The sequence below is a fragment of the Eretmochelys imbricata genome, chromosome 3, assembly GCF_965152235.1.
Source record: "Eretmochelys imbricata isolate rEreImb1 chromosome 3, rEreImb1.hap1, whole genome shotgun sequence".
Lineage (NCBI taxonomy): Eukaryota > Metazoa > Chordata > Testudines > Cheloniidae > Eretmochelys > Eretmochelys imbricata.
The window spans coordinates 12,102,040-12,173,854 of NC_135574.1; the positions used below are offsets into that span (position 1 = coordinate 12,102,040).

Here is a 71,815-nt window from a genome sequence, read left to right on the forward strand (position 1 = left end):
CGATTCGATCGCCTGAATCTTCAGCCTCGAATCTCATCCAAACCTGTTCACCCAGTGCTCACTTCATGTCCTGGGCCATGTGTAGACATGGATCTGCAGAAAATCCCCCTGATCTGAACACCCCTGGACTTTGGGAAACGATCGGATAGGAACGATCCAGTCCTGGATCCAAATCCAACCGCTGTGGAGCTGGCTTTCTCTGATCCTACTTTTCTGCTTAACAGGGACAGAGATTTTCTTTGGCTGGTCTGTCTCTCATTGGCTTGGATTTGCTCCTTTGCCTTTACCCTGCTTAGAGCGCCACCATCTGATTCTGTTGTTTGTCCTTAGCTTTGCTCCTTGTGATGGTGTCTGCCTCCCCCCTTGCTGGATTTCACTGTGCCCTCCTCCCCAGCATTTCCAATGTTTGGCTATGTCCCTGGAGCCCCCTGCATGCACAGAGAGACCAGGGAAAATGGACTGGACTTTGCATTGAAAAGTACTCTACCAGATGCAGTAAAAGGGAGTAGGGGAAAGGGAGAAGTGTAAAAGAGACTGGGACAATGCAAGTGGGCAGCTGTGGCCTTCTGGATCGAGCTAGGGAGTCAAGCATCCTGGGTTCTGTTTCTGCCAGCGCTGGCTTTGGGCAAGTCACTGTAGCCAAAATGTTCAAATGTGGGTGTCTAAAGTTAGGCACCTAAATCCATATTTAGGCTCCTAAGTGGCTCGATTTTGCAGAGGTGCGGAGCATCTAGCTGCTTCTCTTCCATATCCAGCCTTGTGCATCCTAGCTTGATAATAATCAACCCCCAAGAGCAGGACCTGTCATAGTTCTTAGAAGAGGCATCTCTACTGAGTGCAAATATTTATTTTAAAGACAAAGATAACCATAAACAAAGATTTTCTTGAAAACTCTGGGCTCTGTCCACCTTTGAATTGTCTTCCATTGGAAGCAGCATAAGCCTCTGCTGCTGTGCTGGCCAGTATGTTATACCCAGCTGAGCTAGAGCTGCGGGTGAATGGTAACCATAAGCCAGCGCTGATTCCCCGGGATGGATGAATTGGCCTTCACTCTAAATCACTGTTCACCGTGCTTCGCTTGTGCTTTGCTCTTCCTTCACAAGAGATTCCTGAGTGAGGTGTCACTGGAGTTTGATGCCCTCGTCAATTCCAAACTCTGATCTGAATAGAATCAAGAAAGATGTTTCTCTCTTTCAGTTCAGGACACTGCTGCTGATCCTGGTGCTCTCGGCTAAACCAGCCCATGGGAGGGTTGTACGGACTGTACCCAACAAGGAAGGAGGCACTAATGAGAAAATGAGCGACGACTGCCAGACCCAAAAGAATTCCAGATTCCCTCTAAGTGTGAAAGTCAACATACACATCAGCAGCCCCAGTCATGCTATCAGAATGGCTCATGATGTCAGGAACCGGTCTATATCTCCTTGGGATTACAGGTAACAGGCACATCCCATTGCCGGGAAATGCACTGGCCACGCTGCACTGCACAATTATCTGCATGTTCCCATTGTGAACAAGAAGGTCGTTGTGTGCTTCCAGCATTTGCAAAGGGTATTGGGTGAATTTGCCATGGAACTCCACTAGGTGTCCTCAGCCAGAGCACTGCTACATTTATCTGATACAGAGGAATTAAAAACACTCTCCTAAATTTTCAGCCATTTCTAGGAAATCACTCTAAACTAAATAACACAGGGGGACTCCTTTTACCGTGTCTCCTAATGCAGATCAGTAGGCATGTAAGGGGGAAAAAGGATAAAAATATAAAATGAATAGAAGGAAGTACCTTTGCACAGTGCATAATGAACCTAGGAAACTCACTGCTACAGGATATTCTAGCCTCTGTCGGGGATAGGATCATGGGCTAGATGGACCATTGGTCTGATCTTGTGTGGTCACTCCAATATTCCTATTCTCTGGGCAAATTTACAGTCAACATAGCCATGTCCAGACTAAGAATAGCATCTATTTATTAAGTAGAATAAAATTACAAGGCCTATCAATCTGTTTGCTTCAGGCTAAAAATTGATCACAAGCTTAGGCTCATGAATTAGCCCCAAGATTGTATACTGCGTGGTTCCTAAGTGCATCATCTCTATGCTTCTCCAGAAACATCCTTCACGGACCTCATTTGGAAATAGGGTGACCAGTTGTCCCAATTGTATAGGGACAGTCCCGATAGCTGAGGCTTTGCCTTATATAGGGGCCTAATGCCCCCCACCCTCACCCTGATTTTTCACACTTGCTGTCTGGTCACCCCATTTGGAAATAGGTTATTGGGTGAGAATAAACACTGATCTGTTGAGTGATTCATGGAGGAGACTCAGCCCCTGCCACTCTGCATTGTCCTCCGAGGAACAGCGATTTCACAGACTTCATTCTCTTTGTGTCTTGATTCGCAGCATGACCAAGGATCCCAACCGGTTCCCCGAAGTGATCGCCGAGGCCAAGTGCCGCCATTACAGCTGCGTGAACGCCTTGGGGCAGGAGGACTACAGCATGAACTCCGTCCCCATCCAGCAGGAGATCCTTGTTCTCCGACGGGAGCAGAGAGGCTGCCAGCACACCTACCGGCTGGAGAAGCAGCTCATCACCGTAGGCTGTACCTGTGCCGTGCCCCTTCTCCATCATCAGTCCTAAGAGGGTCAGGACAAGGAAGACACATGGACAGCTAGCCAACGTAACAAATGACATGAGTAACAAATTCGTGATTACTCTGATCTGTCAGATCCTCATGAAATTTTAACCTGAATTTCAATACAGAATTGGGGGTGGGGGTGGGGATTTTTTCCAGTGCTGATTATTAGTGTTATGAATTAATATTTACATTATGGTAGGGCCTCCAGGCTCTGATCATGGACCCCTTTGTGCTAGGTGCTGTACTGACATAAAAGTAGAAATGGACCATGCCCTGAAGAGCTTGAAGTCTAAGAAGACAAGCAACAAACAAAAGGAAGGGAAGCAGGAGATGTAAATTCTGATTTGTGAGAGAGCACAGCTATGTTCCCAAATCATTTTGTGTGTGTACATGTCTGTATCTGACATAGAAGACTGAAAATCGATGTAAGACTAGCTCTACACTAGGAAGAGTTTGCCAGGACACCCTCTGAGTACTTTTGCCAGTATGGCTTATACTGGTTCAGCAAGGGAAATAAACTATACTGGCAAATGCATCTTTATGCTGATATAACTGCATCTATACTAGGGCTTTTTCTTATAGAAATATTGACCCCCCCCAATAAAAATCCCACCTCTAATTGACTTTGCTATTCCAGCAACTGTTTCTAGTGTAGCTCTGACTAAGAGACTTTGGGCCTGATTCTGATCTCATTTACACTGGTTTTATCCTGTTGTAACTCCTGTGATTAAGTGAGAGAAGTGGACCCACTGGCTTCTGCTGGAGTTTAGCAAGAAATATTGCTACCAAAAACTCCGGGAGAAATGGCAAAGAACGGTTACATGTTTATATTTCTATTTATATGATCTATTTATATGACTATATTTATGGCCCTGTAAGTGCTCAGAGTATAAGGACATTGTATCTGTTTATTTGTATTTATTCAATAAAGACAAGAACAGGCCCCTGTTTGCTACTGTTTTCTTTCTTTTAAAAAAGTGTTATTTTCCTGGCAGGGAAAGAAATCAGGCAATTAAAAGTTGTTAGTATTCCAGTAGGGACCTACAGATCCCAACTAAAACCAGGGCCCCGTGGTGCTAGATGTTGTACATACACATAGTAAGAGACAATCCCTGCCCCGAAATTACGGTCTAAATAGGTAATGCATGAAAATGATGGGATGGAAAAGAGAGGCCCAGAGACTTGCCCAAGGTCACACGGGAGGTCAGTGGCAGAGCTGGGAATAGACCCTAGGTCTTGTGAATCCAGTTCAGTGCCCTCGCACTCCGGACGACACTGCCTCTCACCTTGTCAGAAGCTGTGTTCAATATTACACTGATGTGAGGAGAATGTGAAGTAAATAGGGTAGAGACTAAACAATAATAATTTGGCTTTTGGCCTTGCTTTTAGTTTCAACAGGCTAAACAAGCAAGCATTTTCCGAAGCCCTTCACACCAGTCAGGCTATCCCTATCCGCCAAAATGATTCCTCCCCTCTTCCCCAACTACTGTTCTATATGCTGATCGAAACCCCTTCTTCTCCTAACCCCTATCTCCACATGCCGATGGAGTTCCCTCTTCCGCCCCCCTCTTCTTGTCAAATTTAATTATACTTGTAGTGCCCCTCCCTCCTCCGGTATCACCGTATTAGCCCCTTATTTTCAAGGCTACCAGCTTGCGACTTAGGTGTCCTGGCAGCTGCTTACCAGCCATGTCAAAGTGTGCAGCATGCTTGCCTTATAAGAGTACAGGCAGGTATGCCAGCTTGGGGTGTACTATGAGAGAAAGAGAGAGAGAGAGAAACTCCCATTGTGCCCTCTTCAACACAAGACCCACCAAACTCACTGCTACAGGATATTCTAGCCTCTGTCGGAGACAGGATCATGGGTAGATGGACCATTGGTCTGATCTTGTGGGGTCACTCCAATATTCCTATTCTCTGGGCAAATTTACAGTTTAAGCATCTTTATTTTTTCATCTCCTCTTGCCAGGGCCATGGCTGAGTAGAAATAGGATAAATTGACCCTCTGCACGATGCCCTTTGATTTTTAAAAGCCACAATCCGAAAGGTCGAAGGCCTTGATCCAAAGCCCCTTGAGGTCAGTGAAATGACTCCTGCTGACTACAATGGTGGCTTTGGCTCAGGACTGACATGAGATAAACTGGATGGTTTGAGGTGTAAGGGTACGTCCACGCTGCAATTGGGAGGTGTGACTGCAGCAGGTGAGGACATACCCCCGCTAGCTTTGATCTCACTAGCTCGCTAAAGATAGCAGTGAAGTTACAGTGGCATGCACTAGCCGCCCCGCTATGATCCTTCCTGGAGCCCTGGGCATGTACTTGTGAGGCTAGCCTGAGCGGCAGCTTGTGCTGGAGCTACCATGGTTACCCTGCAGTTTTTAGTGTTGTAGCTGTGTTGGTCCCAGGATATGAGAAAGAGAAGGTAGGGGAGCTCCCTGCAGCATCTGAACCCCTTATGCTTAACCATCTAACCCTTTATTGCCCACTTCAGTTTAAGTAGTCTCCGACAGCCTTTGTGAACCTCTTTATGCTTAACAGTCTGTCCCACCTTGTAGTTAGTTCAGACACTGGTTACCTTCCCCAGACCTGAGGAACAGCTCTGTGTAGCTTGGAAGCTTGTCCCTTCCACCAACAGCAGTTAGTCCAATAAAAACGACCTCACTCACTTTTTCAGTCTGCTATGTTTAGCAAGCTACTGTGCCTACAGATGCTTCCGTCACACCTTTGTGCTGCGAGACTCACAGCCATGCACGCCTGCAATTGTTACTTATTACATGAATTGCAGTAATGTTATGAATAAAGATGCACATTTTATGCACCTTGTCCAAAAAATATGCTAAATCTTCTTCCTTAAGGTTTTGGAATAAATTGATATATTAAACAGTAATAAGTCACAGGTCCCGGCAGTACTCACCCAGGATGTCTGAGGGAATTCAAATATGAAACTGCAGAACTACTGACTGTGGTATGTAACATATTGCTTAAATCAGCCTCTGTACCAGATGATGGAGGATAGCTAATATGATGCCAAATTTTAAAAAAGGCTCCAGAGGTGATCCCGGCAACTACAGGCTGGTAAGCCTGACTTCAGCACTGGGCAAATTGGTTGAAACTACAGTAATGAAGAGAATTATCAGACTTATAGATGAACATGATTTGTTGGGGAAGAGTCAACACGGGAAATCAGACCTCACCAATCTATTATAATTCTTGGAGGGGGTCAACAAACATGTGGACAAAGGTGATCTGATGGATATAGTGTACTTGCACTTTTAGAAAGCCTTTCACAAGGTCCCTCACCAAAGACTGTTAAGCAAAGTAAGCAGTCATGGGATAATGGGGAAGGTCCTGTCATGGATCAGCAATTGGTTAAAAGACAGGAAACAAAGGGTAGGAATAAATGGTCAGTTCTCAGAATGGAGAGAGGTAAATAGCGGTGACCCCCAGGGATCTGTTCTGGGAACAGCACCGTTCAACATATTCATAAATGATCTGGAAAAATGGGTAAATGGTGAGGTTTCAAAGTTAGCAGATGATATAAAATTATTTAAGACAGATAAGTCCAAAGCAGACTGTGAAGAGTTACAAAGGGATCTCACAAAACTGGGTGACTGGGGAATTGTAGTGGGGTGGTCACCCTGCTCCAGCCCTGAAGGGGTTAAAAACACCCTGGGAGATGGCTGCCTTGGGGAGCCAGTAGTAAAAGCAGCCCTGGAGAGGGCTGAGGCTGGGAACAGCTAGGCTGATTGGGGGAAGCAGCCACAGCTGCGGCCATACCTCAATCAGGCCACACCTGGCCCTTATAAGAGGGTTGTGGGCCAAAGGGCATTTAGGGATTAATAACAAGAATTTTAGTTATAAGCTAGGGACGCATCAACTAGAAGTAACGGAGGAGGAAAAGGACCTTGGAGTATTGGTTGATCATAGGATGACTATGAGCTGCCAATGTGATATGGCTGTGAAAAAAGCTAATGTCGTCTTGGGATGCATCAGGAGAGGTATTTCCAGTAGGGATAAGGAGGTTTTAGTACCGTTATATAAGGCACTGGTGAGACCTCACCTGGAGTACTGTGTGCAGTTCTGGTCTCCCATGTTTAAGAAGGATGAATTCAAACTGGAACAGGTACAGAGAAGGGCTACTAGGATGATCCGAGGAATGGAAAACTTGTCTTATGAAAGGAGACTCAGGGAGCTTGGCTTGTTTAGCCTAACTAAAAGAAGGCTGAGGGGAGATATGATTGCTCTCTATAAATATATCAGAGGGATAAATACCAGAGAGGGAGAGGAATTATTTAAACTCAGTACCAATGTGGACACAAGAACAAATGGATATAAACTGGCCACTAGGAAATTTAGATTAGAAATTAGACGAAGGTTTCTAACCATCAGAGGAGTGAAGTTTTGGAATAGCCTTCCGAGGGAAGTAGTGGGGGCAAAAGATCTATCTTGCTTTAAGATTAAACTCGATAAGTTTATGGAGGAGATGGTATGATGGGATAACATGGTTTTGGTAATTAAATATTCATGGTAAATAGGCCCAATGGCCTGTGATGGGTTTTAGATGGGGTAAGATCCAAGTTACCTGGGAAAGAATTTTCTGTAGTATCTGGCTGATGAACCTTGCCCATATGCTCAGGGTTTAGCTGATCGCCATATTTGGGGTCGGGAAGGAATTTTCCTCCAGGGCAGATTGGAAGAGGCCCTGGAGGTTTTTCGCCTTCCTCTGTAGCATGGGGCACGGGTCACTTGCTGGAGGATTCTCTGCTCCTTGAGGTCTTTAAACTACAATTTGAGGACTTCAATAGCACAGATATAGGTGTGAGGTTTTTTTTTTGTAGGAGTGGTGGGTGAAATTCTGTGGCCTGCGTTGTGCAGGAGGTCAGACTAGATGATCATAATGGTCCCTTCTGACCTAAATATCTATGAATCTATGAATCTAAGGTGGAGGAGTCTCATGCTAGCCCTGGCGTGGGAAGGGCTAGCTGCCTGGGGGCAAGGTACCTCAGGTGGAGCCATGCTGGGGGAGCTCGCTCGCTCGCGCCTGGTTAAAATCCCAGGCTGCAGGCCTTGGTGAAAGCCTACAAAGGTACTGGGGCTGCAGAGGGCTAGCCCAGAGGTAGGCAAAGGCAGCAGGTCCTACCCTTTGCCAGTGATGAGTGGCTATTACACTGCAGTCTGCCCCAGTGAGTGAGGGCTAGATGATGACTGGCAGTAGCCACTGAGGCAAGGGGGGTTTAGAGGGTTGGGGGTCCCCTGGGAGGGAAGACCCAGAGCAAGGGGGTACTGCTGGGGCAGAACCCCAAGGTAAGGGGCACTGGGGTCCAGGAGGGACACAGGGGCCAGCGGCAGGTGAGGAGCCTGCAGAGGGTGCTCCCTACACTAGAGAGCTAATTCCCAGGCCGATCAGTAGGAGGCGCCCCGCCAGTGAGTTGGCGCTTCGCTACAGGAACAAAAGGGCAGATGAAATTCAATGTGTATAAATGCAAATTAGAAAACATAATCCCAGCAGTACATACAAAATGATGGGGTCTAAATTAGCTACTGCCACTCAAGAAAGGGATCTTGGAGTCATTGTGGATAGTTCTCTGAAAATGTCCACTCAATATTCAACAGCAGTCAAACAAGCTACCCAAATGTTAGGAACCATTAGGAAAGGGATAGATAATAAGATGGAAAATATCATAATGCCCCGATATAAATCCACAATAGGCCCACAGCTTGAATACTGCATGCAGTTCTGGTTATCCCATCTCAAAAAATATGTATACGAGAATTGGAAAAGGTACCGCGAAGAGCAACAAAAATGATTAGGGTCAGTGCTTAATTTGTAAACAGAGAGGTGCTGGGCCTCAAGCAATTTTTTTTTTTACTTTCATAACTGATGCAGCAAGCCCAGAGGTGCCGGGGCTATGTACTGCCAAGCCTAGAGGTGCTGGGGTTCAGGCCTGCCATGCCCTGGCAAAAATTAAACATTGATTCGGGGTATGGAACAGCTTCTGTATGAGGAGAGATTAAAAAGACTGGGCCTCTTCAACTTGGAAAAGCGACGACTAGGGGGAGAGATGACAGAGGGCTATAAAATCATGAGTGGGGTGAGGAAAGTGAATAAGGAAATCTTATTTACTCCTTCACATAACGCAACAGCCAGGAGTCACCTAATGAAATTAATAGGCAGCAGGTTTAAAACAAACAAAATGAAGAATGTCTTCACGCAATTCACAATCAACCTGTGGAACTCATTGCCAGAGGATGTTGTGAAGGCCGATAGTAGAACTGGGTTAAAAAAACTATTAGATAAGTTCTTGGCGGGTAGGTCCATTAATGGCTATTAGCTAAGATGATCAGGGATACAACCCCATGGTGTGGGTGTCCTAAACCGCTAATTGCTAGAAACAGATGATCACTGTATGATTGCCCTGTTCTGTTCATTCCCGCTGAGGCACTTGGCATTGGCCACTGTCAGAAGACAGGATACTGGGCTAGATGGACCTTTGGTCTGACCCAGTATATCTGCTCTTATGTTCTCCCTAAACCTTTGCGTTTTTGGAGTATTTCCTTTGTGTGATGCTTATTTCAGCACATGGCCCTGGGTGTGAAGTTGCCAGTTACAATCGTGGGTCCTGATCCTGCAGTCAGACCCAAATTGTTTTAAGGGTCACGTTGATCCGATTGCAAGCTTGGGGCTATCAATGTATCACTATATGTCCTACAGAAATTTGCAGGGGATCCCCCTGAATCTTCTGTGGGGCAGTAGCATATCCTACTCTTCACTGACTCATTTTCCTTTACTCCTTTACATTTTTACTCCGATTTGTAGTCTGGATATAATCTGGTAATTAAGACTTGCTATTTATTGTTATTAATTATTATTATTTGATTAGATTGTTGAGGGTTTCTATTTTAAAGTGTTATTCTTTTTTCTAGACATAGTGGGAGCTAGAGTCTTCCCTGGTGTAAATTTGTGTAGCTGTAACTTCAGTTTACGCCAGCTGTTTCCTTGATTACATGGGGAAAGTTGCACCGCTTTTAAATGAAATCAGTTTTTAAACTGGTGTAAATCCCTGTGCTAATACTCTATCTTTGGTTTAGGAATAGTTAAATTAAAATTCTTCCCAATTGATTTAAGTTAAGCCAAAAAGGGAGAGAGAGAGAGAGAGAGAAAGAGAGAGAGAGAGAGAAGCCACTCTTAAACCAAAAGAGTGCCCATACAAGACTGTAAGAAAATCAGTTTCAATTCAGACTGGTGAAACTTTTTCATGCAGATAAGCCCTGTCTTTTTCCCATCTTATTACTAATCTGTGACCCAAACTTCTGGTTTGGAGCCCTTGTATTCTTCCGAACTGGAGGTGAGGTAGGTCTGGACGACTAACCTAGCCCTTGTCTAGTTTGCAGTGTGTTTCTCCTCCCTGGGGGTGGGGGTGTGTGAGTGGGGTCTAGCCACACCAGTAAAACACACTACTTTGATGTGACTAGAGGGGAAGCGTTTCTCATTCAGTTACAAAGCAAAGCGAACTCTGGTTGGCTGTGACAACAGAGCAGTTTCTTTATGACTGCCAAGCCCTTCATGTGGCGAGCACGTAAACCCACCAAGGCGCTCTGGCAGCTCCCCACATGATATGAGTTCCCTTGTTACAGTAACCCTCTGAGAGGGAAGCGAGCAGCATGCTGCGTACCAGTTATTGTTACTTAAGGTGACCTAAATTCTCTGCCTCCTGATAAGCCCTTTCTTGGTTGCCACCCCTGCTAATTTGCTGCGCTGGAATAAACAGCCCAAGGCTTTGTCTTAACACAGAGTTAAACTGGCTTTTAAATAATTTTAGATAAATTGGTGCAAGGGGCTGTGTGGACACTCTTAATTCAATTTAACCTCTCAATTTAGCTCGAGCCAGCAACTTATTAACTTTAGCTAAATTGATATAAACCAGGTAACTAAGAGCATCCACACAGGGTTTTGGACTTGTCTAACTATACTGATTCAAAAGCACACCTTTAGTTAAACTAGAGCAAACCTGTGTGTAGACTGGGCCTGAACAGAACCAGTACCAAGGCTTATTTCATTCTAAAGAGACCATTTCCCTGGAGAGAGTTGGCTGAGCAATAGGACCATTTATCTGTGAACGATTATTTGATTTTAAAGCAAATGCCAAAATTTTCAATGACCTATCTGACTGGCTTTCGTTGCCAGGAATCTAACTAACCAAATGGCAGACAAACCTGTCCTTGACTCCCTGTCAAGAGCATTTCATCACCACCATGATCAAATGAGTCCAATTCAAAATAGCTCTGCTTTTTTTTCAAATTGCATCCACCTCAGCGGATCTTACAAAGCTAAGCCAGTGCTCCAGTGGGGCAAAGCAGCCCTTAAGCCAGTGGATCCAGGCCTCAGATGATCCCATGTCCTGTGGCACAGAGCTGCGGATGTGCAGAGACCACAGCCTGTCACGCTGATCAATATTGTCACTTTTCTTCCTTGTACTCCTCTGTCTGTCTGCATCCATCTGTTGTCTCTTATCTTACACTTAGACTGGAAGCTCTTTGGGACAGGGGCCATCTTTTTGTTCTGTGTTTGTACAGCACGTAGCACAAGGGGATCCTGATCCATGACTTGGACTCCTAAGTGCTACAGAAATAGAAATAATAATAATAGGAGTTCATAAGCCACCCTTCAAGCTGCAGCTACTGAAATTCCCCGTGGGGTCACAGGCAGCTAGTGAGCAGCCTTCAAGGACCTGACCAGTCCACAGTTAGTGTCAACACTGGGGAGCCACACAGGTACCATAAAACCATGTTGGTGCTTCCCCGCAACCCAAGCTGGACTGAACAGTCTTTGGCCAGAGTTCAGTGTTGAGGCCTTTGCCTCTCTACTGTCCACTTCTTATTCCTTCTGCTTGCCTGACACTGACTCTCCCTGTCCCTTCACACAGTCCTTCCTCCTTTGGCGTGAAAATCTCCTTCTTCTACAGCTCCTGCCACCTGGAACAGCCTTCCTCTACCCAGTCTCATGGACATCCCTTCGGCGTGTGGGACTATTCCACCCCAGCACTACCCCCAGAAGATGGACCTATTGGAGTTGCCAGGAGATGCTAGGTCCAAAGCTAACGGCCCTCCCCCTCTAACCCAGGCCACAAGTAAATTCTGAGGAGCCCCAAAAGATGGAACTGCCTGGAGTGGCCTTCCTTTGTCATGGTCACCAGGCTGTTGCGTATCATCTAAAGTTTGCAATCAGCCAGTGGTGAGAGGGTATGGGCATGTCAGTTGATAGCATTCCTGAAGGTTTCATCACATGACATAATCTTTAATTAAAGATTAATCATTAATTCCTGGAGACTCCAAGACAATCCTGGAGGGTTGGCAACCTGAAACCAGCTTCTTTATTCAGGCAAACTCAAATATATATCAGAGATCCCACCAAATTCCCCCATCAGATTTTGGCCTTGATTTTCTGCTCATATCCAGCTTCTAAAGTATGTATCACATTTCCTCAGCCTAGCTCTCATCAACTGGCATTACATGACATAGCTCTATCTATCTATCTATCTATCTATCTATCTATCTATCTATCTATCTATCTATCTATCTATAGTATCTGATCATCTTCCTTTTTTAACTGGGACTCAAAGTCATAGTTATCTGCTCTTTTGCTACACTAACAAAATCTCAAACCTTCCTTTCTGTTTGTCTTTAATCATTGATTTTTTATCACTTTTTAAGTTTAGCAGGGCTGCTGCTGCTGCTGACGTTTTACAAAGCTGACAGGAAACTCATGGACCCGAACTGGAAGGGAAGCCAATGCTGTGAACTGAGGCAAAAATCACACAGTCATAATTCCATCCCATGATCTTAAATCAGGGAGAGACTGAAGTCTTTGAAAAAAATGGTGGTGGTCATTTATATTTTCAAAAGAAGGTGGTGGATGGACAGTTCTGGAGATGGATGTCCCTTATTCACAGAATGAACCCTGACAGAGCAAGCTTTCCTCTCTACCCATCCCAATCCTGGAAGCACCATTTCTAGGCTAAAGAGAATAATGCAGCCTCCAACTCTCCTCAGTTCTTTACTTCAGACAGCGTCGACTATGGTCATGGAAGTTTGGCCACAGGAGACTGGAATGAAACCACTAAATGGCCATTAGATGGTAAAGTATCCGTTTATTTACATTTATTCGATAACATTTTGGGTGCGTACTGAAATGAAAAGACAGACCTGTTTCTCATGGTGATGGAGGCCATATGAGATTTTTGGATAGAATTGAAAAGAAATCCTTCCTGGTAGCAAAATAATCCAGGCAATCAAAAGTCAAGTTCAGTATTACTGAAGAAACATGTGCAATACCCAAGAAGCTTTCTGAACTCAGCAAGTGAGTACAACAGGAGCAGCAGGCAGGAATAGTCAGCTGGGAATTTTTCCATGGAACTTTTTTTGTCAGAAAATGTTGATCAACTAAACTAAAACTGGTTTCAGAGTAGCAGCCATGTTAGTCTGTATTCGCAAAAAGAAAAGGAGTACTTGTGGCACCTTAGAGACTAACCAATTTATCTGAGCATAAGCTTTCGTGAGCTGCAGCTCACTTCATCGGATGCATTCAGTGGAAAATACAGTGGGGAGATTTATATACACAGAGAACATGAAACAATGGGTGTTACCATACACACTGTAACGAGAGTGATCACTTAAGATGAGCTATTACCAGCAGGAGAACCGGGGTGGGGGGAGGGGTAGAGGGGGAACCTTTTGTAGTGATAATCAAGGTGAGCCATTTCCAGCAGTTGACAAGAACGTCTGAGGAACGGGGGCGGGGAATAAACATGGGGAAATAGTTTTACTTTGTGTAATGACCCATCCACTCCCAGTCTCTATTCAAGCCTAAGTTAATTGTATCCAGTTTGCAAATTAATTCCAATTCAGCAGTCTTTCGTTGGAGTGTGTTTTTGAAGTTTTTTTGTTGAAGAATTGCAACTTTTAGGTCTGTAATCAAGTGACCAGAGAGATTGAAGTGTTCCACTAGCCATCACTTTCAGCCCCCAACTAAAACCTCTCCAACGCATAATCAAGGATCTACAACCTATCCTGAAGGACAGCCCATCACTTTCACAGATCTTGGGAGACTGGCCAGTCTTTGCTTACAGACAGCCCCCCAAACTGAAACAAATACTCACCAGCAACCACACACCACACAACAGAACCACTAACCCAGGACCCTATCCTTGCAAGAAAGCCCATTGCCAACTGTGTCCACATATCTATTCAGGGGACACCATCATAGGGCATAATCACATCAGCCACACTATCAGAGGCTCGTTCACCTGCACATCTACCAATGTGATATATGCCATCATGTGCCAGCAATGCCCCTCTGCCATGTACATTGGCCAAACTGGACAGTCTCTACGTAAAAGAATAAATGGACACAAATCAGACGTCAAGAATTATAACATTCAAAAATCAGTTGGAGAACACTTCAATCTCTCTGGTAACTCGATTACAGACCTAAAAGTGGCAATTCTTCAACAAAAAAACTTCAAAAACAGACTTCAACGAGAGACTGCTGAATTGGAATTAATTTGCAAACTGGATACAATTAACTTAGGCTTGAATAGAGACTGGGAGTGCGTGGGTCGTTACACAAAGTAAAACTATTTCCCCATGTTTATTTCCCCCACCCCTCACCCCCTATTGTTCCTCAGACGTTCTTGTCAACTGCTGGAAATGGCCCACCTTGATTATCACTACAAAAGGTTCCCCCACCCCACCCCCCGCTCTCCTGCTGGTAATAGCTCACCTTAAGTGATCACTCTGGTTACAGTGTGTATGGTAACACCCATTGTTTCATGTTCTCTATGTATATAAATTTCCCCACTGTATTTTCCACTGAATGTATCCGATGAAGTGAGCTGTAGCTCACGAAAGCTTATGCTCAAATAAATTTGTTTGTCTCTAAGGTGCCACAAATACTCCTTTTCTTTAAACTAAAACTATTTGTGGAAATGTTTCAGTTTAGACTGAACTTTTGTTGGGAAAGGTGTGTCAGGACAAGGATGGAGTGTTTGAAAACTTTTGTGGGGATGTGAAAACCATTTCCCACCCAGCTCCACTAACGAGGCTTGGATTAAGATTTCATTATGCTGGCCGAGTGAGCTGTTAAGTGCTCCTGGTGTGAGTCATACATTGGGGAGCGTGACACGGGTATCTTTGCAGCTTGTAAATGGAGTGTTGACCAGTGTAGACCAGAGTTGGGATGTCCTGAAGGAGAAAGGGGCTAAAGCCCATCACCAGCCCCTTGAGACATTCAGTCACCATCTTGTATTAGAACATAAGAACGGCTATACTGGGTCAGACCAAAGGTCCATCTAGCCCAGTATCCTGTCTTCTGACAGTGTCCAGTGCCGGGTGGGAGGGAGCCAACATGGTCCTTCCCACCCCACAAGCTGCAAAGCAAAAACTGTGGGTCAGCAAGAAGGCAGAGACAGAGAGAAAAGGCCGTGGGAGAAAGGAGGTTGTAAATCTTATCAAACGTAAGACTGAAAATAAGGGGTGAACTGTCTGAGATGGGTTTTTAGCTAAAGTTGATAATAGGCAATGACATCACGACTTTGTTAAAGGGTATAAAAAGTAAACACTTAAAGGGGTCATTGCTAACACCTGCCTGACCACATTGGCACTGACCAATATGGGTCTAAGCACCCCTGTGGCTAGCCTGTTTGTATGTCTCTTGATCAAATGCTTATAAAAGTTTCGTTACGGTTTGGATGTAGTAAATTGCATATTATTTAGGCTTGTTAGGCATGCTTAGAGCAATTGTATAAATACCATTTGATCTTTGGATTTAATAGAGGAATTTATGGTTAGATTAGTGTGGTGCTAATGCCCTGAATAAATAATAATAATTCCAACACCTCCTACCATCCACACTGAAGAACCTCTGAGTTGGTTTTGGAGGTATTTTAAACCTGGGCTAGCTTTCAAGCCTGGAGTGTTAGTTACTCAGGCTCTGGGTTTAACTTGGGCTGGGAATCTGCCCACTTTGCAGGCTAAATCACTCAAGTGATGATCGTTCTCCAACATCCTTCCCACACTTCCCCCGAAGGACAGACGAGTTCTCCAGTTGACAGAAATTGACTGGGAAAGCATCCTAAAGTGTCTCAGCACAAAGAACCATGGGATATGGCCACAGGCACACACAGAATGCAGAAACAACAGGGCTACAGCAGTGCAGGCAGGGCTTTGAGGTAAGGACACTCACAGCTGGGTTAGGCTAACCCCAGTGCTCAGACCCGGGTACCGATCACTGGGTTAACTGTGCAGTGAAGACGCGCCCTTTGATAATGGCTGGCTATTGACAGTGTTGGCACCTATCGGCGTGAGGAGCAAATTCTCAAACTTCTTTATAGCCCTTTTGTAATACTGAAGAGGCATAATCCACCTGCAAATGTGCAGTGGAGAGTTCTATTTTTGGAGGAGAGCTACCTGCTGGTGTAGTTACAGCATCACTGGACCCTGTGCATCTGACCATCAGCCTGTTATCTCAGGCCTGGGGAAGAGGCACGGTGGAGGAGCGGAACGCCTGGGACATCCTCTGCCTGGGTAAGGGCCAATGTCAGTGGCAAGTGTTAAAGCTGCTGCTGCTGACTAGCTTTAACTTGTGGGGGGCTTAGCCTGGAATTCAGGAAGCTAGAACTGGAGCTATCCGCCTTGTGTACTGAGTCTGCCAGTTGAAGTGACAGAAGTCTGTGTTTTGGTGTGGAAGGTCCTGGGCTCAAACCCTGCAGTCAGCCTTTGCTGCAGGGTTATTGTCCACAGCCAGAAGTTTCCCTTGCTGTCATTTGCCTTAGATAACCCAGCACTCTCAAGTCTTGTCTGCATAGGTGAAGTCTCAATCGGGGGTCTCCTGACCCACTGAACCTCTGACAAGGAACTCGCTCCTCTCTGTCCACTCTGTAACTCGAGTTGGTTGAAAAATGGGAATACTTTTCGTGCAAAATGTGTCCGTTTTTCATCAGAATAATTTGAAATTTCTCAACTAGCTCTATCTCTAACCTTGTCTGCACTATTGCCACTGATGTTAGCAACTCTGGGGGCTTGAACATAGTTGGCTTCCTGGCTTCAGAAGCTGTTTTCAGCACAGTGCTGCTCACAGAAAATCTAACCAGCATAGTTGGGCCTCAGCTGGAGTGTTGTTTGTGGTAGGTAGGGCTCCCAAAGGTGATAACCACAACAGCTGGTAACAGTATGGATCTGAAGTACGTATCGCCCCCATTCACATAGTCTTGGAGAATCTTACAGTCTTCTTGCAACATCTTTCGAGGTGCTGTTGTCCCCATTTTACAGATTGAAAGCTGAGGCACAGAAAGACTGACTTGCCCGAGGTCACACAGGAAGTCTGTGGTACTGCAGGGTATTGAACCTGCATCTTCTAGCTAGCATTCTAACCACCAGACAATCCTTCTGATCTATAGCTAGAGCTGGGGAAAAAATCATGAAAAATGTGTCCCTATTTGTTGTCAAAAGGAGATTTTTCTAAAGCACTTGAGGGATCCAGGAGTACAAGTCTCATTGACTTTCAGTGTGATTTGTGCTCCTAAATTCCTGAGGTGTTTCGGAAAATCTCCTCCTCAATTCTTTTCAGGTACTAACTTACCCAACCTCAAACTAACCAGTTGTTAGGTACATGCAACCCATCCTGACCTCTGCATCCTTCGCAGGTCTGTATTTTCTGTAGTTTTCACAAATGAGATTTCAGTGGTGACAATGACAGACCACAGACTTACTCCTTCCAGGAATGACAGCAACATCTAACATCCGGGACTGCTCAAACCAGCCAGACGTTTGAAATGTGGGACATTTTTGTTTTTCTTTTCTCAACAAAATAATGCTTTAAATAAACGCAGACAGACAGAGCGCTAGCTTTCCACCCCACCTACGCCTCATCACAGCCACTGCAGAAATGCTTTGTCAGCTTGCCCTACATTCAACACCTCTGCACAGCACTGATTGGTGGTGAGGCTTGCATTGCAGGGGCATGAGTATGGAAGAAACCACTCCAGAGATGGGCAAGTCTGCGTTTCACCTCACTGGTGGTTATCTTCTACCCTCAGCAGTCTAATGAATTCATGTATAGTTCCTCTTACCCACATGGAATGAACCCTGACAACAGATAATCTGTCTGCTTGTATCAAATAGTTTTGAGATAAATTGAGTTGGCTGGAAATTGAAAAAAGCAATTTGATGAACAAATGTTGAAGTTGTTTGTTTTTAGCAAAATAGATCCTAAAAAAAAACTAAATAAAAATTTGGAGCTAAATATTGGTATTTATAAAAATAAAAAAAAAATGCTTTCAAAAATGAAAATGTTTTTCCAAAATGACTGTCAGAAAAAAGAAACAAGAATATAATACCTACGTCTCACAGAGTGCCTTGCATCAGTAGATTTCAAAACACTTCATAATTTTTAATGCACTAATCCTCACAACACCCTTGCGAATTATTAGCCCCATTTTACAGATGGGGAAAATGAGGCACCACTTGCTCAAGGTCACCCAGGTAGTCAGTGGTAGAGCAGGGACTCAAACATGGATTTCTGAAGTCCTTAACTAGGCCCAACCACTATACTGTAAAAAAGAGAGTAAGGAAAAGAGGAAAAAGCTATAACACAATAAAGCAAAATGTTCTATATACATTTTGATTAACAATTTTAATTAAAATGTTGAAAATAGATTTTTCACACAAAAATGTTCAAATTTGAAAAAAAAATCACATATCAATATAAAAAATCACTGAAAAATTTAAGACCAGCTCTAGAGAAAAAATCAGTCAGATGTTTTTAAGCTATCAGTGAGCTAAATAACTAAATTTAAGGGTTTAGCTGCCTTTTGTTGTGCATTTCATATCACATTCCACATCAAAAATCACATGTAGCATTTCCACAGCTCTTATCTTCAAAGAACAATGCACCGAAAATGAAAATGAACTAGATCTGTGGGGTAGGGAAATTAGTATAATCACCTGGGTTTTATAGATGAGATAACTGAGACAGAGGTGGTCAGAATTTGCTGATTCAGTGAAATTGGAACTTTTTTGTGGGGGGCAGTCCGATTTTGCCAAAGTACCGACAGAGTCTATGTAAGTGTCTGTTGGAAAAGTGCTGGTTTCCTGCCAGGTTGCCTGTCTGGGCTCTCAGCAGCCTGCCTGGTTGTCTGCCGAGTCCATGGCTTTGTGGCAACCTGTGTCCCAGGTCTTGTAGGGTCTATGACCTTGTGCCAGCCAGCCATGTGGACTGTCTTGGAGCTCCAGTCCCTTTCATGGATAACTTACACATTTTTTGGTTTTCCTTCTCAATTGGAACCAACCCAGATTATGAAATATCAAAATCCTCTGTAAAAAGAAACCACCTTTCTCTGCACAGCTCTACTGTTCATACAATAATAAACATGTAGAAGGGTCCCTGAGAGGTCATCTAGACCTCCCGCCTCTGCTGAGGCAGGACCAAGTGTACTTCTGCCAGGTGTTTGTCCACCCTGTTCTGAAAAACCTCCAACGATGGGAATTTCACAACCTTCTTTGGAAGCCTACTCCAGAGCTTAACTACCCCTCATAGTTAGCAAGCTTTTCCTAATATCTAACCTAAGGCTATGTTTACATTACGAGCTCAGGGTGTGATTCCCCGGCTGGCGTGCACACGCTCACGCTCGCTCTGAGTAGCTGTGCTAAGACAGGTAGCGGCCGCAGAGGCATGGCTGAGCTGGGCTGAGTACCAACTTGCCTGAAATTGGTGGGTACGTACTTGGCACAGCTCAGCCATGCCTCCGTTGCTGCTACCACAACTGCATCGCTAGCTTGATGAGCGCTACTGCAGGTATGTGTGTCTGAGCAGGGGAATCAGACCCAGAGCTCACAGTGTGGACGTAGCCTACCTCTGCTGCAGATTAAGCCCATCACTTCTTGTCCTACCGCACTGGACGTGGAGAACAACTACGCACAGTCCTCTTTATAACAGCCCTTAACGTATTTGAAGACTCTTATCGGGTCCCCTCTTCGGCCTTCTTTTCTCAAGGGTAAATATGCCCAGGTGTTTTTTTAACCTTTCCTTATAGGCCAGGGTTTCCAAAACTTTTATCATTTTGGTTGCTCTCCAATGGAGTCTCTCCAGTTTAGCTACATCTTTCCTGAAGTATGGCACCAGAATTGAATACCGAATTCCGTCTGAGGTCTCACCAGTGCTGAGCAGAGAGGAACAATCACATCCCATGTCTTACAGGACGATAGCAGCCTTTTTTTGCAACTGAATCACACTGGTGACCCATTTTCCATTTGTGATCCACTATAACCCCCAGCTCCTTTTCAGCAGTATGACCGCCTAGCTGCTTATTCCCCATTGTGTAATTGTTCATTCTTTCTTCCTTCCTACATAAGGTACGTTGCCCTGGTCTTTTTGAATTTCATCTTGTTGATCTCAGACCAATTCTCTAATTTGTTTAGATAGTTTTGTATTCTGATCCTGTCCTCCAAAGGGCTCACCACCCCTCCCAGCCTGGTGTCATTCACAAATTTTATAAGCATACTATCCACATTATTGTCCAAGTCATTAATGAAAATATTGAATAGTGCCAGACCCAGAACTGACCCCTGCAGGACCCCACTAAATCTACCCTCCCAGTTTGACATAGAACCATTGATAACTACTCTTTGAGTATGGTCTTCCAACCTACTGTCCACCCACCCTATAGTAATTTCATCTAGACCACATTTCCCTAGTTTGCTTATGAGAATGTCATGTAGCACTGTGTCAAAAGCTTTACTAAAATAAAGTTATATCACGTCTACTGCTCCCCCGCCCCCCATCCACTAGGCCAGGAAGGAAATTAGGTTGGTTTGGCATGATTTGTTCTTGACAAATCCATATTGGCTATTTCTTATATCCCTATTATCCTCTAGATACTTACAAACTGATTGTTTAATAATTTATTCTGGTATCTTTCCAGGTATCAAAGTTAGGCTGATTTGTCTATAATTCCCTAGTTCCTCTTTGTTCTCCCTTTTAAAGATAGGTACTATGACTGAATGCATTCCTGTATTCACATCCTACACACCACTGTAATAATCTTTGTAAACAAATGTGTGTTGGGAAGCATCATTTGAAAACTAATAATGTACTCGTCAATCATATGCTGAAATGTGTGTAGCAACATTATATATAAAGTTATGAACATAAGCTAAAATTCTGTCTGAACTGTGTTTACCACACAAGTCTGGGGAGGGGGTAAACCTGTTTCTCAAAGACAAAGGACAAGCTGACACCTCTAGCCAGGTGCCATCAAAGTTGATTGGCACTCACTGGTCAAGTGGCCATTCTTTGGCAATGAAGCAGGGCTGGAACAGGTCGATTTGCATTTTAGCAAACAACATGAAACCTCTTTCACCTTGAGACTCCATATCTCCGTCCTCAGAGTGGGAAGGAATTTATCTAGTGGTAACCCTCAGGAAAATGCAATCCAAAGGGGGATTGGACTATAAAAGGGAGGGGCAAAAACACCCCAGGATCTCTCTTTCTTTCTCTCCGTCTCTCTGTTGCTCTTTCACTTTCACCTAAGAAGATAAAGGAAGCAGCCTTTTGACTTTGTGAAGGACCCAGGCATGAAAATTTGCTTAGCAATGTTGCTGGGAACATGTGGTAAGGATTTTACCTTGACCCCAGTCTAATTTGTTAAGTTTTAGCTACTAGAAAGTGTTTTATCTTTATTTCTCTTTAATGCCTTGTACCTGTACTCACTTAAAATCTCTCTCTTTATTATTAAAAAAACTTTTAATATTTTTTAATCAAAGCAAATCCCGTGCTGTGTTTAAACTGAGCTGTTTGGTAACTCCATTTGAAGTTGCAGGCTGTTGGATATTGACCCCTCAGAGGGGCAATGGACCTAAATATCTGAACTGTCCAGGAGAGGGCTGGACCATGCAGGACACACTTTTTCAGAAAATTTGGATTGGGAGTGTGCTGGGGTCACCCTGCAAGTACTAACCAAGGCTGCTGGAAGCCAGAGTGTGGCTGATGTGTTGCTGACTGGTTGCTGGGGCCAGAGTTGCTGGACCAGGACTGCAGCTATACACTGACGTTCAGGGTGTGACCTACATGCTGTTTAGCTGTTTGTGAGTGGCCCAGCTTCGGAGAGACAACAGCAAAGCACTGTAAGGCACCCAAGGTTGCAGGGCAGGTGGTGATTCTCTGGTCTGGATTGCACCCTGGAATGTGATAGGGTATGATGTTTGCCCTTCTACAGCCTTCTGGGATCTTACCTGTCCTCCATGAGTTCTTGAATATAATTGCTAAAGGTTCCCAGTTTGCTTCAGCTAGTTCCGTAGGTATCCTACAATGAATTTCATCAGGCCCTGCTGACTTGAATATATCTAAATGATCTAAATACTCTTGAATGTGTTCTTTCCCTATTTTGGCTTGTGTTCCTTTGCCCTTGCTGTTAATATTAATTGTGTTGAATATCCAGTCACTATTAACCTTTTTGAGAGACCTGAAAGCAAAATAAACATTAAACTTGTCAGCCTTCTTGATATCATCAGTTATTAGCTCTCCTTCCCTGCTAAGTAGAGGACCTACACTTTCCTTACTCTTTCTCTTGCTCCTAATGTATTTAAAGAACTTCTGTTTATTGCCTTGTTCCTGATTTGGTGGCATGTGATAGACCCCTACCATGACCTAAGTCCTATTTTTCCCCCTTTTCTCTTTACTCAGAAACTCTCAACTGCTCTGCCTTTCACCTTCTTCTGGACCTCTGAAAAAGTATATGTATCCTTGATTTATAATGCAACACCTCCTCCCCTTTTTCGCTGCTTGTCCTTCCTGAATAAGCTATACCCCTCTCTACCAACATACCTGCCACTGGAATTGAGTGACTTGGCGATGTTGTGTCACAGATAATGTGAAAACTGTGCTGCAGATGGCAAACACAATTAGTAGGTAAATCAGACATACACAAACAAGGGAGTTGAAGAACCCTGCTTCTTCAGCTCTACCAAAAAGGAACCTCTGTCACTTGAGCTCTAGGAGATCTCCTTTAAGAGACAGCAGTAGTAGGGACCTTATCCTTTCAGTGGATCACTCATTAGATGGCAACATTGCACACAAAGAAACAGTAGATTTATTCACCAGATTTTTATTGAATAAATACAGATAATAATCAGATTATTTGGAATCTCACCCCTTAATGCTATAAATAATTGTATAAATAGATCATTTAAATAGAGATGCAAAAATATACCATTTCACCACTGTTTTCCTGGGGGTTTACATAGATAGTTAAATGACTGCAAATTTGGTTTTATGTTCAATATCCATTTGCAGAAAAAGAAAGAAAATGACATTTTGCTTTTCTTAAAGTCTTGATCTGTTCAAATATAATAATTTACTTTTATGAGCACTTAAAAAAGCCTCTGGATTTTAGAATCAGATTCAGGTTGATTTCCCCAAGCCTTTGGTTGACTCTAGAGCTGGTCAAAATGGTTTGAATTTTGAAATAAAAAACAACAAACAAATGGGGAAAAGGTTGATATGAAATTATGAACATTTTTACCCTTTTATCTCCCACTTATGGATCTGGTTGAATTCTGAATTTCAGAATTTCAAAATCTGGGGGAATTTTTTTTAAAAAAATTTGTATTTCTCCCCCTGTTCTTGCCAGCTGTCTTTGAATCTGGCTATTGATTATGGCTTGGCCCAATTCCAGTGAAATCAGTGGGAGTTGGCTCAGGCCGTTTGTTAAATCTGATGCCCATGGCTGGTTCTCCATGTGGTTTCCTTCTTCTGATCTGCTGGCTTCTCTTACTACAGGTAGTGGATGATGGGCCTGGCACAGGTACAGCCCACAGTGACCAGCTGTTTCTCCAGCCGGTAGGTGTGCTGGCAGCCTCTCTGCTCCCTTTGGAGAACAAGGATCTCATGTTGGATGGGGATGGAGTTCATGCTGTAGTCCTCCTGTCCGGTGGAGTCCACACAGCTGTAATGGCGGCACTTGGCCTGAGCGATCACTTGGGGGAACCGGTTGGGATCTTCATTAATGCTGTGAAGCAAGATACAAAGAGAATGAATTGGTCAAAGTGGAAGCCTGGCCACTGCCCTGAATCAGCAGGGCTTTCTCCTCAGCTAAATCTTGCTCATCGCCCAGACACAGTTTGCAAATGCCTCCTTGAGATTCACCTTTTCCCATGATTCATAGAGTCATCTTGTGCTGGGTCAATGTCTGAGCTCCTGCAATGCTCAGTCACCTCATGAGTCTGACTAGTTTCAATGGGAGTTTTTGCCTGAATAAGGATTGATTACAACTGGATGAAGACTTCAGTATTAGGCCCAATGTTCTCAAAGCCTAGTGTCCCACTAACATCAATGGCAAAACTCCAATTGACTTAAATGGTGTAGGATTGAGCCCTTGGGGGTATTTTGCTGGACTTTCTGAGGCAGGATTTGCACTCAGATATGTCAGACCAGAAATGGCTCTGAATAAAAGAGCAGTGATAAATCCTAAAGCTAATTAGTTTTCTATCCTTAGGGCTGAGTTGGACCATCCTTTCGTTCACTGTTTGTACAGTGCCTAGCACAATGGGGTCTTAGTCCATGACTGGGGCTCCTAGTTGCTACCACAATACAAATAAATAATAATTAATAAATTTCCAGTTATCATTTTTGTATGAGGAATCTGACCATCACCACATGGACTGGCAGGTCAAAGTTAATATTTCTGGGTACAGCAGTGCACTGTGTTTTGTCCTGGGGACATCCCCTCTGTATGCCTAAACAGTGCTTTGGAAGAGCCCAGTGCATTTCCAGACAATGGGGACATGAACTGTACCTGTAATCCCAGGGAGACATAGACCGGTTATTGACATCATGACCCACTTTGGTAGCATGCTTTGTGCTACTGATGTTTATGTCAACTTTCACACTAAGAGGGAATCTGGAATCTTTTTGGAGAGGGCAGTCATCACTCTTTTTCTCATCAGTGCCTCTCTCTATGTTGAATCCAGTCTGTACTGCCTTTCCATAGGCTGAATTCTTAGCCTGGAGCACCAGGATCAGCATTAACAGCAGTGAACAGAACTGAAATAGAGAAACACCATGATTAGTTAATGACCTAATAAATACATATATAATAAATAAACATCATGATTAGTTAATGCAGAGTGCAGAACGCAGGAATGTGCTGTATAGCTTCAGCAACAAGTTATATCCTGAAATTCAATTCTTGGCTTGGAGGTCTCATGCAGGCCCAACTCTGCTTGTGGTTGGTAGGTTCAGAGATGAACGAAGTTCTACTTCATTCACAGAAACCTTTTGTGTCTAAAGAGAACCCATGACAATTCTGATGATTTTTATGAGATGGATGCACTTGTAAACATCTAATATATATATAAGTAAGTTCATAGGAAGATACACACCTTTGCAAAAATACAGCAGAGTGTGGGTTAGTGTTTAGGATTGGGAGCTAGGAATCCTCTTTCCAGGCCCAATCTCTGCTGGTGTAAATAGAATAGCTCCATTAACATGTGTGGACTTTTGACCATTTACACAAGCAGAGAATTTGTCCCCCTGACTCCAAATTTTGTGCAGAGATAACTCGTCAATGGCTGAAGGTAGAAACATCAAACTTAGTTTGTTCTGTTGATCTCATTGAGACTAAATATAAAACAAAGTCTGAAGACCATAAGTTCTTTTATTGTAAGTTAGTAGTCTAAGAAATTCCAGGTTGTATTAAATAATAAATAATCTAATTTAACAAATAATTTCACATAAAGGATCTCTACTCTAAGAAATAAGCACAAGGAGACACAGTAAGGTTGAGTTTTCAACCTTATTGTTTCATTTCCTGACTTTCGAGTGCCTGAGTTCTCAAAGTTAATATTGAATTAGTGCTAGCTTTGGGTATCAAAAATAATATCTCCTACTAATCCAGAACAGCGCAAAGCAGCCACAGCATACTAGTGATTCTGATCCTAAACATTAGAATTTTTTAAAAAGAAAAGATTTAGGATTGATATTTTATATATTCAATTGGTCAGTGATATCACATAGTAGCATTCTCTGTGGTTTCCTTGTTTACTTTTCATGTATGACATTTTTAACAATTAAGAAAAAAAAAAAAAGGAAATACCCAAACAAAAAACTAAGTTAAGGTTGACCATACAAACCGGTAACTAAATGGTAAAAGAAAAATCAAGCATTATAAACCCAGTAATTCAGAATTACAGTGAATTGTAAACATTTTAAGGTACAAAAATGCATAGTAAAGGTGCTAATAACCATTACTCTGCCCTGTAGTGATGCTATGCAATAGCCGTATGTTTTAATATTTGCTGGTCCCAATTTAGATTACATTGATTTTTAAAAATATCTATTAGAAATTACATCGGTTACAATCAAATTTAACAAAGCTAGTACTTACCAATGGAGCACTTCTTGTAAAAGTCATCGTATTGCAGTCTCTCTTACTTTGTCTGATGTGTGTATAGGATATTTTCAACTGAACCTGTCTGTGTGCACGAACTTCAGGGCTTTATATAAGGACTTCTTCTCTCACTGCCCTAGTTTCCATTGCAATTCCATTGCAATTGGTTTTTCCCAACCTTATTTGTGGTTCTTGCTCTGGACTATGACTTAACTTTACATAAAACTTTACGTAAAACTTCCACTCCATGAACTTCAGGAAATGAAGTTATTGTGGTAACTGACAAACTGCTACTCGTTAACCTTAAAACCTGTTTGATTTCAAGGAGTTTGAGTATAAAATGTCATAAGTACTAAATTAGTGTCATCAGTTTGGAATATTTGCATAATTTGCTCCCTTTCTGGAACAAAATTGAAGTCAGACACAAAATCCTTATGCTGTATTGATCAGAAATAAGGTTAGGTGCTAAGTGAATTCAGGTAACTGTGGTTAATTCATCAGATGTATGTTGAGATACTTTGTGGTCTTTCTTGGCAACACCACATGAATCATAGATGCGGTAGCGTTACAGAAATATAGGAATTGCCAGACTGGATCCTACCCATGGTCCATCCAGTCCAATGTCCTGTCTCTGACAGTGGCCAGCACAAGATGTTTCACAGGAAGGTACAACCTCCCTGAAGTGGACATTTTGGGGAGAACCTGCCCGCAAGGAAAGTTTCCTCCTGTCTTCCAATATTTATTAGAGGCTGGCTTATACCCTGACACACAAGGATTTAAATCCCTTCCCGAACACTTGGTTTCTTTTAACGTTTACTCTTATAACTCAGGATGATCTTGTTACCTATATCAATACCCAATTTCTGTTTCAATTCTGCTAAGAACTTGGCCTCAATTAAGAGTGTGGTAATAAGTTCTGCAGACTAATAATGCATGATGTGAAACCTTACTTCCTTTTACCTGTTTTGAATTTACCAGCCTTTCGTGTCATTGAATGGCCTCTTGTTTTCTGAGAACGGGAGAAGAGAAATTCTCAATCCACTTCCTCTAGCCCATTCATTATTCTTTCTGTCTGGAAAATGGGTCATTCAGAGTGCCAACAAGTTAAACTCTGTTGGGAGGATAGGCAGAGATGAGATGTGCTATTGTTATGCTGGAAGGAAGATAATACTTAGTCTTGCCATGAGTGCAGGGGACTGGACTAGATGACTCTCAAGGTCCCTTCCAGTCCTATGATTCTATGATTATCTATCTCTCTATCTATCCATCGCCACCGATCACCGTAGTATCTGAACACTTGCTATTTAAAATCAATGGCAATAGTGAAGTGGCTACTTGAACTCATGTTGGGTGGTAGGAGTTTAAGTTAAAAGGGGCCGTCTGTGTCATTTTCATGATGAAAAGGCTTTTTTTTGAAGGGGAAGATTTTGCATTGTTTCCTAAAGCCAGTCAGACTCTGGATTCGTCTGACCTCCTCTGGAAGTTTGTTCCATCGCTGGATCCCCTCAACTGAAATGGTCCCCTCTTGTTCCCCTTCTCCCTAAGGTGAACAGTCCTTCTCTTTTCAGCCGCTCTTCATACAAGAATTTTTCCATGCGCCTAATCTTTCCCTTAAGGCAGCCTATTCACAGATGGGAGAAGAGTCATCACACACTGGTACAAAAAGCAGATTGGTTCATTATTCAGGGCCTTGTCTTACAGTTGATTTTTCATTCTAGACTCATTGGCCTGACCGAAAGGGGCCAGCAGAAGGAATCCCTCCTTCGGACACCATTAAGAGAGGGAAAACATATGGGACTTAACAACACACAGGACGTGCTAAGAGTGTCCCAGGATAGACAAGGCTAGCTTGTCTGATGTGTGTATAGGATATTTTCAACTGAACCTAGGGGAGAGATAGATTAGTGGTTTAAGCATTGGCCTGCTAAACCCAGGGTTGTGAGTTCAATCCTTGAGAGGGCCATTTAGGGATCAGGGCAAAAATTGGGGATTGGTCCTGCTTTGAGTAAGGGGTTGGACTAGATGACCTCCTGAGGTCCCTTCCAACCCTGATATTCTATGATTCTATGGTGGAACCTTGTTTGTGCTCCAAGCAATGTCTGATGGTATGGGAAGGAAGTTATTGCACGTGGAACAATGGCAGGATGTAAACCTTAGGAAGTACTAGGGGCCTGAAGCTGCAAGGTGCTCAGCATCACCTGTGAGGGGCTGAACCCCATCAGTGCATTCTACCTTCAATGGGAGCTGAAGGCACTGAGGCATTAGTACGTCCTAGGCCGTATGCCAATGCACTGATGGACAGTATGTTGGGCAAAGAATGTTAATTGGACAGAGGATATCATGTACATCTACAAAGCCACTGAGTCAATTCTACCTGTCAGTCTTCTGTCTGAAGCCCATTGGTAATGCACCCTATCACCAGGGTAACCAGGTGCCACATACACCAATGAAATGCAACCATTCATTCAGCAGGATTTGGCAGTGTTTCCACTGATCCATCACTCACCAGCAGGGTCCCTCTGCCATGTTTGGGGGAGGCATAGCTGGCTAGTTTGGCTCTGACATTATTGTAAGGCGGTTGGTGTAAACAGGTGAGTTTGGTGTTAAGCCCTGCTGGTGGACAGGCTCCGCTTCCTTCTGACTTCTGGTGGTGGTGAGTTCCACAGTCAGGGGCCCCCTCAGAGAATACGGAATCCCAGCTTCTGAGAGTTCCAACTGGGGTTTTATCAGCCTCAGTGTCCCTGGTTATAGCAACTGCTCATTTTGTATTCATTTCTTACGTAGGCAAAACTCCTACTGAAGTAATTGAACACACCAAAAGATTGGGCCCCAGTTTGACATTTTTTAAGCCTGATCTTGCAAGATGATCACTTCTTTGGGAGCATCTCCAGCATTTGGCTGCTGGATGAGATCCTTGGCTGGTGTGGAGGATCTGGTCCTCTTTACCTTACATCGAAGGTCCTGGTGGATACATTTCCCCTGTGACTTGACTTGACTTATGCTTGGGGGAGTAGCTTTATTTCTTGACACACAATCTCCATCCATTCTTTTGGGGATACTGAAATTCAAAACCTCCAGGAAAGGTTCAGCATCAGCGTTATCTGGATTGATCATATTTTCTTGGTGACCTTTACGTTAATAGATTATATATATTGAAAGGGATAAATCCAACCCTGGTATAAAGAGCAAAACCCTGTTAACTTCAAGAGAGTGTTGTGGGATGTATTTGGTCTATATCCATGTGTCCATTCATCTCTCTTGTGGCTTTACCTCTGGGATAGACTTGTACATCTCCCATCCCATCTCAGACATGGAATAGCTCTTGCTCCAGGTGCGCTCTTAAATTGTGTCAGGGTTGGGAAGGAAAGAATAGGAATAGCGGAGCAGTGATGCAAAATTGCTCCTTTGGGGCCAGACCCCATCTCTTGTTCAGGTGCCTTGGCCCCAGTGCAGATGAGGTGCCTGCCAAATGCACTGCCTACATGCACCAATGCACCTTCTCCGCATTGAAACTCAGGCATAATTCAGTTCTCCGAGGTGGTGGGAGGACTTCACCCTTGGTGATGAAAGGGCAAAAGGAAAAGGTGGTGCAGTGGTTATGTCACTCATTATTCCCCTCTGGGACCTGAATATGACCTTGGGATGAGCTCCGTGTAGTAAGATCTCCTAGTCTCAGCCTTACCTCTTCCCTGGAGGATGGATCTTCCACTCACAGGCTACTTCTAAGTCAACCATCAAGAACAGAAATCTGATTTCAATAACCAGGCAGCCGAGCTCCTGCCCCAAAGGTGAGTGCTCATAAGTGGTTGTGTATCAAAGTGCTCACTATCAAAAAACTGCAACAATTGTGACATCATTTTATCTTCCTAAAGGAGCTAACCTATAGAACCAGGTTCAACTCTGACATGTCAGTAAAATTCCCATTCAGTTCAATGATATTGGGAGGGAAGTTTCTTCACTCAACTATTGCTGAGTTTGAGTGAAGTTCTAAAGTATAGTTTATTGAGATACATATTCTGCAGTGTTCATAGATCACTGGATAGATAGACTGGAGTTCTACAGACGGAAAGAAAAAACATAAATAAATCCATAAATAAATATGTATTGTATTTGGTAAGTGTGATTATATATGTGTGTGTAAAAAATTGTGGACTTTTAAAATCAATCTATCTATCTATCTGTCTGCCCTTTTAGTTGAAAAAAGAAAAAAGGTTGTACCATTAGAAATTCCCCCTTCCCCTCCAAAATATGCATTGAGCATGAGAAAACGTAGGCTACATTTTAGGAACAGTGAGCACTACTACAATGTGGAAACCCCATAGTCTGAATCATGAACACTAGACTGGACAAAGCAATGAAGAATATAGACTGCAAGATACAATCCAGCACGGATGTCTTTCTGGGCAAGGACTAGATGTCCTAATGCATTTTCTTTCCAACTTCTAATTTTGGTGATGCCCATGAGTAAAGGTTGTGCTAATTCAAAGCATGCTTAAGATCTGCTCATTGGTACAAATTCTGTCTTCAGTTTTTTCAAAGGGGTATAACTGAGGGTAGAACTTTTTCCTCCGTTTCTGGGATAGCCATGACCTACATCACCTCCCTCCGAAGTATGCTAAGATCTGAAATGTTAAATGCGTAGTTTAATTTCCTCTCAAAGTTAGAGACATACAGGCTAACGGAAACCCTTCTCTCAGAGAGGGGTTTTCTCTTCAGCCATTTACTGAAATACTCAAAGTGGGTCAGGGAACTTTCCATTTCTGAAACCAATGAAGATCTCAAAAATATCTTTCTGGCTTAAGGTAAGACCGATGGAACTTGACCCTGAATTGAGGCTGATGAATGGTCTGGGTCATTTTGATGTGTGAATAGACAACATCCTGATGTAGCCTGATATTAAAAATAACTAAGATACCTTCCTGTGGTTTGTTTTATGAATCATGAAATCTTTTGATCTGCAATTGTTATGAAAAGACATAGACACAGAGGGAAGAAAAGCGGGTGAACCCCAGGATTTATATCCAGGAACGACATAGTATGTGCAAAGGAAGTTGCCACAATACAGACTGTGATCATAGATTTTAAAGTCAGAAGGGACCATTATGATCATCTAGTCTGGCCTCCTGCACAACTCAGGCCAAAGAATCTCACCCACTCACTCCTGTAACAAACCCCTAACCTATGCCTGAGCTACTGAAGTCCTCAAATCATGGTTTAAAGACTTCAAGGTGCAGAGAATCCTCCAGCAAGTGACCCGTGCCCCATACTGCAGAGGAAGGCGAAACCCCCCCAGGGACTCTTCCAATCTGCTCTGGAGGAAAATTCCTTCCCGACCTGTTAAGGAAAAGTTAGTATATGTGACTCCATTTTGGTTTGGGGCCCACCATTGTCTAAAAGCAAGCACATCATGCACCAGGAGGAGTGTTCCTCAGATACTGCATTCCTGTGAAAACCCTTCCCCTTGTTTCCAGCCTGTCTCGACTCCCGGTTTTTGTTCTTTGTCTGTTCCTAACTCCCTGCCTCCTGGCCTTGTGATGTGGGCCTCCCATCCTGATAAGAAAGGTTACTGATGCATTGCTTTAGGACCATGTTGTGCAGTTTAGTTTAACACGGGGAATGTACCTAGCAGGGATAGGTGGTAGATAAGAAAAGGGTTTGTCTATTGGCTAAGGTTTCCAATGCACGAGGGCAACATGCTTTGCTAAAAGGTATATAATCTTTGTATAACCTGCATTTGGGGTTCCCTTCTGACTAGCAGGGGGGCACCATGCTCGAGCGTAATAAACTTAATATCTTTGGGAAGTCTGCAGTTGTGGACTTTGTTCGTGTGCCTCAGCCTAGACTCGAACTGCGCGTGACCTATCAGGTATAATTCGCAATGGTTCTTGGTGACCCACATGGGGTTCTAGGCTTGCCCTGACGAGCAAGACTGCGCTTCTCCTCTTGGACAGCTCCAGCCAGCACAGGGTGAGTTCACCTTTGAGAACTCCAAGGAGCGGGAGTGTGAGCCATCGCTTAGGCGATAAGGTGGCACATTTGGTGTCCTTTTTGGTAGCCCATTATGGGTTCTGGGCAGAGTGTAAGTAAGGGGACCCCTTTGGCTGAAATTCTCAAGAATTGGAGGAATATTTCTGGTACCCATGGGTTAGGTAAAAAGAAAGTTGTAATCTTGTGCAAGGTTGAGTGGCCAGCACTAACAACTCAAACACCTCTCGAATGGCCACCGGATGGGTCCTTTGCTGGGGAAAAATTAACAGCACTTAGGAAAAGGCTGGAGGACAAAGCTCCAGATCAGATGGATTATTGGTATGTATGGGACAACTGGGCTTATACGCATGCGAAAGGACATCCTCTTTCCTCCTCCTTTTCTTATTTATCTTAGGGGTCTCCAGCCCCGCTCTGGTAAGCTATGTCTGCTTCTGCCCCTCCTCTGGCTTACCCTTGGCTTTCTGACTTATGCCCGTGACCTCCTTGCTTGCCACCCCCCAACCCGTACAGGCCCCCTATTGACCCACCAGTTGCTCTGCAAGCTCCCGTCGTTCAACAACACCTTGTTAGCCATGGTACGGACAGCGGTGAACAGATCGTCTTCCCCCATGTTCACTGCCCCTTCGGCCCCGGCGATTAGTAATATGGCAACAGCAGATGCCCCGCCTGCGTGACGACCCAGAGAAGGTTCTGCAAACCATTCGGTCTGTGTTTACTGCGTTCAGTCCTACATGGGGAGATGTTCAGGTAATCCTGGACACACTTTTCACCCCTGACGAGAAATATTCTATTCTGGATGCCAATTGGCGCTGGGTAGGGGAGGATAATACCCGGACTCCTTGGCCCCTGACTGATCCTGATTGGAATCCCAATAGGACCGACCAAATGGGCCCTTTAAAGGCTGGTAGATATGGCCTTTTGGAGGCTATTCACAAAGCTGGTAGTAAAATGGCTAATTGGTCTAAAATTCGCGAATGCCAGCAGGAGCTTAATGAGCACCCCTCCTCCTTTTTGGCTCGGTTGTCCAAACAGGTTCACATATATGGGGGCGGTATAAAGCCTGAGATGGAGGAAAACCGTCCTATGATGGTTTCCTTTTATGTCGATCAAGCAACATCAGATATAAAAAAGTATTTCTCTAAACATGTTCCCAATTGGCTGGGAAAGCCCTTACACGAAGTAGTGCGACTGGCCACTTTTGTGTTCAATAGTAGAGATGAGGAAAAGGCAAAAGAAAAGTGTAAACAGAAGAAGGAAGCGGTTAGTATGCTGGCAGCAGCATTGCAGGTATCCTTTGGCAACCATCCCTGGCAGGGTCGGGACAGTTCAGGAGGGAGGGGTCATGGGCGACGAAAGGGTCGGGGAGGAGCATGGAACGGGGGAAGGAACGGGAACTGCAACTACTGCAAACAACCAGGACATTGGAAAAGAGAGTGCCCCTTGCTTCCCCGAGGGGCTCCTTGGAAAAGTCAGGTAGAGACTAATTCTTCCTTTCCCTCTAACGCTCCCCAGGATCTTGTTGACCCCCAGGGACTAGAGGCAGAGATTTTGGGAACCTTGGGAGAGTTGGAATGGGATTTGGGGTTACAGCTGCAAATTTATCTAAAAATTGGGGAACAGCTTGTGCTTTTTTTAGTAGATACCGGTGCCACCCTCTCCACTTTAACTTTTGTTCCAGGCTCTCTTTCTGATACAAAGTTTGGGTGCAGGTTATAGAGGGCAATCCATGTCCGGCTCCCCTATCCTACCCTGTCCCTGTTGAGCTTGGTTCTTTAAAGTTGTCACATAGATTTGTTGTAATGCCAGAGGGCCCCACGAACCTTCTCGGGCTAGATGTGCTGAGCAAACTGGGGGCACACATATATTGCGCCCCCGAGGGACTCCGCATGTCCGTCCTGGACTCGGCTGTTGCTTCTCTTATGGCATCGGTTACCCCTGTTCCTGATGTCCCCTCTGAATTGTCCAGTGTTCCACACAGTTTGTGGAGCACAACTTCTACCGATGTAGGCCTTCTTAAATCAGCCGTTCCAGTTAATCTGAAAGCAAGGGACGGACCGCCTCCCTCCGTAAAACACTACCCCTTGCCGAGGGAGGCGGAAGAGGGCATTTCACTTCTTATTGACAGTTATTTGACTCATGGGGTTCTAGTCCCCTGCAGTTCACCCTGTAATACTCCCATTCTTCCTGTGAGGAAGCCTAAACCGGGACCGGATGGGCGTCCAGTCTATCGGTTTGTTCAGGATCTACGAGCTATAAATGGTTATGTTATAGCCCCCCATCCAGTTTTCCCTGATCCGAGCACCATTCTAACACTGATTCCTCTGTCGGCCACTTGTTTTACTGTCGTAGATTTGTGTGCGGCATTTTTCAGTATTCCTTTGCACCCCGATTCTCAATATTTGTTCGCGTTCACCTGGAAGGGCCAGCAGCTAACGTGGACGCGTCTTCCCCAAGGGTTTTCAGGATCCCCCATTATTTTTTCCTGGATTCTCACCGAGGATTTAAAAGATATTGTCTTGCCTAGTTCGTCAGTCTAGTTCAATATGTGGATGATTTGTTAATTGCTGCCTCTGATTATAATGCATGTTTAATTGACTCTGTTGTTTTGCTTACTACCCTAGCCAATAAGGGTCATTGTGCATCTCCATCCAAATTGCAGCTGTGCAAAGATCAGGTAATTTATTTAGGCTTTGTGATTTGGCCCGGAGAGGGTTTGCTCTCTCCTGACAGGGTGCAGGCAATTCGGGATTGCCCGCGCCTGGTTACAAAAAAGCAGTTATAGGCTTTCCTGGGGGCTGCAGGGTTCTGTCGACCCTGGATAGTGGCCTTTGGGGAACTGGTCAAACCCCTAGTCCAGGCCAGCACAACATTGACCCCCGATCAGTCTCCTGGACCCCAGAAATGGAAGCCGCTTTTGAATCCATCAAGAAGGCTCTGATCTCTGCGCCCGCCTTGGGATTCCCGGATTACGGTAAACCATTTTCTCTTTTCGCTCACAAACACCAGGGGGTGGCCAGCGGTGTCCTTTTGCAGTACTTGGGGGATCGCCCACTCCCCATAGCCTATGACTCAGTGCAGCTGGACCCTGTCATTCGGGGCTCTTTCTCCTGTGTGTGATCGATTGCCGCTGTCATGGTTGAACGGTCGCGACCTATTGTTTTGGGGCACCCTCTGACTGTCTGGGTCCCTCACGAGGTTGAGGTTCTCTTAAAACAACATTCTACACAGGCATTGTCTCCACAGCAGGCTCATAAATATGAACTAATCCTGTTGGCCGCTGACAACGTTACTTTACGCCTCTACAACGTCCTCAATCCAGCCACAATGCTACCCCTCCCGGAGGACGGTACCCCTCACCATGTATGTATGGATGTCGTCGCGCAGGATGGTAAGCCTCGCCCAGATTTAGCTGACTCCCCTTTAACCAAACCCGATTTACTCCTTTTCACCGATGGGTCCTTGTACTATTTAGATGGCCACTGGGTCTCAGGCTATTCGGTTACCTCTCAGGCAGATGTTATCGAAGCTGCCCCCCTATCACCTTCCTTCAGCGTCCAGTGTGCAGAGTTATAAGCGCTTACCAGGGCTTGTTTGTTGTCTTCGGGAAGGACTGTTACTATTTACACAGACTCTAAGTACGCTTTTGGTGTTTGTCATGCTACGGGCCAGCTCTGGAAACAACGAGGATTTTTAACCTCCTCAGGCACAAAAATTGCTAATGGCCCTCTAATTTCTGCCCTTTTGGATGCCATTCAGGCCCCTCACCAGGTGGCGGCGGTTCACAATTATGCGCATAGGCAGCCTAACTCTTTTGTATCCCAGGGCAATGCATTAGCTGACTCAGCCGAGAAGGCTGCAGCTCTACAGCCCCTCCTGGTTTCGGCTTCCCTCCCCCTGGAAACACCCTTCCCGCCTGCTGACTGGACGCTGTTGTCTGCTGACGTATCCTCGGAGGAGCTTCGAGACTGGAAATGCTGGGAGGGATCAGAGGGCCCCGATAAGGTTTGGCGAATCAGGAACAAACCTATTCTCCCCTGCTGTTATCTACTCCCAGCTGCTTATTATTTTCATTCCTTGGGTCACGCTGGTATCCAGGGCACGGTGGCTGCTATACTAAAATCTTGGGCGGTGCCCCATGTTTATCCAGCAGTGAAGCGGGCTCTCGGCTCCTGCCCTACTTGCCTGGCCTTCTCTGCTAAGACTCGGCTCGATGCCGACTCGAAGCGGGGGAGACCCTGGGCAAACTTCCTGTTTCAACGCTTGCAGATGGACTATGCAGAAATACCTAAAAGCTCAGGGTTTCACCACCTCCTTGTCATAGTGGATCAACTTTCCGGATGGCCTGAAGCAATAGCAACCAGAAAGGCAGACGCAAGATCTGTGGTAAAGTTTTTAATGAAAGACATTGTACCCAGGTTTGGTGTCCCTGAAGTCATTGATTCAGATTGGGGCTCACACTTTACTGCAGAGATTTTGGAGGAATTGTACTGGTGTTTGGGGATTATCCGACAATTACATATTCCGTACCACCCCCAATCTGCAGGTCAGGTGGAACACATGAACCAAACAATAGAGACAATAGTAGCGAAGTTCTGTAAGGAGACTGGACTTAAGTGGCCAGATGCCTTGCCTATAGTCTTATGGCACATAAGACGAACCCCACGCATGCCCCTAGGCCTGTCCCCGTTTGAGGTGTTGTTTGGGAGACCAGCTTTAGTTCCGGGAACTTATGTTCCTGCACATGCTAGCCTCTTGGATGGAGATGAAACTTTGGTCAGATATGTTGCCAGATTGCAAAAGGAGCTGACTGACAACCAGTCTGAAGCTCAATTGTTTCAAACCTCACCCTTAGGGTGACAGGTTCATTCTTTTAACCCAGGGGACTGGGTAATGGTAAAAAAGATCCCCCGCACCGACCCCCTGGAACCCCAGTGGGAGGGGCCGTACCAGGTTCTGTTATGTACTTATTCTGCTTTAAAAGTTGCAGGTAAAGGTTCCTGGATCCATCATAGCTAAGTTAAGTTGGCACTGGGACCCCCATCTGACCCTGACAAGCCATCGGACGAGCCACTTCATGAATGAATGCCGCTACCAACCCATGGACTGAGCTCTCCAGCTATTGGGACCTTTACAGCCCACCAGAACTTCTTGTGTTCCTGTTTATTGGACTTACATTGGTGTTGTTGTTTTTTGTATGGTACAGAGGCAGATGCCGACATTGGTATGGTTTGCCTGAGGGGTTCTCTCCCTATTCCCAAGTCCAGTACAAGTATGGGAGGGCAATAGCTTCTTGAATTTAACCCACGCTATAAAACAGGGTGTGAATCGAATGCAGTGTTGGATTTGTATTCATACCCCCACATATTTGGGTCAGGGGGTCCTGTTGGTAGGGGTACCTATCCCTCTTAATTGAACACTCCAAGCTAAGCTATGGGCAAACAATACATTCAACTGGAATGTTACGATCCGAAGATGGTCTATTGATATGGTGGCCTAGGGTAATTATGCTTTATGTGTGTCACGACGTAAGGGCATGGAAAATACAGTTTTTGTGGGGAATTTTGTGGGGTGCAAGGACACCACCCAGATCAGCTCTGGTGCAGCAGGCCCCTCCACCTACTCCGGGGCCCCGTGGCCAGTCCCTGAGGGGTCTGGCTGGTACTGGTTATGCCATCACACAGCCTATAAGATTCCCCCAGCAGGATGGTGTGGTACCTTAGGGGCTATAGTACTCTCCGTGACAGTACACCAGACCCTAACCCAGGGAGAGATCCGCAATGTAGTATGGAGAAACCGACAAAGTATTCCTTTAAACCCTCTTTCACAATGGCCTACAGGCTTTCACTCCTTTGGGTGTTGGTTTCTGCCATGGTTACGAGTAAGCGAGCTAGAAAAATGTATAGTTAACATTTCAGCTGCTTTGGAATTAATGGCAAATGCAACTGCAGACGCCTTATCTGCCCTTCAAATTGAAGTAACTCAGTTATCCCAAGCTACATTGCAAAACCGCCTAGCCCTGGACTATCTCCTTGCAAATCAGGGTGAGGTTTGTGCTCTGGTTAACTCAAGCTGTTGTGTATTTGTAAATCGGCACCACAGGGTGGAAATGGACATCCACATCCTCATGCAGCAGGCAGCCCTATTCCACCACGCCAGCCTTGACAATACCAGCACTGGATTCCCGGAGGTCTGGAACTGGCTCACCTCATGGCTACCGGATGTGGGTGCTTGGGGATGGCATATTTTATTTAATTATTTCGGCTGGTATTGCTTTTGTGTTATTTTTTGTATGCCTACAATGTTGTAGTATGTGCTGTCGGCAACTGCTAACCCTGCATCGCGGTTACTCAGCCCTGATATAGCTTACTGACGTACAAAAGAAAAGGGGGGACTGTTAAGGAAAAGGTAGTATATGTGACTCCATTTTGGTTTGGGGCCCACCATTGTCTAAAAGCAAGCACGTCATGCACCAGGAGGAGTGTTCCTTAGATACTGCATTTCTGTGGAAACCCTCCCCCTTATTTCCAGCCTGTCTCGACTCCCGGTTTCTGTTCTTTGTCTGTTCCTAACTCCCTGCCTCCTGGCCTTGTGATGTGGGCCTCCCATCCTGATAAGAAAGGTTACTGATGCATTGCTTTAGGACCATGTTGTGTAGTTGAAGTAATAGTTTAGCACAGGAAATGTACCTAGCAGGGATAGGTGGTAGATAAGGAAAGGGTTTGTCTATTGGCTAAGGTTTCCGATGCACGAGGACAACATGCTTTGCTAAAAGGTATATAATCTTTGTATAACCTGCATTCGGGGTCCCCTTCTGACTAGCAGGGGCGCACCACGCTCGAGCGTAATAAACTTAATATCTTTGGGAAGTCTGCAGTTGTGGACTTTGTTTGTGGGCCTCAGCCTAGACTCGAACTGCGCGTGACCTATCAGGTATAATTCGCAACGGACCCCAAATATGGCAATCAGCTAAACCCTGAGCAGGTGGGCAAGACTCACCAGCCAGACACCCAGGAAAGAATTCTCTGTCGGAACTCAGATCCCTCCCTATCTAGCATCCCATCACAGACCATTGGGCATATTTACCACTAATAGTCAAAGATCAATTAATTTGCAAAATTAGGCTATCTCATCATACCATCCCCTCCATAAACTTACCAAGCTTAGTCTTGAAGCCAGATATGTTTTTTGCCTCCACTGCTCCCCTTTGAAGGCTGTTCCAGAACTTCACTCCTTTGATGGTTAGAAACCTTTGTCTAATTTCAAGTCTAAATTTCCTGATGGCCAGTTTATATCCATTTGTTCTTCTGTCCACATGGGTACTGAGCTTAAATAATTCCTCTCCATCCCCGGTATTTATCCCTCTGATATATTTATAGAGAGCAATCATATCTCCCCTCTGCTTTCTTTTGGTTAGGCTAAACAAGCCAAGCTCTTTGAATCTCCTTTCATAAGACAGGTTTTCCATTCCTCGGATCATCCTAATAGCCCTTCTCTGTACCTGTTCCAGTTTGAATTCATCCTTCTTAAACATGGGAGACCAGAACTGCACATAGTATTCCAGGTGAGGTCTCACCAGTGCCTTGTATAACGGTACTAACACCTCCTTATCTCTACTGGAAATATCTCGCCTGATGCATCCCAAAACCGCATTAGCTTTTTTCATGGCCATATCACATTGGTGGCTCATAGTCATCCTGTGATCAACCAATACTCCGAGGTCCTTCTCCTCCTCCGTTACTTCCAAGTGATGCATCCCCAGCGTATAACAAAAATTCTTGTTATTAATCCCTAAATGCATGACCTTGCACTTTTCACTATTAAATTTCATCCTATTACTATTACTCCAGTTTACAAGGTCATCCAGATCTTCCTGTATGATATCCCGGTCCCTCTCTGTATTGGCAATACCTCCCAGCTTCGTGTCATCCGCAAACTTTATTAGTACATTCCCACTTTTTGTGCCAAGGTCAGTAATAAAAAGATTAAATAAGATTGGTCCCAAAACCGATCCCTGAGGAACTCCACTGGTAACCTCCCTCCAGCCTGACAGTTCACTTTTCATTATGACCCATTGTAGTCTCCCCTTTAACCAGTTCATTATCATTAACCAGTTCATTATCATTATCCACCTTTGAATTTTCATATTGATCCTCATCTTTTCCAATTTAGCTAATAATTCCCCATGTTGAACCATACCAAATGCCTTACTGAAATCTAGGTAAATTAGATCCACTGCATTTCTGTTGTCTAAAAAATCTGTTACCTTCTCAAAGAAGGAGATCAAGTTGGTTTGGCACAATCTACCTTTTAGAAAACCATGTTGTATTTTGTCCCAATTACCATTGACCTCAATGTCCTTAACTAATTTCTCCTTCAAATTTTTTTCCAAGACCTTGCATACTACAGATGTCAAATTAACAGGCCTGTAGTTACCTGGATCACTTTTTTCCCTTTCTTAAAAATAGGAACTATGTTAGTAATTCTCTAGTCATACGCTACAACCCCTAAATTTACAGATTAATTAAAAATTCTTGCTAATGGGCTTGCAATTTCATGTGCTGGTTCCTTTAATATTCTTGGATGAAGATTATCTGGGCCCCCCGATTTAGTCCCATTAAGCTGTTTGAGTTTGACTTCTACCTCGGATGTGGTAATATCTACCTCCATATACTCATTCCCATTTGTCATCCTACCATTATCCCTAAACTCCTCATTAGCCTCATTAAAGACTGAGGCAAAGTATTTGTTTCGATATTGGGCCATGCCTAGATTATCCTTAACCTCCACTCCATCGTCAGTGTTTAGCGGTCCCACTTCTTCTTTCTTTGTTTTCTTCTTATTTATATGGCTATAGAACCTTTTACTATTGATTTTAATTCCCTTTGCAAGGTCCAACTCTACATGGCTTTTGGCCTTTCTCACTTTATCCCTACACGTTCTGACTTCAATAAGGTAGCTTTCCTTGCTAATCCCTCCCATTTTCCACTCCTTGTAGGCTTTCTGTTTTTTCTTAATCACCTCTCTGAGATGCTTGCTCATCCAGCTAGGTCTACAACTCCTGCCTATGAGTTTTTTCCCCTTTCTTGGGATGCAGGCTTCTGATAGTTTCTGCAACCTTGACTTGAAGTAATTCCAGGCCTCCTCCGCCTTTAGATCCACAAGTTCTTCAATCCAATCCACTTCCCTAACTAATTTCTTTACTTTTTTAAAGTTAGCTCTTTTGAAATAAAAAACCCTCATCACAGATCTATTTTTTTTATCTCTCTAAACCCATTGTTTTGTGCTGGAATCATGGGAGTCAGGAAGAAATCCCCTCCAGAGGTATATTATTGCACCACCAGGTATATTAATAACAATATGGTCTGCTCTGGCAGGTGTGCTAGATATGTTATGTAGATATATTCATAATAATATGGTGTGCTATCTGGCAGTATCCTCTGGCAGGTGTGCTAGATATTTGCATCTGCCCCTGAGCCTCATGGGACAGGATCTTAGAGCTGTAGAAGTCAAACATGGTAAAGACCTGGTCTGTCATTTAATCCATCCTTCTGCCAATGAAGGTGTCAGGGTTCCGCTCCCCCCCACTCTGAACTCTGCGGTACAGATGTGGGGACCCGCATGAAAGACCCCCTCTGTTTATATTCTACCAGCTTAGGTTAAAACTTCCCCAAGGCACAAATTCCTTTCCTTGTCCTTGGACAGTATTGCTGCCACCACCAAGTGATTTACACAAAAATTTAGGGAAGGGTCACTTGGAATCCCTATCCCCCACAAGTCCCTTCACCCCCTTTCCTGGGGAGGCTTGAGAATAATATACCAACCAATTGCCTTAGCAGTGAGGGCAGAGACCATACCCTTTGTCTTCAGGACACTGAAAATCAATCAGGTTCTTAAAAGAAGAACTTTATTATAAAGAAAAAGTAAAAGAATCACACCTGCAAAATCAGGATGGAAGGTAACTTTACAGGGTAATAAAAAGATTTAAAGCACAGAGGATTCCCTTCTAGGCTCAGCTTCACAGTTCCAAAAACAGGAATAAAACTACCTCTGTAGCATAGGAAAATTCACAAGCTAAAACAAAAGATAACCTAATGCATTTCCTTGCCTTACTTACAATTTCTGTGATTTTAGATGGATTATTCCAGATATATTTTCAGGGGATGTTGTACCTGCTTGGCTTCTCTCTCCATCTAGAGAGGGAACCAAAAAAGAGAACAACAAACAAATCCTTCCCCTCCAGATTTGACAGTATCTTCTTTCCTCATTGGTCCTTCTGGTCAGGTGCCAACTAGGTTATTTGAACTGTTTAACCCCTTACAGGTAAGGCAATTCAGTACAGCTGCCAAGGAGGGATTTTATACTACTCTTCCCTCTATATTTATGACAGAAGGTTTGCTCTCTACAGTGTATTTCCTGGAGCTATGTCAAGTCTAACTTTACATGCCTCAGGCAACAGGTGCTTCCACCATTTTAACTATAGTCCAATATTCCTCATTAGCTCCCTCTTGGTTCATCCAAACAATTCTTCTTTCTTCTCTACACCATTTAAATATTTGTAGCCCATATCTCTACCTTAGCCAAACAAAGCATAATTAAAGCATGGGATCAGTGGTCTATTCCAAATCATAGAATATCAGGGTTGGAAGGGACTTCAGGAGGTCATCTAGTCCAACCCCCTGCTCAAAGCAGGACCAACCCCAACTAAATCATCCCAGCCAGGGCTTTGTCAAGCCTGACCTTAAAAACTTCTAAGGAAGGAGATTCCACCACCTCCCTAGGTAACCCATTCCAGTGCTTCACCACCCTCCTAGTGAAAAAGTTTTTCCTAATATCCAGTCTAAACCTCCCACACAGCAACTTGAGACCATTGCTTCTTGTTCTGTCATCTGCCACCACTGAGAACAGTCTAGATCCATCCTCTTTGGAACTCCCTTACGGGTAGTTGAAAGCAGCTATCAAATCCCGCCTCATTCTTCTCTTCTGCAGACTAAACAATCCCAGTTCCCTCAGCCTCTCCTCATAAGTCATGTGCTCCAGCCCCCTCATCATTCTTGTTGCCTTCCGCTGGACTCTTTCCAATTTTTCCACATCCTTCTTGTAGTATGGGGCCCAAAACTGGACACGGTACTCCAGATGAGGCTTCCCTTGATCTGCTGGCAATGCTCCTACTTATACAGCCCAAAATGCCATTAGCCTTCTTGGCAACAAGGGCACACTGTTGACTCATATCCAGCTTCTCGTCCGCTGCAACCCCTAGGTCCTTTTCTGCAGAACTGCTGCCTAGCCACTTGGTCCCTAGTCTGTAGCGGTGCATGGGATTCTTCTGTCCTAAATGCCACAGAGCTCTGTATTGATTGCATATCTGAGGAGGATCGTGGGTTAGTGTTGGTATTTCTGAAACGTTGTCCAATGATAGAAATATGGGCAGTACCGTGTCATGACTAAGGCTAAGATTTTGTCATGGTTATTTTTTGTGAAAGTCATGGACAGGTCATGGGCAATAAACAAAACTTCATGGAACCCGTGAAGTGTCTGTGACTTTTGCTGCTGCAGTTCCATGGTTTCTCCCACCACCGTGGTGGCTGGAACCCTGAGGAGGCCCCAGTGATGAGCTGCCTAAATCTTAACAACGGGTTCCCTCCTCACCCTAAGAGGGGGTCGTTGCCCACCCCTGCCCTCCGGGACTCCTGCCCCATCCAACCCCCACACAGCCCTTGACGCCCCCCCCCCCCCCGGACCCCTGCCCCATTCACCCCCCTCCCCTGTCCCCTGACTGCTCCCGGAACTGGGCAGGAGGGCTTGTGGGCCACCATAGTGGGTGCCCACCCCACCCCTAAGAGCCAGAGGAACCTGCCGGGGGGCGAGGTGGGGAGTCCTGGCGGTGCTTACCTGGGGTAGCTCCCAGGAAGCATCCGGCAGGTCCCTCTGGCTCCTACGGGTTGGGGAGCGTAGCTAGGGGAGGAGCAGGGGGAGCGGCCGCTCCCCCCACTGATCACATCAAAAGTGGCACCTTAGGCGCCGACTCCCTGGGTGCTCTGGGGCTGGAGCACCCAGGGGGAAAATTTGGTGGGTGCAGAGCACCCACCGGCAGCTCCCCGCCCCGCGCCCGTCCCCAGCTCACCTCCACTCCGCCTCCATCTCCTCCCCTGAACGCACCGCCCCGGTCTGCTTCTCCGCGCGCCCCCCGGCTTCCCACGAATCAGCTGTTCGGCGGAAAGCCTGGGAGGGCTGAGAAGCAGGCCGTGGCTTCCCGCTCAGGCCAAGGGTGGAGGAGGTGAGCTGGGACGGGGAACGCTTCCCCTGTGCCCCCCCGCCCCCCCGTGGGTTACCTGCTGCAGTGCGGGTGGCCCTCCTCGCCCCCCCACGCCCGAGCTCACCTCTGCTCCGCCTCCCTGGGCCTGAGCGGGAAGCCGCGGCCTACTTCTCAGCCTGCCCCAGCTTCCCGTGCGAACCGCTGATTCGCGGGAAGCCGGGGGGGGGCGGAGAAGCAGAGCCGGGCGGCGCGTTCATGGGAGGAGGCGGAGGCGGAACGGAGGTGAGCTGGGGCCGAGCGCCAAATTCTCCCCGTGGGTGCTCCAGCCCCGGAGCACCCTGGGAGTCAGCGCCTAAGGTGCCACTTTTGATGTGATCAGTGGGGGGAAGCGGCCGCTCCCCCTGCTCCTCCCCTAGCTATGCTCCCCCACCCGTAGGAGCCAGAGGGACCTGCCGGATGCTTCCTGGGAGCTGCCCCAGGTAAGCACCGCCGGGACTCCCCACCTTGCCCCCCGGCAGGTTCCTCTGGCTCTTAGGGGTGGGGTGGGCACCCACTATGGTGGCCCACAAGACCCTCCTGCCCAGTTCTGGGAGCAGTCAGGGGACAGGGGAGGGGGGTGGATGGGCAGGGGTCTGGGGGGGGGGGGGTGTCAAGGACTGCGGGGGGGTTGGATGGGGCAGGGAACAGCCAGTTCTAAAAGGGCTTCTAAATTTAACAACCGGTTCGTGCGAACTGGTGCGAACCGGCTCCAGCTCTCCACCGGAGGGCCCCCTCAGGAGTCTGTCACCTGTTGCTGGAGCGTTGCGGGGGGGCCCTGTCGCTTGTCGATGCTGTTGCCTGTCCCTGGAACCCTGCCAAGGCCCTGCAGCCCCTGGGGCTGAAGCAGAGAATGTCAGGGAGGTCTCTGGAAGTCCCGGATTCGGTGACTTCCATGACCTCCGTGACATAAACATAGCCTTCGTCATGACTTCTGGGTTGTGTTAGTGCTGGTGACTTGTGGGACAACGCTGTCATGTTGCATCAAAATATCCTCCAAGCATCATCATGCAGCGAGGTTCTGTCTCCACCTACAAGACCCTGAGAGTCCTTTGGAAAGCAGTGAAGTTAGGCACAACAACAACCTGGGAGAACTGGGATTATTCCAGATATAGCAGCGTGGGTGAGAATCCTACATCTGGGTCTGTTCTTTTCACTTTACCATGGGAGAGGTTAGGTAGTCTGGCCAGGGAGCCCATCCCATGGAGCGGGGGTGGCCAACCTGAGCCTGAGAAGGAGCCAGATTTTACCAATGTACATTGCCAAAGAGCCACAGTAATACATCAGCAGCCCCCCATCAGCTTCTCCCCTACCCCGCTCCCAGCACCTCCCCCCACCGGCAGCCCCGCCGATTAGCGCCTCCCTTCTTGCACCTCCCAATCAGCTGTTTTGTGGCGTGCAGGAGGCTTGGAGGGGGAGGAGGGAGGAACAAGGGCACAGCAGGCTCAGGGGAGGGGGAAGGAAGGGGTGGAGTGGGCGCAGGGCCTGTGGCAGAGCCAAGGGTTGAGCCGTGAGTGCCCCCCGACCCATTGGAAAATTAGCCCCTGTAGCTTCAGCCCTGGAGTTGGTGCCTATCCAAGGAGCCGCATATTGACTTCTGAGGAGCCGCATGGGGCTCCGGAGCCACAGGTTGGCCACCCCTGCCCTAGAGGAGAAGGGAGACGAGCAGCACCCAGACTAAAACGCCCATGAGTCACCACTGCGCCTTTTAAGCAGATGCAGTTTAATGTTGAACTCACTCGAAACAGAACATTTGGATTTAGTTTAGTTTACTTGAAACTAAACATTTTTTGACATTTCCAAATCCAAATTTTTTGGAACTTTTCATTCTGTGAAAAATGTCAGTTTGTTCAGATTTGGGATGAAAGCAAATGTTAAAATATTGGAATTTTCCACAGCGTTTTCGCTCAGCAGGATTATTTCTATGTTCAAAAAGGACTCCACCCTCACCTTGTACCTTTCCTTCACATTGTTGCCTCTCTGTGTGAGATAATGTATTGTATTTGTCTTCATAGCATAGAGTTATATAGCATCATGGTCAAGTGATATAGAAATTATTGTGATGTCACAGATTTAATTATCATTGTGACTTCAACACAAGGCCAAGTTAAGAAAAAAACTAGGCTGGAAGAGAGGAAGCATTTGGTTTTTTTCAACCCCTTCGAGATGATGAAATAGGAGTAATACCAATGCCTTGTGCGTCTGTCATGCTTGTCACTCTCATCCCTCTTTTACACATGAAGGACTGAAGCTAAGTGACTTGACCCAGTTCCCTGAGAAAGTCTTTGCAGGCATTGCAGGGAACTGAACCCACGTCTCCAACTAGTGGCCCAACCCTTGTGTTATCCTTTCTCTTTCAGAGAGCAAGCATGCTGAGAAGGGGGTAAACCTCACCCAGGAAACCCCCCGTTTCCCTTTGAACTGCTGCTGCCGTAGCATAAACTGTGATCTCCTCTTGCACACCTGTCTTTCTCAAGATCAGCTAAATCTATACTGTGGTTACACATCCGATGCGGTTTCTTGCAGTGGTTAATGTCTGATAGTTAATAGATATTTTATAGATAGCAAGGGAGCTGCTTTGAAACAAACCCTCAGCCACTCACATTGCTCTGCAGTTGCTCCTAACCAGGAGGGGGTGGCAGGGGAAGAGGGATTGAGAGTTGCCAGAAACGTGTGCTGGATTTTAATCATAGGCAGGGTTGTTTGTTTTTTTTTCCAGCCTGTTGCATGTCAATTTCTATAGGGTAGATTTTCACCTTGCAGTCTGTCCCCAGGAAGGGACAGCATGTGTTTCCACTGCCCTAGGTGCAGAACAGGGCAGGGCTGCTGGAACAATTTTGACAGTGGGGGTGCTGAGAGGCGTTGAACCAAACTGTAAACCCTGTATGTAATGGAAACCACTTCAAGCCAGGGTGGAGCAGCACTCCCACACACACCCCTAGTTCCAGCACCTATGGAACAGGGACTGAATTGTGACTCAGAGTTGGGTCCCTGGTTCCTTCCCTACCCCAGGGAAGAAGTAAGCTGGGTCACCCCTTTACCTGGGTTCCACCTATTGCCTGCCCACCTGTACAGGAGGAAGAGTAGCAGTCTGAGGGAGGGTTGCTCTCCCTGCCTGCGCTGTGACCTGTTATTATCTGTATTACCGGCGTGCCTAGAAGCCTGTGTCATGGTCCAGAACCCCATTGTGCGAGATGCTGTACCAACATATAACAAAAAGACAGGCTCTGCCCCAGAGAACTTGCAGTCTAGAGACTAAAACAAGAGACAACAGATGGATACAGACAGACGGGGGAGCACAAGGAGACCACACGACATTATAGGTCAGCATGACCGGCAGTGGTGTTAGTTGACAATGGTTAGGCCAGGGGTGTACTGATTTCTGCAGCCATTGGGGCACAGAAGAGTTGTGAGGAGGGATGTAAAGGTGAATAATGAGGTGGTTTTGTGGGTGTTTTTGGGGAGCACCTCCCATGTGTGAGGGGCAGCTGGGGAGAGAGCATGCAAGTGCTGGTGTGAACATGTCACAAGTGGGTTATGCAGGCTGGCATCCTGGGCCAGTTGAAGGTGGCAGTCGACATCTCAGCAGGGCATGAGCGATGGCAGGGAGGGGGGGATAGATCACAAAAGTGAAAATGAGCAGCTTATAGCTGACTCAATGGGGAAGGAAAAGACAGTGGAAGGATGCAAAGGGAGGGGGGCATCGTGGAAATGACCAGCCAGGAAAATGATCTTTGCAGCAGCCTTCTGAATGGAGATGAGCCAGACAAGATGGCATTTGTCAAGGCCAGAGGACAGGATGTTTCAGTAATCGAGACGTGTTGTGTGGATGGATAGGAAAGGCCGTACCTTAAAGCATAGGCACCGAGTTTCTAATCTGCCAGGGAGTGCTCCTCCCCCGGCTCTGCCCAGGCCCCTCTCCCACTACACCCCTTCCCCCAATGTCCCACCCCCGCCCTGCTATTTCCCATCCCCACCCCACCTCTTCCGCACCTCTTCCTGACCCCCCGCCTCTTCTCTCCCAGTTCCACCCCCTCCCCCGCGTGCGCTGTGCCCTCGCTCCTCGCCCCCCCCAGCACCTCCTGATGCCATGAGACAGCTGATCCATGGTAGGCGCTGGGAAGGAGGGAGAGGCACTGATCAGCGGGGCTTGTTGGCGGGCAGGCAGTGCTGGCAGGAAGGAAAGGTGTTGATAGGGGTGATCAGCACCCACCATTGTTTTCCTGTGGGTGCTCCAGCCCCAGAGCACCCACGGAGCCGGCGCCTATGCCTTAGAGATGTTATACAGAGAGAATCAACAAGATGTGAGGAGCTAGAGAGAAGCCTGAGTCAAAGACGATGTCCTGGTTACTGGCAGGGAACCCATACAGAGGAGTTAGAGGGTGTTTAATTCCTCTGTGGGGGAAGAGAGCACCATAGGCATTTCCATACTGAATTAGACCTAGGGTCCTCTAGGACAGTGTCCTGTCGCCGGCAGTGACTGATGCTAAATGCTGCAGGGGAAGAACAAGACACCCGGCAGTAGGCAGCTGTGGGATAATTTAGATCTCATCTGAATCCCTAGTAGTTAGAGATTAGTTTAAACTATGAAGCATGAGGTTAAATATCCCGTGCAACAGTTTTTGTTAGCACTAACTATTTGGACTCTGGATACTCTTGTTATTCATAGAAATGTCTAATCCCTCTTTCAATCTTGCTAAGTTCTTGGTCTCAAGGACATCCTGGGGCAATGTGTTCCATCCGGGCCGTCCCTACCCATACACAAAGTTCGCAGCTGCATGCTGCTTCAGCCTCTGCTCCGCCTCTTCCCCATGGCCCCCGCCCCTGCTCTACCCCATCCCCACCTCTGCTCTGGACCAGCAGTGGGGGAAGCGGGGGGGGGAGGGGGGGCGGTCACCAAAATGGCTAGGGACGGCCCTGAGTTCCATAGACTAATTACATATTGTGTGAAAAAGCATTTCCTTTTATGGGTGTGTAAATTCGCTGCTAATTTAGCCCATAAATAGTTCCCAGGTACACATCTTTATTTTTTCGGAAGTCCCAGTTTTTTTAATGCAAATTGTGACTCATTTCCAAACAGTACGATTTCTGCCTGATCTGCCTTATCTGCCTTATCGCTATAGTATCTGAGCACAGCATAACCCTTAATATATTGATCCTCCCAACAGCCCTCTGAGATAGGGAAGTGTTAGTATCACCATTTTACAGATAGGGGCTGGCGCACAGAGGGTATTTCTATGATGCATCTGGGAGCAAGCCTCCCAGCCCGGGGAAAGAGACTTACACTAACAGGGCTCAAGCTAGCGCACTAAAAACAGCGATGTGGACATGAGAGCCCCCCAGTGCTCCCAGTTACCGTGCAGACATACCTAGAGAGGCTAAGTGACTTGCCCAGGGTCACCCAGGAAGTCTGTGGCGTAGCAGGGAATTGAACCTACGGGTCCCAAGTCTCAGGCTGGCATTCTAGCCACTGGATCTTCCATCCTTTTCTGTTTCTGGGGTTTTATAACAGATAACTCTGATGTAAAATGAAACAATTTTCAAAGGATGTCAGTATGAGCTTTCCTCCTTGTTACACATACACATTCAGAGACTGCACTCTGGTTTATCACAGGGAAATGTACCCGCGGAACAACTACATTAATCAGCTCCTTTCGTCTCTGGATATAGGGGGCCCGATTCTCCCCTAATTCACATTGGTGTAAATCTGGAGTAGCTGCACTGAAGTCAACAGAATTATATCTTATCTGTCTGGTGTGTGACAGAAGAGAAACAGACCTATTATCTTGCATCTCAGCAATGAATTTGGGAACAGAATGCACTGGAAAATTTGGAAAATAGAAAAGAAAAGAGCAATAATCCGTTCTTTTTGGTGTTTATTGGAAAAAAAACCTGTCTGAGTAGTTTTATCCTTCATGTCAATTAAAATCTAAAACCAGAAGCCCGTACACCTGATTCAAGACTATTTTACTCCAGTTTTATGTCAGTGTAACACCACTGATTTCATTCAGGTTACACTCATATAGAACTAGAGTGGGGTTTGCTCCCCACACTGGCCCTGCAAGGGCTTTAGGCCAGTTGGGCCCAATCAGCTAATTAGGCCACAAACAGGAGCTTGAGGCTGGAGGGAATTAGAGAGAAGCTCATCTGGGAGAGGCAGGCAGGGAGAGGGAGAGAGTGACAAACCCAGAGGCGTGGGGAAGGCCAGGAAGTATAGAAGCAGCTCAGGAAAGGCAGCAAGGGGGAGGGATCAGACCTTGGCTGTTATGTAGAGGGTCCCTGAGCTGGAACCTGGCGTAGAGGGTGGGCCTGGGTTCCCCTGCCAGCTGCTGCAGGAGTGGCACTATGAGGCAGTGAAATGGAAGACTGTTGGAGATGGCTAGAAAGCAGGAACCTTGCTATGCTCTCCCTGGATGGGGAAACCACCATTGTGACCTGGCTGGAGGGCTGAGTCACAGAGAAGATGCTGTGGTTCCTGGAGCGAGAGAGGGGCTGCAGGGGAGAAACTGAAAGGGGGTAACCTGTGGAAGGAGTGTAAGCCTGATGGAACTAATCCCCAGAATCACTAGGAGGTGGCACTGTCCAGTGGTGAGTAGAGCAAACCTGTTACAGAGTAACACCGGTAAATCAAGTGCTCTCTCTCATTGTGTGGGTGGGTTGGGATATATACACACATGCTTTTTATACTGCTTTATGTATGGAACACAAAAAGAACACATGTATGAAGGACTCAGCAAACTGTTGAACATTTATTGGAAGTAGTTCAGACCTGATCCCTGGGCTGTGACTGCTCTAGAGAGGCAGAGATTCACCACTTGGTAGAGGCCCAACTCAATTGCTGGGCACTAGCAAAGTTTAGGGCCAGAGTCTCATTTACCCTAAAGACCCTTTACATCACCCTGGCAGCAAAAGGCCCCTCTGTGCTGCCAGAGGGATCTACGGTGGACATGGGTCTGTTTCCTCAAAGGCTTTTAGGCATTTAACTCCCCCTGAAATTGCTTTGAGGGTATGGGTCTTGATTTAAATGAGAATCTGGCCCTGAAGTCTTGAGGCTTTAAGTAGGAGTTAAGTGGAGAGGAAGGATGGTCCACTGGTTAAAGGATTAGTCTAGGGCTTGGGAGATCTGGATTTAAGTCCTTTTTCACTTCCTGTGACTCCTTAGACAGGTCACTTAGTCTCTCTGTGCCTCATTTCCCCATCTGTGCGATGGGGATATTAGCACTGCCCTGCCTCAAGGGGTGGGTGTTGTGAGGATAAATATGCTGGAGATTGCAGTGATTGATAGAAGTGGTGCTGGCCCTGTGCACAGGAGGGAGTTTCATCCCAGGTTCCAAAGAGCTTTCTTTTATTAGTCTGCAGAATCCCTGATGTGACCTGGTAGCTGGCATCCCTTTACTAGCCCTTCCTCTTAAGAAGTGGTTCACCTGTGGTTATGGCATGCCATAGCCCAGCTCTGGCCAGCACCTCCACTGTGTCTCTGCATGCCACAACGGGCAACTGCTTGGCTTGTGACCCGTCATCTGTACATGGAAACACAAAATTGTGTTTTTATGTCACCTGGCAAAGCCCAAGCAGCCCACAATGCCAGAGCCCACAGCCACAAAACACCTGCTTTGAGCTTTGTGAGCCACTGAGGTCTTGGGTGAAAATGTTAAGACCTGCCGCAGACGCACTCCCAAGGGTGGTGCCAGTCATGGGGCTAGAAGAGACAGCAAGGGTCTTCTCGTCTAACCCAATCCTAGCAGGTCTAGCCTGGATTGTCAGCGTATCGGCATAGTGCTATTGATGTCTGTATGCATCTGACCCTCTGTAGTTATGATTCCAAGATAGTGCTGGCTAGATGAGTTGCTGAGTGTGACTAAGCTGAGAACTCAGAGCAAATTGAGGTGGGTAAAGTCCTGAACGCTTGAGCAGAAAGTGCAAAGCATGCTTTGCATGAATGGGATATGGGGCCTTTCAGCTCTAGCCCATGGATTTATTTAGCCATAAGTGGCATGGCTGTTGGGAAAGATCTCTTTATTGAACATGTATAGAGAACAGAGTTACATGCTGAGAGGCCTATGTTTGTCTGGTACTTGGCTCTCTGCTCTCTTGCTTGGGTTCCGCAGTCCCCTGCTGTCATATCAAACTAGGGTTCTTCTGAAATGTGACTTTTTTTCTCCAGTTTCACCCAGCATGCTATGCACACCTGTAACCATCTGGGGGCTCTTTGATGCCTATTTTCTGTGATGGTACAGGGGCACTGATGTAGCTTTCACTGTGGCTGCATATGGATAAATGCTGACCCGTTTCCAGTCAGGCATGAACTTGTCTTAGGCATGCAGATGCCATTTAGTCTCACCATACACAGGTGCATCCTAGCATGTGGTGCTTAATGGAAGAGCATACAAAATAGGTATGGGTTATAACTAACCTAATTGAAGTGGTTTTGACGAGGGTTGCAAATATATGGTAGGACTTGATCTGATACCTTTCACCCACGCTAGAAAAATTATTAAAAAAATAAAGGTTTCAAAGCTTATGCTCAAATAAATTGGTTAGTCTCTAAGGTGCCACAAGTCCTCCTTTTCTTTTTTTAAAAAAATAAAGGAAATTCACCATGAAATGGAACCATTTCACCAAACCTGTGTATTTTCAACCACAATACAATTTCGCTCTCAGAACTATCCCAGTCGTATTCAGCCATTGTGATAATGGGATGATGATCAAGTCTCTCTTCCTGTTCTTGTTACAATCTTCGTCACAGAAATGAGATGTTGGATTAGTAAGGCCACCTGCGGTGGGTGGGAGGCACAAGCATCGTGCCCTACTTTAATCTGGTTTCCGAGTGGCAGCCGTGTTAGTCTGTATCCGTAAAAAGAAAAGGAGGACTTGTGGCACCTTAGAGACTAACCAATTTATTAGAGCATAAGCTTCATCGGATGCATGCAGTGGAAAATACAGTGGGGAGATTTATATACACAGAGAACATGAAACAATGGGTGTTACCATACAGACTGTAACAAGAGTGATCAAGAAAGGTGAGCTATTACCAGCAGGAGAGTGTGTGGGGGGGACCTTTTGAAGTGATGATCAAGGTGGGCCATTTCCAGCACTTTACAAGAACAGTAGGCGGGGAAATAAACAAGGGGAAATAGTTTTACTTTGTGTAATGATACATCCATTCCCAGTCTTTATTCAAGCCTATTTCCCCTTGTTTGTTTCCCCTCCTACTGTTCTTGTAAAGGGCTGGAAATGGCCCACCTTGATTATCACTACAAAAGGTTCCCGCCGCCCCTGCTCTCCTGCTAGTAATAGCTCACCTTACCTGATCACTCTTGTTACAGTAAAAAGAAAAGGAGTACTTGAAAGCTCATGCTCAAATAAATTGGTTAGTCTCTAAGGTGCCACAAGTACTCCTTTTCTTTTTGCGAATACAGACTAACACGGCTGTTACTCTGAAACCTCTTGTTACAGTGTGTATGGTAACACCCATTGTTTCATGTTCTCTGTGTGTATAAATCTCCCCACTATATTTTCCACTGTATGCATCCGATGAAGTGAGCTGTAGCTCACGAAAGCTTATGCTTTAATAAATTTGTTAGTCTCTAAGGTGCCACAAGTACTCTTCTTTTTACTTTAATCTGATCTTTAGACTCTATGGGGACTGGCTAGTACTTGTGTCCTACAAAGGCTGGGGGGAGGGAGGGAGAAATGGTGAGACACGAGTCAAGGCAGATTCCCTTAATAATGTCTCCTACAAAATACTCGGGCCAACCATATTCTCAGTCTTAACAGCACCTCCTGCCCTTATCTCAGGAGTGGCAGCATGATCCAGGGTACCAGAATGGGGATCCAAAGGATGTGGTGGTGGTCCTGCAGTGTCAGTGCCATGGGGGAAAAGAGGGGCAGATGGCCTTTAATTTCATAGCATCTTCCTTCTAGCAGCGCACTGGAGTGCAGGGAGGGGCTGTTGTCATCTAGCCTGACCCTCCATTGAATGGATAGAGCAGAGCACACTTACAGGCTGCCTCTTTGTGACCCAAGATCACTTGCTCCAAGGAGCATAGATGCAGGTGTAGCCTCTGCACAGACGGGACCCAGCTGCAGAAAGCTGAAGCAAAGGGAGTGAGGAGCAGCCAGCCAGTGATTTTAAGGCAGCAGCAGGTAGGGGCCAGTTACCTGGCGCAGTAGGGAGCAGGTTGTGTCTGTTTGCTGGAGGGGAGCTGTGGTGGAGGGTGTGTGGCAGAGGTTGGGGGTCTGTGTGGTGGAAGTTGTGCAGAGGGTATGTAGTGGAGGTTGTGGAGGACGGGTGCAGTGGAGGTTGCATGGAGGGTGTAGTCAGGGAGCAGAAGCAATACCATGTGACTTAAAGGACACAGCCATGCACCCTATCCAAATCAACAGTTTATGAACAATCCTTTAGCTGACCATCCAAACTGTCTGGCAAATACTTATGAATAACAAATTGGGATCAGTCTGTGAACCATTTGCAAACAGAAAATTCGGCAAAGTTCATCAGATAATTTATCTGCACCAGATAATTCAACATGTTCCACTCAATAAGCAGTTTTGTGTGTAATAGTAGCTAATGTGATATTGCTCCAAGGGTAGGTTTGGTTGCAGTTATCATGAATGCCGTCTTTCTAATGCTGCTCATTTTCAAGGGCTAGACTGGTTTCAGAGTAACAGCCGTGTTAGTCTGTATTCGCAAAAAGAAAAGGAGTACTTGTGGCACCTTAGAGACTAACCAATTTATTTGAGCATGAGCTTTCGTGAGCTACAGCTCACTTCATCAGATGCATACCGTGGAAACTGCAGCAGACTTTATATATACACAGAAAATATGAAACAATACCTCCTCCCACCCCACTGTCCTGCTGGTAATAGCTTATCTAAAGTAATCATCAGGTTAGGCCATTTCCAGCACAAATCCAGGTTTTCTCACCCTCCACCCCCCCACACAAATTCACTCTCCTGCTGGTCATAGCCCATCCAAAGTGACAACTCTTTACACAATGTGCATGATAATCAAGTTAGGCCATTTCCTGCACAAATCCAGGTTCTCTCACTCCCTCACCCCCCTCCAAAAAATCTGACCTGAGCACACAGCTGCATTGCCCCAGAAGCAGGGACTGAACTGTGATGCTGAGAACTGCAATTTGATCCCAGCTGAGCTTCCCCCTTGCACCATTAGGAAAACAAGATGTGCGGGTTCTTTTTCTGGTGCAGATCTCTTATCCTGGCATGATGGAACATCTGTATTGGCTGGTGTAGGGAGTGGGTGGGGCCTAACACCTCCCACCTGTGGGATGTGGAGTATCAGCCTGGCAGCAGCTGTTCTTTCTCTCCCCTGTGCACAGGCTAGCAATAGAGGTGGCCAACAGAGGGGAATAAGTTTGCCTCATGTCCCTGTACTCCCCGGCCATGTGTTAAGTAACCCACCACTGAGCCCTAAAGGAGGTTTTGCTGGTTCATGGTGTATGACTTAGCATTGGTAGTGGTAATGGCTGAAAAGGAGATCTGGCATCTTGTCAGTTACAAGCCCTCTGTGGTGTGCAAGATCCGATGACTAAGCGAGAGACAATCTGATAGACAGGCAACCCAGGACTAGCACGTGGGGAACACAAATGCCACCGCCTCCTCCACATCTGAATCGTGTTTCTGAAGGACTGAACCCGAAGTCGCTAGCCTGGAGTGGGGTTTACCTTGTAAAAGCTTAGTGAGGCAAAATGAAACCTCTACAGGAAATCACCTTTTTAAAGAGAGCGACTGGGAACTGCTGTACATCGTTAGTCACTCTCTGTCCCCCAGGGAAGTGATGGAGTCTTAAGATTAAGAAGAGAGCTGTATAGTCCTACAAGTGATGCTGGCAGTATGTTTACGCTGCTGTCAGAGCTGTGACTGCAGCATGCAGAGGGGTGCACAAGCTTTGATCAAGCTAGCACAGGTACCAAGAGCAGTGAAGCCATGGCAGCATAGGCTGTGCAAGCCCACCCAGCACCCTATACTTGAACAGCTAGTTCGTGCGTGCTGCCATCACCACTACTGTTACTCAAGCTAGCGAGACCAAAACCAGCTGTGTCTCCGGGTGCTGCGTTCACACCTCTGACTGCAATGTAGAGGTACCGTATGAGGGCAGACTCCTGCACCTATGCAAAACCTCAGTGAAATCAAGGGGGCTGTGGGCAGAACTGGGGCTGTATCTCCCTGGCTGCCAAAGCCTAGTATGGGTCACATTGTCTATCAAAGGCCTGTGGAGTCATGTAGGACACTCAGTGGTGTGGGATTCCTTCCCTTCATTGCAAAGAACGCTCACTAACAGTGCCGCTGTTCTGCATGTCTGTAAGTGCTTTCAGCAATGAAAGTGAGGAGTTACCCAGTTTGTGTGCAACACAGGCAAGTTTGAGACTAAAATGAGTGACCTCACTGGAAATGGGGAACAGTCAGAAGGTAGGACCAGGGCTTTAATTAAGGGAAAATGATTCAGATTTTCAGCTTGATAAGAATGCAATTGTAAAGAAATATATTTGAGATCTGAAAAGGAGAATTTATTAAATTAGGGGACACCTAGAGATTCTTCCCTTCCTATCGAAGTCGTCATTGGTGGAAGTAAATGTAGCTTTCCTAGATAACGATGATACAAAATGCTTTGGGGTACCAGGTCTTGATCTCCCAGGGACCAAGAGGATGTTGAAACCCTGGACTACATCAACTGTACAAAACCCTCATACTTACAGAGGTCTGAAATTATTCAGATTAAAAGTTTTTTCCACTTGGGAAAATTACCTTTTTTGGTAAACAGTCACCAGAAAACCTGTTGACTGTTTTGCATGATTTCACAAATGTTCATGATGTATTTTTATTGTCCTTTTTTTATTTACCCTGAACTGGGTTTTGGCTAAACCAAAAATGTTAACCATTTCTCTAATTGTTTCAATAAAGTATCTTCAGTAAACAAAACTGATCAGTTCTGAATCTTGTCAAGTCAAAAGAACCTGGAGACTCTTTGAGAATTATTTCTGATCATCTTTACTGAGGCTATGTGAACTCTGTGGGCCACTGGTGCTTGCATAGGGCTGCATTTTGCCTTCAGTGGGGCTATCTGTGTGCTGATCTCATGTACTGAATTTTATTGAGGAAGTTGGGACAAAAATCTCAATTTGAGCTATCTCCATTTCACTGGAAGTGGATGTACCTGTTTAATTTTTTTTTAAGTGGATTCAGTGCTGACTGGGGGGAGGGAACTAGATTATCAGCCCTGGAGAACGAAACTGTCTAGACAAGGAAAGGCACAATACCGTGCAAATGGAAACTCTCTAGGGCAGGGACTCTTGCATGGCACCTAGCCCAATGGGGTCCTGGTCCAGGACTGGGATGCCAGGCACTACTGCCATGCAAATAAATAAAGCACAGACAAGCTTCCCCTGTTCCGCCTAACCAATGAACCTTACCCCACCTGGATAGATCATTTCTAGGGACAGATTCTCTGCTTGTGGAAATGAGTTTCACCTCTTATTTCATTGGAGCTGCACCTGTTTACATCAGCAGGAAACTTGGCCCTTGTTGTTGAGGATGTAGTTGAGTCTCTTATGGTATGTCTATACTGTGAGAAAAGACCTGTGGCATGGCTGTGACTGGCCTGAGTTCAGCTCACTTGGGCTGAGCCTGTGGGGATAAAAATTTGCAGTGTAAATAGAATCACAGAACTGAAAGGGACCTCAAGAGGTCATCTGATCCAGTCCCCTGCACTCAAGGCAGGAATAAGTATTATCTAGACTATCCGTCACAGGTGTTTGTCTAACCTGCTCTTAAAAATCCCCAATGATGGAGATTCCACAGCCTCCCTAGGCAACTTATTCCAGTGCTTAACCACCCTGACAGGAAGCTTTTCCTAATGTCCAACCTAAACCACCCTTGCTGCAATTTCTTATCTTCAGAGGTTAAGAACAATTTTTCTCCCTCCTCCTTGTAACGACCTTTTATGTACTTGAAAACCATTATCGTGTCCCCTCTCAATCTTCTCTTCTCCAGACTAAACAAACCCAATGTTTTTTTGCAATCTTCCCTCCTAGGTCATGTTTTCTAGACCTTTAATAATTTTTGTTGTTCTTCTCTGGCCTTTCTCCAGTTTGTCCACATCTTTCCTGACATGTGGCGTCCAGAATTGGACACAATATTCCAGCTGAGGCCTCATCAGTGTGGAGTAGAGCAGAAGAATTACTTCTCATGTCTTGCTTACCACACTCTTTCTTATACATCCCAGAATTGTTTACTTTTTGGGGGGCTCGGGCTGGAGCCTGGGCTCTGAGGTCCGAGAAGGGAAGGGTCTCAGAGCCCAGGCTCTAGCCCGAATCTGAACATCTACACTGCAGCTTGAGCCCCATGAGCCCGTCAGCTGACCTGGTCCCTCCCAGTGTTGTGGGATTTTTTTTTCAGTGTAGACATACCCTTAGGGCTTTAATGGGGCATCATCAGGCACCGAGACTATTCGGTCCTTGGCATTACTGCTGAGATTGACGGCCATGTGGGCTACTTAAATTTGTGGCAATGGTGGTAGCTTGTCTTGTGGCCCCCTATTCCTAAGGATGTGTGCTGTTGCCACCCTCTCATTCCCCACCCGTCAGAGCACTTGAGGGCTGTCTACTGATTTTCTTTGCCATGCTAAACAACTTAATTAAATTCATCTAGTTTTTTTAAAAATAAAATACTTCACACAAACTCAGTGGCAGGGATGTGAGGGTGGCTCACCAGTGGAGCAAATTACTGATGGATGTGGTGGATTACCCATCTCCTGAGATCTGCTCAGCAAGACTGGATGCCTTCCTGGGAGATGCTTTAGTCAAACCCAATTGATTGGGCTCAATACAGGGGAAAATGGGTGAAATTCTCTGGCCTGTATTATTCAGCACATCTGACTCTATCTACTGTCCAGAAGGACATAAGCACGGCTATGCTGGCTCAGACCAATGGTCCATCTAGCCCAGTGCCAAATGCTTCAGAGGGAATGAACAGGGCAATCAAGTGGTCCACCCCCTGTTTTCCAATCCCAGCATCTGGCAGAGGCTTAAACTCCCTCCTGGCCTTAAACTCTGTGGAATCATGAATATTACAACAAGGGAATGAATGCAGCATAGGACTTCCCTTCATCAATCAACCCATCAGAACTATTAATATTAACCCCCCACTAAGGCCATGGGCACCCTCAGGTATGGGGAGGTCCCAGAAATCCTGGGCAAATGCTCAACCCTGAGGATCATCCTATTCAGGCTTTGTTGGACCAATGAGGGAAGCAAATGCCAGAGTCAAAGGAACTCTAGCTGAAGATGCTCTTGTCAAGTGTTCATTTGCTCAGTGATCTTGGATGTGGTGGTATCGGACACAGGCCACTCCCCAACCTACTCTCCAGATGAGATCCCAGCACTTCCAGTAGCAGGGTCCAAACCAACCAGGCCTCGATAAATCAAAAGCAAGCTTGACTTGCACCTGGACATGAACTGGAGGCCAGTGCAGATCTTGGAGCCCAGGCTAAATGTCAGCTGAAGTCCTGCTAAGTGAGTGCACGGTGTCCCCCTGCCCTAGCTGAACTCTCCACAGGATTCTTCAGGGTGTATAGATGACAAAGGTGTGGGCCAGTGACAGAAACAGGTTGCAACCCCTGGCAAAACTCAACTTGCTGAGGTGGGTGGATAGGCCGCACTTTCCCCACATGGTGTATCAGGTGTGTACTGCTGCCATCTGCTGGTTAACTGGTAGAAGAGCAGCACACACAAGGGCATTTCCTAATATGTTAGAACAGCAACGCTGGTAAATGTCCCTATGTAGACAAGCCCTTTGTGACCATTCCTGTTACACTGCCACAAAATTTTCTAAGAGTTGAGTTGTTAAATGTGATGTTGGGACCTTTGTTGTTCTGCCTTAGTGGGTTTTGTTTTGTTTGCCATTTTTGTTATGTTTTGTAAATTTCAACCAGTTCTAGCCATGACTTCAGGACCTATTTGGGTTTCGGCAGGGCTTGAATGTACAGCTCTACATTGCACAGACATAGTCAATCACATTGTGCTCATAGTTAAAACAGAGTAAAACCAGTGCAGTTAATTCATGTCAGTTGAATTACTGGGCTAAACCCAGAAAGCTTGACAAAGCCCTGGCTGGGATGATTTAGTTGGGGATTGGTCCTGCTTTGAGCAGGGGGTTGGACTAGATCACCTCAGGAGGTCCCTTCCAACCCTGAGATTCTGTGAAAGCAGAATCTCTGATGCAGGATACAAAGTGCTGATTGAGTACTGCTTAGTAGTTAACAGGTGACTATTTCAACTGTTGATGGATACAAGCCAGAAAGCATGGATCTGGACCAGTAGGGTGAACAGACATCCTGGTTTTAAAGGGACCGTCCCGAATTTAAGCCCTCTTGCAGGTGTCCTGACTTTTTTTTCTTAAAGGGCAAATTGTCCCATATTTTCTTGTCTCTTGCGCCCCGCTCCCCCCGCCCCCAGTACTGGAAGGTCCTGCTGGCTGACTGCCTGCTCACCGGCTGCCTGCCCACCAGCAGTTGGGGGGAGGGGGAAGGGTCCAGTGGCTAACAATGGGGGCTGGATGTGCAAGGCTGGTGGCAGGGCGAAGATGCAGTGCGTGGGGCCGGCTGCACCCCCTGCTGGTCCATCAGCACAGCACCTGCTGCGTGCCGGCTCTCAGCCAGCAGAGTCCCACCACCTATCCTGTTTCCGGGGGGCAGTGGCTGCGAGCTGCGGTGGCTGGTGAGTGTGGGTAGGCACCAGGCGGTGACCAGTTGTCATTTCTGCTGCTCACCCATCGGCCCTCTTGCTGTCCTCTCCCGGCTTTGTCCTTCACCCCCAGCCCCACTGCTCCTCCATATTCCCCTTGGCAGGGCATGTCCTGCTCCCAGCGCTGTGTGGAGAACCAGCCCATAGTCAGAGCACTGAGCTCACCAGCAGCCTGGCCTCGCAGGCTCCTTCCTCTTCTCCCCCCACCCCCCACTGCCTCTGGCTGGGCTGGCGCCCTGGGAAAGCCCAAGACCCCTTGGCCTGGGGTGCTGGCCAGGGAGAGACAGACCCTGCATGTGCCAAAGCCCTGCACAGCACTGGCATAGGAAGCTTCTCCACCCCTCAGCTAAGCTCTGGAATGGCAGGGGAGGGGGAAAGTGATTTCCAGCCTGTTCATGCCCCGAACCTGCAGGTTCCACAGCAGCCCCCTGCTCTCTCCCCCTCAGCCCTGCCCCCAGGGAGCATGGGGTAGCTCCAACACCTAGGCTCCCTCCTCTGCTGAGCCACCTCTCTGGCCAGGTTCACTGAAGCTGGGTTATGTCGGTGGCCAGCAGCAGCCTGGAGGTGTTAGCTGCTGTTTGACACTGTGCACACAGGAAGGGACAAGCAAGGGTCAACCCTTCTCCCCCCCCTTCCGCAGACCCCCTGTGGCTGGAAGCAGCTCCAGTCCTTTCCCTCCCGTGCAGTGCTAAATGGCTGCTGCTGAGCACGTTCTGGTGTGAACCCTGGCAGAAATCTGGGGAAGGAGGGTGGGCATATGACCCTGCATGCCCCTTATGTGTTGCCTCGGGAAGATGCAGTACCAGGAGAGGTGAGTGCCCTCCATGCCTGGCTGGGCCCCCAGGATGAAGAGAGTGCTGGGTAGGGAGGGTCGGGTCAGTCATCAACCCGTGTGAGAGGTGTATGGAATATGTCACCCCTCCGTGTGGGGAGGTTGGGGTTGTGGGGTTAGGGGTGTGTGTCACCCCTCCCCATGTGAACCCTAAGTCCTTAAGGATAAGAAAGCAAATAAAAAATCCAACTACACATTTTTTAACAGGGGCTCAGTCAACTTGATGTTAGTTTGAATGTTTGTACAATTGATTGCCGTTGAACTTGCTTGAATAAGAGTAATTTTACCTGGTGTCCTGTATTCAGCATAGGGAAATATGGTCCCTCTGAATCTGAACCTGAACCAGATCTGGTTCTGACTCTAACTACAGATACCCCCTGACCTGTAAACATCTCTGGTGGTCTGCTCTAGAGTGCATGTCTGGTCCATTAGGCCCGTTGACCAGTTAGGGTCACTATTTATTTCTGGTGTAAGGACGTTTATAAAATAGACCCTTCCTATCAGATGAATTATGCTCAGGAGACTGAGCTGTGTATATCCTATGTGTGATGTGCCCATAGGGTTGGCAAGAGTCTCTTGTCAGCTGCATGTTGGTTTCAGCAGCTGTGTGGCCCTACGCTGTCTGACATGCTACTATGCAACGTTAACATCAATTGTTCATCTCTGTTTGCTGGGGCTTGCAAGTTTTCTGGGGTGAGGGGATAGTGGAAGATGGAGAAACCTACAAAAAAAGATTTATGGCTAGGGAAGTTGGTAACCCTGCCCTTTCCCTGATCAGACCAGGATCACACAGACAGATACAACCAGGCAATCTCCCAGCCAGCAAGATACAGGGTCCAATATAAAGCCCCTTCTGTGCCAACAAACTGCCTGCAATAGCCCTGAATAGCAGGTGGTTTGGAGACTCCCAGTTATGAAGCCAGTGCTCCACGGCTGTTCCCCAGTCACCACAGGTAAGTATTGTAAGGAGCACTGGTTCATGGCAGATGCTTTTGCACCAGCAGTTACCTGAGTGCAGGATGCGAGGGTTTAATCTTCCAGAAGAGCCACCGAGACCTAGTGTGTGAGCTGGAAATCCCTTCTGCTCCTCTTGAGGAAATAAGGGCTCAAAGAGTGTTGGGAAACCTTCCAGGGTCTGGCTTGTGAAATGTGGCATCTCCTGCTACACAGGACTTTAGATCCAGAACTGATCACTTTAAAAACCACACAACCTTTTGCATTCATGGGAAACGTCTGTCTTATTGGTCTTAAATGTTGGGCCGGCTTGTTTTCTGATCTGTTTCCTTGGGGCTTTAGATGGCCCTGTCAGGGGTCTAACAAACAGGTATGTGTGCAGACTGAAACAGGTGCACCCAGTGACACAAACTTGTTCCTGCACACACAGGTAGGTGCGTGTGTGTGTGTGCACGCAAATACACACAGACTTGAAGAGGCATGGGCACTTGGGTGCACACAAACTAGCATGTCTCTACACACGCATGCCAACCCATATTCCTGCATGAACACACACGTACAAGCAGTTCGGTCCCCCCCGCTCCCCCTCCCCCGGCATAGGCACCTCCTCTCCCACGGGTATGTTTATGTGCCATCTCTAACAAGGTCCATCAGCCATGCTAATGGCTCCTTTTCCATTAGCCAAAGCCGACAGTTTTGCTGAGCTGTTCTGGCACTAAGCCAAAACCAGGGGTCCAGTCCTGCCAGGTGCTGAGCACCCCACATGAGAGCTGGGAGCATCCAGTGCCTCTGGAGTAGAGCTGTGTGATTTTTTTTTTTTTTTTTTTTTTTTTGTCCCAACTTGTTTTCTGGAAAACAATAAATGCCGATTTAGCGGCATGAAAACATTTTGCAAATGTATGTCAATCTTGCAATTTTAGTTAAATAAAAACCCCAACACCCCCCCCCCCAACTGAAAGGTTTTGTTCTGACATTTTCACTATAAGGCTTCCATTTTTCAGTCGGAAATGACTTTGTTTCAAACTGCCCTTCAATTTAATTAAAAAATGCTTGAAATGAAAACATCTAGGCTTTGGGTGAAATGAAAACTTTCATTGGATCAGAGCAATTTTTAAAAACTCTTTAAGTCTCCTAAAATATTTTCAGTTTGACTCAACTGAAACTTTTTTTGGAATTGGTAGCGAGCTGAAGAAAATCTGTTGCTCAGCCACTTGCTGTGCTGAGCATCCCTGCTGGGAACGGGAAGTGTTCAGAACCTCTCGGCAGGTTCCCCTGTTCGGGGTGTGTTCTCCCTTCCTTTGTGGCTGTGGGTGTAGGCTCCTAGCAAATGTCTTTAGTCCCGTACCTCGAGGTTTGTGGTGCACAGCTAGAGGTCTTGGATTCAAATTCTCCTGTTCTGTACGTGCCACACGCAACGAGGCTGGACACAATCCGAAGCAGCGATCTACTTATGATTTGTTTAAGTGCTAACAATGTACTCCGTCCCAGCCCCAAAGAGTTTATACTAAACAAGATCAGGATAACACGAGCCAATGGCTGGAAGTTGAAGCTATGCAAATTCAGACTGGAAATAAGGTGTAATTTTATAACCATGAATGTAACTCACCAAAGATTGGAACAATTCACCAAGCCTTGCGGTGGATTCTCCATCATTGGCAATTTTTAAATGGATGTTTTTCTAAAAGATCTGCTCTAGGAATTACTGAGGGGGAAGTTTTCTGGCTTCTGCCATACTGGAATGCAGATGAGATGATCAGTGATTCCCTTCTGGCTTTGGAATCTATGAATCCATAAACTCCCTAAAACATTTCAGATGTGGCTCTCCCCTGTGCAGAAAGCCAGCACTAGCCTCTTGTCCTGCTACGCCACCGAAGTAACTCGTGGCATTTATGTGGGGCCTAGGTCTTCTGCTGGCATAGGGTAAGTGCCTCTCACCTTTGGGAAGTATCTCCTGTAAAGTATGTAGTGTACATACATGGAAGGCATGAGCTTTGGGTGGTGCGGGAAGAGGTTTTACAAGAGGGAGGCAGTGTGGCCTAATGGCTAGCGTGTCAGACTGGGATCTAGAATGACTGGGTTCTAGTCCCATCTCTGCTACTGGTTTGCAGGGTGACAAAGGGGAAGTCAGTTTGCCTCTCCATACCTCCATTTCCCCATCTGTAAAATGAAGATAATGGTACTGATCAACTTCAAAGCTACTGATGAAAGGGGCTAGATATCATTACTGGCACTCATTTGTGGTTTTGCTGTTCATGAGTAATGCATTCACTCTCTATATGTGCTGATTTAAAAAAAAAAAAAAAAAAAATCCCCTCCCAAAGCACCATTGTATGCTGTTCATGGCTCTTTTTCCCGATAGATTTTTTGAGAGCAGCGTTGTGCAGATCTCCAGATTTTTGCTGGAGTGAACTCTGTCTTGAGAAAATTCAGAGTTCAGTATAAAGAATATTTGTATCTCCTTGGTATAATCTGTCCTGGGTTTCTAATACTGTGCCCTGCTGCAAAAAAGCTGTGAATAAATCTAACCAAGAGCACTCACATCACAATGCCTCAGCAATCTGTATACTCAGTGTGCTGGAAAAGTTACATGTGCAGTATAATCAGTCTCTAAAAAATAAAGAGAATAGTTACGCAGGGGCTGCTTTTTAATTTAACAAAGGATTTATGTGTCTCTTGCCTTATTTTAGTCCATGACAGATTTGAACCTTTGAACACTGGCCAACCTCTTCCGAGTTGTGTGTCCAAGGTTAGACATTGGAAATCCATGTTCGGGCTCTGATTTTTCAGAACACGCATCTCCTGTTGGTGCTTCAGAAATAAATAAGCTCCCAGGCTATTTTTTTCTCTGAATCAATCACGTGTGTGTGTGGAGAACTTTATACGTGTGTTTGTGTATATTGCAGTGTGTGCAGTTCTGCAACCGTTTTCTGTGTGTGCTGACGTTTCTAGGCATGGGCCGCTCTTGGAAGCGGCTGCCAGTTTTACTGCTTGCAAGTGAGAGAACACACGCCGCTCTCAGGGATGCGATACCTCTCTCTTCTTTTTATACTTTTTAAAAAAATTCTCTAACAAGTCACGCAGGCTGAAAATGTGTGGTGGGGGGGCCTTTGGGTCTGAAAAACCTCTTGGAGGGGCCCTGGGAATTCAGGCCAGATTTACACCTTCTGCAACCCTAGACACAGCATCTTCAGTCCCCCCCTCTCCCCCCCACCCCCGACAGCTGACCTTTTGTGTGTGGTTTTTTTTTTTTTTTACAAAAAACACAAACTAAGAAATATAAACGATGATGATTTAAATTCAGTAGAACCTCAGATATGGACTTCCTGGCCAACCGGACTCCCCCTGTGAATCAGGAAGTCCTCAATCAGGGAGCAGGAGCACAGATAAAAAACAAAAGGAAAATTCTGTACTGCCTCGGGACTAGCCACGGGAGGTTGGGGCTGCACCTGCAGTCTGCTCCGGGTTTGGGGTTTCTGACCCTCAGGAGCACTGGGGCTGAGGGCTTTAGATGCGGGGTCGGGGGAGACGCTGAGGCTCAAGGATTCAGCCCCACTGCTCTGTTCCTGTGTTCAGCCTCACCAGGGTCACTGGGGCTTTAGTTACAAGGGAGCGCTGGTTTCAGCCCCAGTGCTACCCCCCCATAGCTAAAGCCCTGAGCCATGGCATGCCCCCTCCCTGCTGAAGCCAGACATGGGGGGGGCCCTGTGAGGCTGAAACTGGGAGCAGAGCCATGGGACTGAAGTCCTGACTTCAGTGCTCCCCCCGCATCCTGGGTCTAAAGTGCCGAGGACCCCAGTGCTTCTGTGGGAAAGAAGCCCGGAGCCCTGGTGCCCCAAAAGTCAGAACCCATGACACCCCCCACCCCTGCAGCCGCAGCCCCAACCCCCCCATGTGGCTGAAGTTTGTAACCGCCTCTTCAGAGTTGCGCACAACCTCCATTCCCTGAGGTGTCTGTAACTGAGGTTCTACTATATTAACTTTTAACCCACTCTTAGGTGCCCCTAGAAGGCTGGTGCCCCAAGGCATGTGCTTACTGTGCCTAATTGGAAATCTGGTACTCTAGGGAATCGCCCTTGTGTAGGACCTTGCTAGTTCTATACCAGTTGCTCTTGTTCCTCAGGGTGTAGGGGGCATTTTGCTGACATGCTGGAGGATGGGGGGGCTCGGGCGGAGTTCAGTGATCCTGGGCCACGGCAAGTTAGAGCAGCCTTAAGGCTGCTTTCACTTGTGCTGGGGCTGAAGTAGCCCCCAGATTCTGCTCCCTTTCCAGTCTCCTGGTCCTGGGGGGAAAAGCCCCCTGTAGTCATCACCCTCTTGGCCAGGTGCTCTGATTGCACCTACCGGACTAGGTCCTAAGGTGTATCTGAGCTGCAATCAAGACGTTGCCCATAAGGATCAGCACCCTCCTCCCATGTGCGCTGTATGCAGAACAGGCTAATGTGAATCAAATGCACATTTAGGAGGAAAGTCCTGTGGGGGTGAGTTGATGGGTGGTGGAGGTGTCTTCCTCCAACGGCCGGACGATTTCAGCACTGCTGTAGCTGGTTGAAGGGGACCAAACCTCCAAGGAAGACGGACTTGGTTCCGTTTGACCAGCCAGAGCAGGGTGCAGCCCCGGTATCCATGTGAGCCTGTGGAGCTCCAGCTGCTTGCACCTGAGATGGCTTCATGGTGCCTTACCTGCAACACAAGTAACACAGGTTAGATGAGCAAAGTTTCTAGTCGCTGCTCAGTATTGACAGGGCATGGAAGGCTGGCCCGGTGGTTGAGTCACCAGTTTAGGATTTAGGGGACCTGAGTTTAGTTCCCTGCCCTGGCACAGATCTTCCTTGTGACCTTGGGCAAGTCCCTGATTCCACATCTGTGAAATGGGGGTGGTAGTAGCTCCCTACCTCACAAGAGCATCAGGAGAGTCCATCCAGAAGAGAAGTGCTTGGCACTTACCTTGTGCTTTGCATTCAGAGATCTGAGTACTGCATTCCCCAGAGTCCTTATGACAAGTCTGTGAACTCAGTGCAGTAACGCCTCCTGCCCCTCTTGGGGTCTAATCCTGCTTCCCCTGATGGCACTAGCAGAAATCCCTGGATTAGCCATTACTACAGGGATTAAGAGATGCCTAAAGGCTTGTGTGGGCTCTCTGCTCTGGGGTGAACTTCAGGCTAGCTGAGCATGTTCAACAGCAAGCAGAGATGGGCCCAAGCCACACAGCTGAGTTCTGGCTCTGAATCCACATTATCCCCCCCCCTCCACCCCCTGGAGTCTGGGGTAGTTTCATCTTTGCCAGTTTTGGCCTGGGCCCAAGTAATGAAGCTGGGTTGTGGATCCAGATCTGAACCCAAACTCTCCCCAAGATCAGTGCTTGGGGCCCATCTCTAGCAGCAGCAAGAAGTTTAGCAGCTTTCCCTTCATCTGCTCTCGCTCTCTTCCCCTCCTTCCCTGCTTTGAAAGGGGGGGAAGGAAAGACTCCTCCTTTGTCAATTGAAAGGAAATCACCTGTCAGTTGTCAGTCAGGCATCCCTTTTCTGGGAGGAGGCCCCCCCTGCCCCACCCCTCCAGCTGTACCTGAGACAACCAGCCCAGTGACAGCTGCTGGGGCTCTCCAACAATGGGCCTCGTGGCCGCTCTTAAACAGCACCAAAGCTGCATTTTCCCCACCCACGCTCAGGCCCCGTGCCATGTGTGCGTGGCTTGTCAGGGACCTGACAAGACTCCCTCAGCGAGATGTCTTAATTCAGAGCATTTCCCTCTCTTCCATCCCCCGTCGGTGCTTGTCATTGGCGCGAATGTTAAACCGCGTAACAGAAAAGACCAGCTGCATGAACTGTGTGTTTCCTGGGGAGAGGCCCCCTCTCTCTGCCAAAAACTGCTCAGGGAAGTATTCAATATCTGAGCCTCATTCTCCTCTTCCATGCCAGTTTTACACTGACTCTAGAGAGAGGAGTGGTTTGAGCCCGTGGCTGAGAGAGGAGGAGCAGGCCTGTGGGGGCTTTTGTATTTGAGTAGCACCTAGAGGCCTTAACTCGGGGCCCTGTTGTGTTTGGTGCTGTTCAGAGTCAGGCCCTGCCACAAGAGTTTTCTAGCTAAATAGATTTGACACCCAAAGGTGGTGACAGGAAACGGATGAAGTGTTTTGACCAATGTCCTGTGACAAAGCAGCAGCAGAGCCAACCCTAGAATCCAGGTTTCCTGTGTACCCAGCATCCTAGGTACTGGATCACTCTGCCTCTCCTTGTGTGTAACTTGACAAATCTGGCCCAGACCATGCACCAAAATGGAATGGATATTGTGTGGCACAGTGATGACTTGTAAAAATAGTCTCATTTTGTATCCACTTTGGATGACTGACGAGCAAATGTAAATGAAGTGGCGTGGAATATCCAGGATCTGCTCAAACCCACAGAGAATGCACTACTTCCACAGTATTCTCCTTTCTCTGGCATCTGTAACATAACCATCAGAACCCTTAACCATTCCAAGGGCTAGTTTAATATTCCCTCTCAGAATGAGCCCTAAGGAGGCAGTGTTGACTTAGTTAGAGCAGGGGGCTGTGTTTTGTTCGCTGCTCATTCCCTATGGGCTCTCATGTCAATTCTGTGTCTCAGTTCACCCACTTGTAAAAAAGGGGATAGTAATGCTTGCCTTGCAGGGGTGACTTAATTCATTAATGCAGCATTCCCCTGAGGGTGGAACATGCCACTGGGGGTAGGGAGAGCAGGCATCTAAATTTTTTTTTTTTTAAGTAAGCTACTTACGATTCAGAAGGCAATCTCAAAAATGTGATGTGAATGTAACTGATGCAGCAAGGTGTGCCTGAGTTTGCAGAGAGCCTGACGCAATAGCTCCAAGCAGTGAACTTCCCCACTCATTTCAGTGGGTTCAAACTCAGCTGCTAGGAATGGCAGTTTAATTGTAAACTTTAATAACTATTCCCCTTCTCATCAGAGCATGTAAGAGAGGGTAGGAAGCATCATATGACAAAGATCCACACCGATGTGATTGAGTGACAGCTCCTTTTGAATTGGCCTTTTAACAATGCATGGTGGAGTTGAAAGTAGGGCTCAGCTTTCAAAACTTTTGGTGGTGGTGTTGCATTAATGCTCCTAAAATTCACTAAGGCTCTTGAATGGAAGGTGCCAAAGAAGTACAAAGTAGTATTTTTGCCACAGGAAAACAACTTGAAACAGAAGAAGAGGCTGGTTTCAGAGTAGCGGCCGTGTTAGTCTGTATCCACAAAAAGAAAAGGAGTACTTGTGGCACCTTAGAGACTAACAAATTTATTTGAGCATAAGCTTTCGTGAGCTACAGCTCACTTCATCGGATGCATGAAGAAGAAGAGACGTTACTTCTAGAGATGGAGAACCTCAAAAGGGGCAGAGGCTGGGTGCTCATCTGGACCTCCTTCAGACATCTCTGGTCTGGAAACTGGATTGAAATGTCAAGAGATCAGTCTTTGTGAGCTTTCTAGCCCTTCTTGGTTTCAGTGGTGTCCCAGAAATATGGCAACAGGAGCCCATGTAACATCTGCTTTTGGCAGAGATCAGGCTGAGAGGAGGGGCATGAAAAATATCCAGCCAAAAGCAATCCCCAGCTTTTTCAGATCTTTCAAATTTGGGTTCTCTTTGGAGTATGGTTTAAAAGCACCAAGCAAGAGCTTATCGCTGGGGATCTCTTAAGTTACTAAGAAATTTAAATCACCATTTTAGAGGTGAGGAAACATGCAGAGAGGGGAAGTAACTTGCCTGGGGATTTAGCAGTAAAACCAAGATGAGAACATGGGTTTCTGGACCACACTATTCTGATATCCTGGTGCACAAGCCACTGGACCACAGTCCCCCTTCTATATGTTTTCTGAAGTTCCTATTTGTCTCAAGCATTTTGCCTTGTTAACTTTCCCCAACTCTCTTTCTGCTCTGACATTCATTCACAACCAATCAATGCAGTGCACTGAAAGCAACTAAAACTGATTTAAAGCATTATATGTTTGTGTCTGATCTCAATTTACAATGGGGATAAGATAACACAGGATTTAATAATAAATGGCTAAAAGCAGAGATCTTGAGTCACTTTTGACTCCAGGTGAAATTTTCAAAAGCATATAGTGACTTATGAGCCTAAATCTCACTGTCTTTGAATGGGACTTAATCTCGTAAAAGCCTGAGTTTCTTTTGAAGTTGAGATGTAGCCTCCTAAATCACTTAGGCCCTATTGAAAATTTCTCCCTTAGTCCAGTAAAACTCCTATAGACCCAACAGGAGTTTTGCCATAGTAAAGAATGAATTAAAACTGAATAAAGATTTGATGATTTAGCCCATTACTAGTAATATTTGAACTGCATTATTGGATCATTTGTGTAATCTTGGGTGGATGAGAGGCCATTGGCCCAGTATCTAACCATTTACAGTGCTCTTGTGGTGAGTTCAACATGCTATAATTGATGTCAAGAGCCTTGTAGGATTCAAGAGGATTGTACATATGACTAGATAAGACTCTCCAAAGCTATCCTAGTAAGGATTAAACAATTGTTTTTGGTGTGTGTGGAAGGCATGTAAATCCTACTCCTTTAGTTATCTCCTGATAGGGGTTAGGAAGAAACTTTCAGTGTGCAGCTGGTATTGAGTGCTGATCCAATCTGGCAATTCCTATGCTCCTGCATCTGATGGGTGCATTGATAGCCCATTAATGATGGACTTGCCATGTGCCACAGAATGCCAATGGGAGTTCTGCCATTGACTCAGTTGAGATCAGCCCCTTACCTATTTAATTTCTGAATCCTCCCAGGCTACATGCTGATGGTCCCTGTGCAACTAACTCACCATGTTGCTAAACCCATGCCATTGCTGACCAGAGAGGAATGTTTGAGAATGTCTGATCCATTTTCTGCTGTGACTTTTCATCTCTGGATCTCAAGGGGTGAGAT

At 46.2% G+C, this 71,815-nt stretch overlaps 2 protein-coding genes across 2 annotated transcripts in view; one reads left to right on the forward strand and one right to left on the reverse strand.

Annotated features, from left to right (window-relative positions):
• The window catches only part of LOC144261942 (interleukin-17F-like), a 4,822-nt gene extending 2,185 nt beyond the window's left edge, over window positions 1-2,637 (forward strand). Inside the window, exons 2-3 of the mRNA XM_077811516.1 lie at window positions 1,198-1,436; window positions 2,400-2,637. Of these exons, the coding sequence (XP_077667642.1) occupies window positions 1,198-1,436; window positions 2,400-2,637 (477 nt within the window). The remainder of the gene's footprint in view (window positions 1-1,197; window positions 1,437-2,399) is intronic.
• A 20,821-nt stretch (window positions 2,638-23,458) lies between these two features.
• LOC144261885 (interleukin-17F-like) lies at window positions 23,459-32,670 on the reverse strand. Its single transcript, XM_077811457.1, has 3 exons — window positions 32,569-32,670; window positions 24,480-24,727; window positions 23,459-23,693 (listed from the first exon to the last, which is right to left on the reverse strand). The coding sequence occupies exons 1-3, from the start codon at window positions 32,668-32,670 to the stop codon at window positions 23,459-23,461; spliced, it is 585 nt and encodes a 194-aa protein (XP_077667583.1).
• Between the last annotated feature and the right edge of the window lie 39,145 nt (window positions 32,671-71,815).

What these genes read in the sequence shown, in the direction of transcription:
- LOC144261885 (XM_077811457.1), bottom strand. Translation starts at nt 32,670, where the DNA reads ATGGGGGAAGACGATCTGTTCACCGCTGTCCGTACCATGGCTAACAAG. An exon ending in GGTGGGTCAATAGGGGGCCT is followed by an intron (nt 24,728 to 32,568) that starts GTACGGGTTGGG and finishes TCTCTATTTCAG; the next exon opens with TTCTGTTCACTGCTGTTAAT. An exon ending in ATGTCTCCCTGGGATTACAG is followed by an intron (nt 23,694 to 24,479) that starts GTACAGTTCATG and finishes CTTGCTTCACAG; the next exon opens with CATTAATGAAGATCCCAACC.